Here is a 72,078-nt window from a genome sequence, read left to right as displayed (position 1 = left end):
CCTTCTCACAACTCATTGGAGAAGAGATGGGAGGAGATAGAGGGGATGTAGGGATGCCACAGACTTCAATGCAACGTCTATTTCACGTCTGTGTGTGGCCAGTTCCCGGCCACCACCACCACCTACCATCACAATGGGATTTTAGTCTGAAAATACTTCATAACACAGAGGTTTTAAAACCAGTTGGCAGAAAAGCTGAAAACCTGACAGATGGACCGACAACACTTGAGGGATCTAAATTCTCTAATTTCACGCTTCAGCTTTTAATGATGAGAGTCAACAGAATTACATTAGTCACTGTAGAAACAACGGTGCAATCATTATCCTGTTGTTTCTTTCTCCCCCTCTCTCTCCCCTCTCTCTCCCCTCTCTCTCCCCCTCTCTCTCCCCTCTCTCTCCCCTCTCTCTCCCCCTCTCTCTCCCCTCTCTCCCCTCTCTCTCCCCTCTCTCCCCTCTCTCCCCCCTCTCTCTCCCCTCTCTCCCCCTCTCTCTCCCCCTCTCTCCCCCCTCTCTCTCCCCTCTCTCTCTCCCTCCCTGTCTCTTTCTTTCTCCCTCTCTTTTAGAGAATGTGCAGCAACAGCTTGCAGAAACAGAACTAATGTGTTGCTGCTAACAACGAGGTGAAATTCTTCCCTTTAAGAAATAGCTCGTTCATCAAAGCCTCAGGCTCACTCTCAGGATTCCTCTGGGGAGCTAGTCGGGGTGTAGACACAAACACAAACACACATTCTCTGTCGCTATAGACACAGAGAGAGAGAGAGACGACAGGTGATTCAAAAGTGTCTTGTGTTTGTGCATCATCTATGTCTGCAACTGTTTTTAGTGCGAGGGGGAGAAATGTTTCTATGAATCCTTACGTCTCTCATGGTGGGAGACCGGGGCTACCATCAGACATATTTCAAATAGCTTTTTTGTCAGCCTGCCAAAGTAAAAGAGCTGAGGGGGAAAACTCTTGACTACAAAGAGATATGAGTCTGCTGGGTTTTAGATTTAAATCTCTGGTGTTTGGGGAGAAAAGATACAAGGAGATATTCTATCGATGCCCAGCAGTCGCTGTGGGGCACATGTAAACAAATCATCTCTGAAATATAAATATGAAAGTGTAGTGTGTGAAGGCCTCGAAGCCTGAAAACCTTTCACTAATTGCCAAGAAGCACAAGTGGGCCTTAACTTTCTGTTACTCCTCTCTCCTCTTCATTCTCCTCTCCTATTTAGCTCATAAAATCATCCTACAGCTCAAATCAAAAGGATGTCTTAAGAATTGGTGACCTTTGCAACGTGCTCTGGTGATTCCCTCTACATACGGTTCAGATTGTCTTTCTCCTCTACGTACGGTTCAGATTGTCTTTCTCCTCTACATACGGTTCAGATTGTCTTTCTGCTCTACATACGGTTCAGATTGTCTTTCTCCTCTACGTACGGTTCAGATTGTCTTTCTCCTCTACATACGGTTCAGATTGTCTTTCTGCTCTACATACGGTTCAGATTGTCTTTCTCCTCTACGTACGGTTCAGATTGTCTTTCTGCTCTACGTACGGTTCAGATTGTCTTTCTCCTCTACGTACGGTTCAGATTGTCTTTCTGCTCTACATACGGTTCAGATTGTCTTTCTCCTCTACATACGGTTCGGATTGTCTTTCTCCTCTACATACGGTTCAGATTGTCTTTCTGCTCTACATACGGTTCAGATTGTCTTTCTGCTCTACGTACGGTTCAGATTGTCTTTCTGCTCTACGTACGGTTCAGATTGTCTTTCTGCTCTACGTACGGTTCAGATTGTCTTTCTGCTCTACGTACGGTTCAGATTGTCTTTCTGCTCTACGTACGGTTCAGATTGTCTTTCTGCTCTACACACGGTTCAGATTGGCTCACAAAGAAGGAGAGAAAGTGAGAGAGAGGGTGATGAGAGAGGGGAGAGGGGGGAGGAGGAGAGAGAGAGGGGGAGAGAGAGCGAGGGGGGAGAGAGTAGAGAGATATTAGGGAGAGCATAAGTGAGAAAATAGTCAATAAATAAAAATAGGGGAGGAGTAAGAAATAGATGAGAGGAACCAACAAGACAGAAAGGAAAAGGGGGAACAAAGACAGAAAGAGATGCTGGAAGCCAAGTGTAATATCCCCTCTGGATCTCTCCAGTGTAATATCCCCTCTGGATCTCTCCAGTGTAATATCCCCTCTGGATCTCTCCAGTGTAATATCCCCTCTGGATCTCTCCGGTGTAATATCCCCGTCTGGATCTCTCCGGTTAATATCCCCTTTCTCTCCGGTGTAATATCCCCTCTGGATCTCTCCAGTGTAATATCCCCTCTGGATCTCTCCAGTGTAATATCCCCTCTGGATCTCTCCGGTGTAATAGCCCCTCTGAATCTCTCCAGTGTAATATCCCCTCTGGATCTCTCCAGTGTAATATCCCCTCTGGATCTCTCCGGTGTAATATCCCCTCTGGATCTCTCCAGTGTAATATCCCCTCTGGATCTCTCCAGTGTAATATCCCCTCTGGATCTCTCCAGTGTAATATCCCCTCTGGATCTCTCCAGTGTAATATCCCCTCTGGATCTCTCCAGTGTAATAGCCCCTCTGGATCTCTCCAGTGTAATAGCCCCTCTGGATCTCTCCAGTGTAATATCCCCTCTGGATCTCTCCAGTGTAATATCCCCTCTGGATCTCTCCAGTGTAATATCCCCTCTGGATCTCTCCAGTGTAATATCCCCTCTGGATCTCTCCAGTGTAATATCCCCTCTGGATCTCTCCAGTGTAATATCCCCTCTGGATCTCTCCAGTGTAAGCTGCTCTCTCATTGCTTGCAGGTGTAATAACATGGACTGATTCAGTGGGGGGGGGGGATTATGGGGCTTCGCACAATGGATGTTTCAACAACACCCCCCCAACTCTAGTCCTATGCAGCCAGCTGAGAGCCTTGTATCTAGCATAGAACCTCAGAACTGACCAGTCTATCTACCAGTCTGCCTGCCTGCCTGCCTGCCTGCCTGCCTGCCTGCCTGCCTGCCTGCCTGCCTCTCTCCCTCCAACATCAAGTGCTCAGTGCGTGACAAACGACTCTATAAAATGTGCGATACAATGAACATTTAATTGAATTACACACATTTGATTAGAACCAGACGGTAGCCCTCTGAGGGTCACACACACACACCTCCCATCGTTCCACTTCTGGATTCAGGAGCCACAGAGCCAGGGAGTCTGTCTCCACACCCGGGGACCCTAACCAGCATGTTTCCTGTAGTAACCTAAAGCAAAAACAACACTTTACCATACAGTGAATATTGGGTTTTATTTTATTTTTTAAATGTTATTAAATACATTGGAATGGTTAAGGTTCAGTGTGAGTGAACCCTGCTGTGAGAGTCTATAGGACTGTATACATGTTTCAAATCTAAAAGCCTTTTATTGACCTGACAGTATCTGTATTCTAGCCACAGTGAGTCTGGGTTCTGTACTAACTCTCCACTCAGTCTCATCTGTTTAACTCAGTATGGAAATGATTTCACATAGTATTTCAACCCAGGTGTGAAGATCACACAGATCACTAGCCAGAGGGAACAACAAGCATCGTGTGTGTGTGTGTGTGCGTGTGTGTGTGTGTGTGTGTGTGTGTGTGTGTGTGTGTAGAATTCATAGCCAGGGACATTGTCTTACGTCAGATAGTGCAATTATTCCAGTGCACTGATCTGTCTCGTATCTCACAAACTGTAATGTGTCGATCAAAAGATGGCCGGCTACACTGTCTAACATTTCAAAATATTACCTAGATGACATCGTCTGCTGAAGCCCATGTCCTGCCTCAAAACTGTCTGAATGAAGCTAAAACAACACACCTGTCAATAATGCTATCTAGCTAGCTATCTAGCAACACTGCCTTCAGTATTCAGACACCTTGACTTTTTCCACATTGTGTTAGAGGCTGAATTTAAAATGGATCAAATTGAGATGTTGTCACTGGCCTACGCACAATAATCCTTCATGTCAAAGTGGAATTATGGTTTTACAAAATGTTTACAAATGAAAAGCTGAAATGTCTTGAGTCAATAAGTATTCAGCCCTTTTGTTATGGCAAACCTAAATAAGTTCAAGAGTAAACATTGAGAGAATGCCAGGAAGGTGTGCAAAGCTGTCATCAAGGCAAAGGGTGGTTACTTTGAAGAACCTAAAATATAACATATGCTTTGATTTGTTTAACACTTTTTTGGTTACTACATGATTCCATGCATGTTATTTCATAGTTTTTTACTAAAAATACTAAAAATAAAGAAAAACCCTTGAATGAGTAGGTGTGTCCAAACTTTTGATTGGTACATAGAACACACGCAGAACACACGCAGAACACACGCAGAACACACGCAGAACACACGCAGAACACACACAGAACACACACAGAACACACACAGAACACACGCAGTCATTCTGCCCTCTGCTCATAACTCATAACGTTCCAGAAGTTATTCATTCTAACTTGTTCTTGACTCCATTCTAAGTCAGTGACATCGTTGGACTCTCTCCCACTGCCTGCCTATCTGACACGCTGTCACCCTGCTAGACACGGGGAGGGAACGGTTTCCTTTACAGAGCAGATAAAGTCACCCTGCTAGACACGGGAAGGGAAAGGTCTCCTTTACAGAGCAGATAAAGTCCCCCTGCTAGGTACGGGGAGGGAACGGTCTCCTTTACAGAGCAGATAGTCACCCTGCTAGACACGGGGAGGGAACGGTCTCCTTTACAGAGCAGATAGTCACCCTGCTAGGTACGGGGAGGGAACGGTCTCCTTTACAGAGCAGATAAAGTCCCCCTGCTAGGTATGGGGAGGGAACGGTCTCCTTTACAGAGCAGATAAAGTCCCCCTGCTAGGTACGGGGAGGGAACGGTCTCCTTTACAGAGCAGATAAAGTCACCCTGCTAGGTACGGGGAGGGAACGGTCTCCTTTACAGAGCAGATAAAGTCACCCTGCTAGACACGGGGAGGGAACGGTCTCCTTTACAGAGCAGATAAAATCTCTCTATAAAACCTGACCTCATGGTCTCCCTCTGAAGCCGGTTAGGCCTTCAGGTATGGAGGGAGCTCTGTCATCTCTCTACTCTAATTTGACACTCTGCCTTCTCTGCTCAGCTCGTGATCCAGGGTGAAAAGACATTTAAAACAAGACACATCACTGTGAGGAGAGAGAGAGACAGAGACACGCCAGACACTCCATTACCATCCAGAGGAGCTGAGAGAGAGGGAGAGAAGGAGGGAGGGAAGGAGGGAGAGAAGGATAGAGGAAGATAAAGGAGAGAGAAGGAAGGAGGAGCGAGAGGGAGGAGGGACACCTGGGGGAAGAGAATAAGAGTAGGGAAGGAGAGAGAGAGAGAGAAAGAGGAAGGAGCGAGAGAGAGAGAAAGAGAGGAAGGAGAGAGAGAGAGAGAGAGAGAGAGAGAGAGAGAGAGAGAGAGACAGACAAGTAGAGGACCAGATCATTAGCTAGCGTAGCTTGTCAACATTCTTCAACAGTCTCTCCAGTATGACTGGTAATCCTGAATGTATAGATTATTTTATTCCTCTGTGGATAACAAAAACCTGAGTTATAGATCACCTGGGACTTTCTCTCACCATCTCCTCAACTCATACACAACACCTTACCATACACACTGGTTCCCAGGTTCCTATAAAACTCTCTCTAAGGAGACACCTTCAGCATATACACAGCTCCTTAGCCCTCACTGTAGCGTCCATGTTCTTTAAAACAGAGAGAGATCGTCCATCATGCCATTCTATTATACCTGTAGGACCCACACAGTCACAAATTTACACTGCTCCCCAAATGGACCCATATTCCCTACGTAGTGCACTGCTTTAGAGCAGAGCGAGTTGTGCAATTTGGGACACATCCACCGTGTCCTAGTTTGTTGTATCCGGTTAATGTTTGCAGTAACTTTGGACTTGACAACGATGCTCCGGTCAAAGTTCAATGTGCAGGAGAAAATCAGTTACAATATTCAGTGTTTCTTTTTGAAGTGCACAAAACTGAACTATCCCCTTTAAAAATCATGTCTCTGGGCTTTAGCTGGGTAATGATATTCCCTGTTATCAAGAGCTCGTTAAGAGGCTTGTTAGGCTCATTATGAACGCTCGTTAAGAGTACTCGTTATCACCGGCGGCTTGGTGAGTCAATGTGTTATCTCCTGAGTCCTGATAACCGACGGCACACACACACACACACACACACACACACACACACACACACACACACACACACACAGACAAATTGTATTTGGAAGGTTGTAGACTGTAGAGAGGTGGTAATGTGGCTCAGTGGGTGAGAGGATGGTTGTAGACTGTAGAGAGGTGGTAATGTGGCTCAGTGGGTGAGAGGATGGTTGTAGACTGTAGAGAGGTGGTAATGTGGCTCAGTGGGTGAGAGGATGGTTGTAGACTGTAGAGAGGTGGTAACGTGGCTCAGTGGGTGAGAGGATGGTTGTAGACTGTAGAGAGGTGGTAATGTGGCTCAGTGGGTGAGAGGATGGTTGTAGACTCTGTAGAGAGGTGGTAATGTGGCTCAGTGGGTGAGAGGATGGTTGTAGACTGTAGAGAGGTGGTAATGTGGCTCAGTGGGTGAGAGGATGGTTGTAGACTATAGAGAGGTGGTAATGTGGCTCAGTGGGTGAGAGGATGGTTGTAGACTGTAGAGAGGTGGTAATGTGGCTCAGTGGGTGAGAGGATGGTTGTAGACTCTGTAGAGAGGTGGTAACGTGGCTCAGAACATGATGCAGCAACAAGGCCATGACAGGGTTCGATTCCAGCATTCATCACAAACTCTAGCCATATTTAACATGTTGACTCAGTCAGTGTAACTTCAGTTGTTTGGATAAAAGCATCTCAGTGGCATGTGTGATCATATCATCATTATGTTATTAGGCTGTAACTATGGTGAAGAGTTCTTCCTGGTCAGGGCTGTGCTGTTTTGGAAAATCACATGACCTGGATTCTACCTTTATTTAGAGTTTTTTCCATTAAACTGTTCCCTTTTCTTGTTATGACAGATGGTCCAGCACCATCCTCAGACAATTGCTTTAATTTTGGTGTAATTCTCATTTGGGTGTAACTAAACAGGGGGAGAGGCTGTTCTCAGACAGACAGACAGCAGTAGGATGGACTAAACAGAGGGAGAGGCTGTTCTCAGACAGACAGCAGTAGGATGGACTAAACAGAGGGAGAGGCTGTTCTCAGACAGACAGCAGTAGGATGGACTAAACAGAGGGAGAGGCTGTTCTCAGACAGACAGACAGCAGTAGGATAGACTAAACAGAGGGAGAGGCTGTTCTCAGACAGACAGCAGTAGGATGGACTAAACAGAGGGAGAGGCTGTTCTCAGACAGACAGACAGCAGTAGGATGGACTAAACAGAGGGAGAGGCTGTTCTCAGACAGACAGACAGCAGTAGGATGGACTAAACAGAGGGAGAGGCTGTTCTCAGACAGACAGACAGCAGTAGGATGGACTAAACAGAGGGAGAGGCTGTTCTCAGACAGACAGACAGCAGTAGGATGGACTAAACAGAGGGAGAGGCTGTTCTCAGACAGACAGCAGTAGGATGGACTAAACAGAGGGAGAGGCTGTTCTCAGACAGACAGACAGCAGTAGGATGGACTAAACAGAGGGAGAGGCTGTTCTCAGACAGACAGACAGCAGTAGGATGGACTAAACAGAGGGAGAGGCTGTTCTCAGACAGACAGCAGTAGGATGGACTAAACAGAGGGAGAGGCTGTTCTCAGACAGACAGACAGCAGTAGGATGGACTAAACAGAGGGACAGGACAGCAGAGTAGGATGGGACTAAACAGGTGGGAGAGGCTGTCTCAGACAGACAGGACCGCAGGTAGGATGGACTAACAGAGGAGAGGCTGTTCTCAGACAGACAGAACAGCAGTAGGATGGACTAACCAGAGGGAGAGCCTGTTCTCAGAAACGACCAGCAGTAGGATGGACTAAACAGAGGAGAGGGCTGTTCTCAGAAGACAGCAGTAGGATGGACTAAACAGAGGGAGAGCGTGTCTCAGACAGACAGACAGCAGTAGGATGGACCATAAACAGAGGGAGGGCTGTTCTCAAGACAGACAGCGAGTTTTTAGGATGGACTAACAGAGGGAGAGGCTTGTTTCCAGACAGGACAGCAGTAGGATGGACTAAACAGAGGAGAGGCTGTTTCTCAGACAGACAGCAGTTTAGGAATGGACTAAACGAGGGAGAGGCTGTTCTCAGACAGACAGACAAGCAGTAGGATGGATCCTCAACAGAGGAGAGGGCTGTTCTCAGACAGACAGACAGCAGTAGGATGGACTAAACAGAGGGAGAGGCTGTTCTCAGACAGACAGCAGTAGGATGGACTAAACAGAGGGAGAGGCTGTTCTCAGACAGACAGACAGCAGTAGGATGGACTAACAGAGGGAGAGGCTGTTCTCAGACAGACAGACAGCAGTAGGATGGACTAAACAGAGGGAGAGGCTGTTCTCAGACAGACAGACAGCAGTAGGATGGACTAAACAGAGGGAGAGGCTGTTCTCAGACAGACAGACAGCAGTAGGATGGACTAAACAGAGGGAGGGGCTGTTCTCAGACAGACAGACAGCAGTAGGATGGACTAAACAGAGGGAGAGGCTGTTCTCAGACAGACAGACAGCAGTAGGATGGACTAAACAGAGGGAGAGGCTGTTCTCAGACAGACAGACAGCAGTAGGATGGACTAACAGAGGGAGAGGCTGTTCTCAGACAGACAGACAGCAGTAGGATGGACTAAACAGAGGGAGAGGCTGTTCTCAGACAGACAGACAGCAGTAGGATGGACTAAACAGAGGGAGAGGCTGTTCTCAGACAGACAGCAGTAGGATGGACTAAACAGAGGGAGAGGCTGTTCTCAGACAGACAGACAGCAGTAGGATGGACTAAACAGAGGGAGAGGCTGTTCTCAGACAGACAGACAGCAGTAGGATGGACTAAACAGAGGGAGAGGCTGTTCTCAGACAGACAGCAGTAGGATGGACTAAACAGAGGGAGAGGCTGTTCTCAGACAGACAGACAGCAGTAGGATGGACTAAAACAGACGGAGAGGCTGTTCTCAGACAGACAGACAGCAGTAGGATGGACTAAACAGAGGGAGAGGCTGTTCTCAGACAGACAGACAGCAGTAGGATGGACTAAACAGAGGGAGAGCCTGTTCTCAGACAGACAGCAGTAGGATGGACTAAACAGAGGGAGAGGCTGTTCTCAGACAGACAGCAGTAGGATGGACTAAACAGAGGGAGAGGCTGTTCTCAGACAGACAGCAGTAGGATGGACTAAACAGAGGGAGAGGCTGTTCTCAGACAGACAGCAGTAGGATGGACTAAACAGAGGAGGGGCTGTTCTCAGACAGACAGCAGTAGGATGGACTAAACAGAGGGAGAGGCTGTTCTCAGACAGACAGCAGTAGGATGGACTAAACAGAGGGAGGGGCTGTTCTCAGACAGACAGCAGTAGGATGGACTAAACAGAGGGAGAGGCTGTTCTCAGACAGACAGACAGCAGTAGGATGGACTAAACAGAGGGAGAGGCTGTTCTCAGACAGACAGACAGCAGTAGGATGGACTAAACAGAGGGAGAGGCTGTTCTCAGACAGACAGACAGCAGTAGGATGGACTAAACAGAGGGAGAGGCTGTTCTCAGACAGACAGACAGCAGTAGGATGGACTAAACAGAGGGAGGGGCTGTTCTCAGACAGACAGCAGTAGGATGGACTAAACAGAGGGAGAGGCTGTTCTCAGACAGACAGACAGCAGTAGGATGGACTAAACAGAGGGAGAGGCTGTTCTCAGACAGACAGACAGCAGTAGGATGGACTAAACAGAGGGAGGGGCTGTTCTCAGACAGACAGACAGCAGTAGGATGGACTAAACAGAGGGAGGGGCTGTTCTCAGACAGACAGACAGCAGTAGGATGGACTAAACAGAGGGAGGGGCTGTTCTCAGTGTTACCTCCCTTTACCCTTTTTAACATTGAACTTTAATCAACTAAACTGACCCTCAACTGAAGTGATCATTTATCAAGGAAGGTATTGGCCAAAGTACATTAGTTGCTGGCATTACATGATACAGTATGATGTCAGATTCCTTGTTAACGTCTTTCCATTACGGGACACAGTGTGATGCCAGATACCTTGTTAATGTTTTTCCATTACGGGATGCAGTGTGATGCCAGATACCTTGTTAATGTCTTTCCATTACGGGATGCAGTGTGATGCCAGATACCTTGTTAATGTCTTTCCATTACGGGACGCAGCGTGATGCCAGATACCTTGTTAATGTCTTTCCATTACGGGATGCAGCGTGATGCCAGATACCTTGTTAATGTCTTTCCATTACGGGATGCAGCGTGATGCCAGATACCTTGTTAATGTCTTTCCATTACGGGATGCAGCGTGATGCCAGATACCTTGTTAATGTCTTTCCATTACGGGACACAGTGTGATGCCAGATACCTTGTTAATGTCTTTCCATTACGGGACACAGCGTGATGCCAGATTCCTTGTTATTGTCTTTCCATTACGGGACACAGTGTGATGCCAGATACCTTGTTAATGTTTTTCCATTACGGGACACAGTGTGATGCCAGATACCTTGTTAATGTCTTTCCATTACGGGACGCAGTGTGATGTCAGATACCTTGTTAATGTCTTTCTATTACGGGACGCAGTGTGCTGCCAGATACCTTGTTAATGTCTTTCCATTACGGGACACAGTGTGATGCCAGATACCTTGTTAATGTCTTTCCATTACGGGACGCAGCGTGATGCCAGATACCTTGTTAATGTCTTTCCATTACGGGATGCAGCGTGATGCCAGATACCTTGTTAATGTCTTTCCATTACGGGACACAGTGTGATGCCAGATACCTTGTTAATGTTTTTCCATTACGGGACACAGTGTGATGCCAGATACCTTGTTAATGTCTTTCCATTACGGGACGCAGTGTGATGCCAGATACCTTGTTAATGTCTTTCCATTACGGGACACAGTGTGATGCCAGATACCTTGTTAATGTTTTTCCATTACGGGACACAGTGTGATGCCAGATACCTTGTTAATGTCTTTCCATTACGGGACGCAGTGTGATGCCAGATACCTTGTTAATGTCTTTCCATTACGGGACACAGTGTGATGCCAGATACCTTGTTAATGTTTTTCCATTACGGGACACAGTGTGATGTCAGATACCTTGTTAATGTCTTTCTATTACGGGACGCAGTGTGCTGCCAGATACCTTGTTAATGTCTTTCCATTACGGGACACAGTGTGATGCCAGATACCTTGTTAATGTCTTTCCATTACGGGACGCAGCGTGATGCCAGATACCTTGTTAATGTCTTTCCATTACGGGATGCAGCGTGATGCCAGATACCTTGTTAATGTCTTTCCATTACGGGATGCAGCGTGATGTCAGATACCTTGTTAATGTCTTTCCATTACGGGACACAGCGTGATGCCAGATACTTTGTCATTGTACTAGATGTGATTTGATGCAGCTTGTTTTTTGGTCAAGGCAGAGGGCTGGGAGTCTGCTGTATAGGAGTCTGCTGTATAGGAGTCTGCTGTATAGGAGTCTGCTGTGCGGGAGACTGCTGTGCGGGACTCTGCTGTGCGGGACTCTGCTGTGCGGGACTCTGCTGTGCGGGACTCTGCTGTGCGGGACTCTGCTGTGCGGGACTCTGCTGTGCGGGACTCTGCTGTGCGGGACTCTGCTGTGCGGGAGTCTGCTGTGCGGGAGTCTGCTGTGCGGGAGTCTGCTGTGTATGAGTGTGCCGTATAGGAGTGTGCCGTATAGGAGTGTGCCGTATAGGAGTCTGCCGTATAGGAGTCTGCCGTATAGGAGTCTGCCGTATAGGAGTCTGCCGTATAGGAGTCTGCTGTATAGGGGTCTCGTCAGACAGGAAGAGGTAGTAGGAGGAGGAATGGCTCCTGCTGGGAGATTACATTCCCTCTGTGATGAATGAGCTGCTCCCTTTCCTCTCGGAGTGGTGTGTGTGTGTGTGTGTGTGTGTGTGTGTGTGTGTGACAGAGAGTATAGGGAGATAAACCGTGTGTGTTTGAGAGAGGAGGAACTCTTCACAGAGCACCTATCGTTACTATCTGAAGTGTACTACAGGTTTATCATGGCATTTCTCTGCCAGCCTGCGTGACATCACACTGATGATGTCATCAGGATGGCTCCACAACAAGATTAACTGCTTTATTAAACCCAGTAGATTAATGGCCCCGTCACCCTAAAGTCACGTCCCAAATGGCACCCTATTTCCTATTTAGTGCACTACTTTGAACAGGGCCCTGGTCAAAAGTAGTGCACTAGATCGGGAATAGGGTGCCCTTTGGAACAGAGAGAAAGCACAGCAGGAAGTGGAAACATCTTCAGAGGGTGTAAGGAATGTCTTGACATGGTTGTTAGTCATCTCTACAAAGGGTTCTTTACATGTCCCCATACGGGAACTCTTTTTGATTCCAGGTAGAACCCTTTTGGGTTCCATGTAGAATCGTTTCCACAGAGGCTTCTCCTTAAAACGATTCTACATGGAACCCTAAAAGGGTTCTACCTGGAACCAAAAAGGGTTCTTCAAAGGGTTCTCCAATGGGGAGAGCAGAAGAACCCTTTAGGTTCTAGATGGAATAAAAAGTGCTAAGAATGTATCATGAAAGGAAGAGCGAGAGAGGAGAGAGAAAGTAAACCCCAAAAATACTTTCCAGAGAAGATCCAGATCTCAGGGAATTAGACCAAAGTTCTCAATTGGTACAAAATATATAGAGTACTGTACACACTACAATTACTTAGGTTTAAAAATAAGCTCAACTGGACACCTTAATGATGCAGTGAATTTACAGAGAGAAAGCACACAGGGCATTCAACACCATTAAACTAATTCTAATTGAAATACCTATTAAAATTTGGCTAAAACTAATTGAATGTGTCATTGAACCAATTGCACTTTATGGCAGCGAGGTGTGGGGTCCACTTGCAAAACAAGATTTCACCAAATGGGACAAACACCCAATTGAAACCCTGCATGCAGAGTTCTGTAAGATTCTCCTACATGTCCAGAGGAAAACTACAAACAATGCATGCAGGGCAGAATTAGGCCAATATCCACTAATAATAAAAACTCAAAAGAGCAATTAAGTTTTGGAAACATCTAAAATACAGTGACCCCCTCTCATATCATTACCAAGCCCTGCAATGCCAAGAGCTGAGCAAAGAAAAGAGTCCCCTCATCCAGCTGGTCCTGGGGCTGAGTTCACTAACCTGTTCTACTAACACACTGAAGCCTCAGGACCCTCATCCAGCTGGTCCTGGGGCTGAGTTCACTAACCTGTTCTACTAACACACTGAAACCTCAGGACCCTCATCCAGCTGGTCCTGGGGCTGAGTTCACTAACCTGTTCTACTAACACACTGAAGCCTCAGGACCCTCATCCAGCTGGTCCTGAGTTCACTAACCTGTTCTACTAACACACTGAAACCTCAGGACCCTCATCCAGCTGGTCCTGAGTTTACTAACCTGTTCTACTAACACACTGAAGCCTCAGGACCCTCATCCAGCTGGTCCTGGGGCTGAGTTCACTAACCAGTTCTACTAACACACTGAAGCCTCAGGACCCTCATCCAGCTGGTCCTGGGGCTGAGTTCCCAAACCTGTTCTACTAACACACTGAAGCCTCAGGACCCTCATCCAGCTGGTCCTGAGTTCACTAACCTGTTCTACTAACACACTGAAGCCTCAGGACCAGAACATCCAATCAATCAGAATAAACCAAATTACAACACAATCAAAACTACATGACCTATTGGGAAACACAAGCACAATGCAGTGCTATCTGGCTCTAAATCAACAGTACACCGTGGCTAACTATTTAACCATGGTTACTGATCAAACCTTAGAAAAACCTTGACAAAGTACAGGCTCCGTGAGCACAGCCTTGCCATTGAGAAGGGTAGACACAGGAAAACCTGTCTCCCTGTAGAGGAAAGGCTGTGAAACCACTGCAGCACAGCAGAACCTGAGACGGAGCTGCATTTCCTGATAAAATGTATAAAAAAATAAAACAATTAGTGTCATTTCCCCAAATTTGAAACTCGTATTCAAGGTTTCAAAGACCTCTCTGATGAGTATAGACTGCCCGTCCTGTTGGGGGAGGACGCAGAGAGCTGTGGCTTGGCAGCGCACTACATTGCTGCCTGCCATAAGTTGAGGGACAGTGTCTGACAGACCAATAAACCTGCACATGTCCTCTATGTTATTGTTGAATGTATGGTTATTTTGACCCTTGGTTATTGATGTTACCGTTGTACTGTTGATAGTTTTGAATCTTATTATTTTAATATTGTAAATATCCAAAATAAGCTTTGGCAATGTGTGCATTGTTACGTCATGCCAATAACGCAAATTGAATTGAAAGGAGAGAACAGAGGAGAGAGTGCAGAGAGAACAAAGGAGAGAGAAGAGAGAGGAGAGAGTGCAGAGAGAGAGAGAGGAGAGAGTGCAGAGGGAGAGAGGAGAGAGAGGAGAGGAGAGAGTGCAGAGAGAGGAGAGAGTGCAGAGAGAGTGCAGAGAGAGGAGAGAGGAGAAGAGAGAGAGGAGAGAAGAGAGAGGAGAGATAGAGGAGAGGAGAGAAGAGAGATAGAGGAGAGAGTGCAGAGAGAGAGGAGAGCAGAGAGATAGAGGAGAGGAGAGAGAGGAGAGTGCAGAGAGATAGAGGAGAGAGAAGAGAGATAGAAAGTCCCACTGAAGCATCAGGATCAGCATCTCATTTCCTGTGTATATAACTTGACCTCCTGTCATAGCCAGCCCCCCCCCCCCCCCCACAGACACACGTTTAAAGGGGCAGGACAGAGAGAGTGCAAGGAAATAGAGGAAGAGGGAGAAAGAGAGGGACTGAGAGGCCCTCCAATTCCATGTGGAAGGTGCACAGCCAGTCACAGAAACAGCCACAGCGCCAAAACTAAATTCCAATCCTTCGCAGTGTGCCAAGTGAAATGTGAATGTAAAAAAAGAGAAAGACAAGGCTGTTGGAAAGGACAGTGGAATACGAGACAGTGATGGAATACCTGTGGTCCCTCCCATCCTCTACAAGTACAGGGGCCAGCAGGCAGGTTGGTATCCTTCACAGTAGTGAGTGTGTGCGTGCAAACAGGCTGTAGTCCTAGTAGTGAAAACAAAGACATCGTTATGGTGCGTTGGATTGAGTTCCAGCCACATCAACTTCCAAGAAAGGAAGGATTGAAAAAATGGCGCTGTGAGAAGAGGGATCTGTGCTTCTCTTGGATAATGAAGCCCAGATCAACAAGGACTAAGCAGCTTCTGTTTGTTTTCACCTCTCCAACATACTGTATCCATGTTGCTTATTCACTTGTTATCTCATCCTCCAGCTGTTTAGACATTCCAGGGAGAGAGAAAGAAGAGAGCTCTGGGGCTCGTTCATCTGAACCAGGGTGAATTAGCAGTGTCCTTAGAGACTGTCGTCGTGGCAACCACCTCCCTCCTCCCAAAATGATGTGATGAGGGTGAAGCTGGTGACGAAGTGTGTGTGTGTGTGTATTTTCTTAAACTACGGTGTTAGGAAGGTCTATGAAGGACTTAGATGTGTGTGTGTGTGTGTGTGTGTGTGTGAGAGAGAAAGAGTCATTGCCAGGGAAGGTAACTGCAGCTCTACTCTCAGAGAACATCACCCTGCTGTTATGTGGTAATGATACAAGCTGACATCATGGTGCCATCAACTAAATGGAACAGGGTGAGATGGTATTGCTGTGGATGTTAGGGACATATCAACTAAATGGAACAGGGTGAGATGGTATTGCTGTGGATGTTAGGGACATATCAACTATGAGAAATCCTTTGGTTGTATGTTCCTCTAGTCTGTTGATGTGAATATCTTCCACTTCCATATCACTTCTGCCCCCTGGTGGTGAGAACCGTCCAGTGGAAACAGTTTGGAACCAATTTCTTTTGTTAATTTAGTTTTATTAGAAGTTGTTTAATATAAAACACAAACATGTGAAGTGTTGGTTCCATGTTTCTTGAGCTGAAAAAAGATTCCAGACAAAGCTTATTTCTCTCAAATGTTGTGCACATCCCTGTTAAAGAGCATTTCTCTTTTGCCAAGATAATCTATCCACCTTACAGGTGTGGTATATCAAGAAGATTAAAAAGCATGATCATTACACAGGTGCACCTTGTGCTGGGGACAGTAAGGCTACAACCACGTCTTTCCAAGTCACATTAAAACACTACCACGTCTTTCAGAGGTCACTAAATACACTCTTTCCATGAAGTCACATTAAAACACTACCACATCTTTCCAAGAGAGGTCGCAAAAGACTAGATCTACCAACAACCACTGAACCTCTAAATATTTTTACAGAACCATCCATTTGATTTTTGTTCTACCTCAGGTAGGATCATCTCAGTGTGCGGGCCTTTTGCTACCAGCCTTTTGCTACCAGCCTTTTGCTACCAGCCTTTTGCTACCAGCCTTTTGCTACCAGCCTTTTGCTACCAGCCTTTTGCTACCAGCCTTTTGCTACCAGCCTAAAAGTAGTTTACAAACATCATCATGCAGTCTATCACAGTGCCATCCGTTTCGTCACCAAAGCCCCATATACTACCCACCATTGCGACCTGTACGCTCTCGTTGGTTGGCCCTCGCTTCATACTCGTCGCCAAACCCACTGGCTCCAGGTCATCTACAAGTCTTTGCTAGGTAAAGCCCCGCCTTATCTCAGCTCACTGGTCACCATAGTAGCACGCGCTCCAGCAGGTATATCTCTCTGGTCACCCCCAAAGCCAATTCCTCTGGTCGTCTTTCCTTCCAGTTCTCTGCTGCCAATGACTGTAACAAACTGCAAAAATCTCTGAAGCTGGAGACTCATATCTCCCTCACTAGCTTTTAAGCACCAGCTGTCAGAGCAGCTCACAGATCACTGCACCTGTACATAGCCCATCTGTAAACAGCCCATCTATCTATCTATCTACCTCATCCCCATACTGTATTTATTTATTTATCTTGCTCCTTTACACCCCAGTATCTCTACTTGCACATTCATCTTCTGCACATCTACCATTCCAGTGTTTAATTGCTATATTGGAATTACTTCGCCACCATGGCCTATTTATTGTCTTAACTTACCTCATTTGCACTCACTGTATATAGACTTTTTGTTTTCTGTTGTTAATTCCTTTTGTAACTCTGTTGTTGTATGTGTCGAATTGCTACGCTTTATCTTGGCCAGGTCGCAGTTGCAAATGAGAACTTGTTCTCAACTGGCCTACCTGGTTAAATAAAGGTGAAATAAAACCTCAGCTGCTTCTTATCTTCACTGGTTGAATATAGAATTAAAATAACTAGAAGTAGCTGTGGTTTAAAAACATACAAACAGAACATCTGGGCTATTATAAGTTTGTACAAATCTTCTAAAAACAGGGATAGCATTTCTTGTATAATAAAACCATTATCCAAAACCATCTACAAAAACAGCTAAATATTCTTTATTGAAAAATAAATCTAGTCATAGCAGAAGAACCACACATGACATGTCTCTGAGAAATCACAGAAAAACAAATCAAATGAAACCAACTCAAATGGGGAACAAGAAACAGGCATGTACTGGTATATAATATATAGATATCTACAGTGCAGAATACGTCCAAATCAAGTCTTATAGTGTTGCAGAAAAATAAAATAATAAATAAAACATTTCAGGTAACTTTCCCCATATTTCCGGGTTCTCCAGGAATCCTGGTTGGAAGATGCTCGATTTTCTTCTTCTTCCCTCCAACCTGGATTTCTGGAGAATTTGGGAAAAAGTTACTGGAATTTTGCAACACTAAATCATACACAATTCCAACAGATACAGGAATGTTATGGTCAGGAGAGAGGACATAAACAATTATGTGATTAATGATTTTGTAATGTTTCATAACCAAGGGAAACAAGGGTTTGGACCATGGAAATAAACAACACTCTAGATATGTAGAACAAAAATATAAAACGCAACATGTAAAGTATTGGTCCCATGAGCTGAAATAAAAGATCCCAGAAATGTTCCATACGCACAAAAAGCTAATTTCTCTAATTTTGTACACTAATTTGTTTACATCCCTGTTAGTGAGCATTTCTCAGGTGTGGCATATCAAGAAGCTGATTAAACAAGAAGCTGATTAAACAGCATGATCATTACACATGTGCACCTTGTGCTGGGGACAATAAAAGGCCACTATAAAGTGTGCGGTTAATCACACAACACAATGCCACAGATGTCTCAAGTTATGAGGGAGCGTGCAATTGGCATGCTGACTGCAGGAATGTCCACCAGAGCTGTTGCCAGAGAATGTAATGTTAATATCGCTACCATAACGTCATTGTGTTTTCATGTTGCGTTTATATTTTTGTTGAGTTGTGTCACAATAGAGGAATATTTTACATTCAAACAGAAATTAGGAGAATGAATTAATGTTCGTCTTTCATCAAGGCCATTGGAGAAACAGGACAAGTGATCAAATAGAGAGGCGAGAGGAGAAACAGAAAGGTGGGGTAGAAAAAGAAGCGATATTAACAGGAAGTCACCAAGTGCCTGAATTTAAGCCTCAGTCAGATAAATAACAACGTGATATAGTGAAAGCCTCGTCTGTAATGCAGTAGCTGGAATCATACCGGCATAGCAGACTTTACAAATCAGGATTATAAATAACATACATTGTGTATACATTTACATATGTAAACATTCTCCACCCTACTCTGACCACCTGACAGGCCACGGCATATTTTGGTTTGATACAGCATGCGTGGACGACATCCTGTTACTGTTTTGGTTTGACTTGTGCTGAGAGCTACAGTAAGTCCCAATGAACGCCAGGGAAACAGGAACTCACAGGACATAAGCAGTGAGAGCTGCTTGCATATTTGTTTTTCCTAGGAGGTTTTTGCCGCAGTCACAAAGTAAATTGTCTATATTATAAAAAAATTCATCAAAACAAATGTTATTTTTGGTGTTAATTTAAGGTTAGGCATAAGGTTAGCAGTGTGGTTAAGGTTAGGCATAAGGTTAGCAGTGTGGTTAAGGTTAGGCATAAGGTTAGCAGTGTGGTTAAGGTTAGGCATAAGGTTAGCAGTGTGGTTAAGGTTAGGATTAAAATAACATTTTAGGAAAACGAATTGAAGAAATGGGCAGGGTTTACGACTTCACGGCTGGGGTAACTAGTATCTCGCCCCAAAATCTCATAGGAAAAACTCATTTGCGAGCTTCTTAGCTTACACTTCTGGGGCGTGTTCATTAGGGTACACCATTGATAATAGCTTTGAAAACTTTTGTAACGTAAACCTAAATTGTTTGTTATTGGACCAGTACAGTTCAGAGAACACTCAGCACCATTAGGCTGTACCAGGTCTGCAGCCCTGTTATATTTTCTACAAAATGCCTCTATACCCTCCCTCCCTCCCTCCCTTCCTTCCTTCCTTCCTTCCTTCCTTCCTTCCTTCCTTCCTTCCTCCCTCCCTCCCTCCCTCCCTCCCTCCCTCCCTCCCTCCCTTCCTTCATAATTGTTCTGATTTGACACGGTCTGTTGACAGATGTGATGAAAGAAAACAACCACATGACAGACCAGATAGAAATCAGGAAAGGACTGAAGGATGAATTCAACAGGATCTCTGTCTTCAGGGTAACTAGAGGAATACGGCCCTGTACACTGACCCAGGCAAACAGGGGAGTCATTTCATTGGTTCCTTTTCGCCAGCAGAATCATGATAAACCGGGGAAAGATTGGTTTTGCTGCAAGCGTTGTACATAAAACGGTTGAACAGATTCAGCATTTTCAATAAAACAGCACCAACTCTTTTATTATACACATCGGATAGTCTAACAGAGGTTGTTTTTGGAGACTGACTTCCGCCCTCTTTGAAGCAGAGGCCCTGCCCTCACTGTTTCCTGCCCACTTCCTGGTTACGTCAATAGAACCCCAGGGCCACATTCAGCAGCCAAAACGTTGCAAATAGAAACACCAGAAATAGAGACAACATGATTCCTTATTCTACAGGTCAGAGAGGCATGTTTGTTCTACATAGAAATATGCTATCTGAACGTTCCCAAACATTGCGTCTTGCTGAACGCGCACCCCCAGGGGGAATGGATCATTATCACTGTGGCAGATGAATTGTAAACAACAAGGCTGCGTTCAGCAGCGCACACTGTTGTGGAATGTTAAGATATATTTTTTGTAGAACTAACTCTGACCTGCAGGATAAGGAACCAAAACTCACTTCATGAGATTTATGTCTGCAACGCTCCACAACGTTTGGTTTGCATACTGAATGAGGCTCAGATGTGTATTTGCATGTTACAAATATTAAGACGGAGCCAATGACCTGTCTTCCCGGCACAACGCCCCTCTACGTACAGCCCGTCTTCCCGGCACAACGCCCTTCTACGTACAGCCCGTCTTCCCGGGACAACGCCCCTCTACGTACAGCCCATCTCCCCGGCACAACGCCCCTCTACGTACAGCATATTAATTCCTGACCTGGGCACAGTGTATATATTTATGTAACTTGTTCAACATCCATCTCTTTCAACAGTAAAATACACCAAAACAAAATGGACTATAATTGCCACCCAATAAGAAGTTGTGCAGACAGTTGATTAATACATTAGTTGATAAATAAACACCTTATAAAACATACAGTTCTTCAGGCTAGATCGTCCTAGATGCAGATCAAATGTTACTTACATCAACATTCCAATAATGGAAATTCTCAGACATAAATTGAAGGAAATCTTACACCCGTCTTCCTATAAACCTTTAAGGCAGCGGTGGAATAGAACATACTGGATTTGACCTTTGACATGGTTTTCTTTACCATCTGACAAGAACGGTAATTATTGTGGATAAATAAAACAGTATCTCTCTCTGATCTACTCAGAAACAGGCAGTAAACACAGTTGCAAAACAAAAGCTTAAAAACATGAATGACCCACTAGCCAATCGCCTTGCTCACGGTTCTAGCTTTATCTTTGTTATAGTTTGTGGGGGGAGGGGTGTTCGATATGAAAATGACAGTGGTCCTTGTGAAAATATGCTATAACCAGCCATTTCAGCTTGACAGGTTCTTTGTTAGTGAAGATGGCTGCTTATAAGGAGGACCTGAAGCAACGCTGAACAGGGTTGTTCCACAAACGTTTCTTTTGCATCCCTTTGATATTTAAGTAACAACTGTCCACCAACACTGTATTTTAACAGCCTTCTATATTAAATGAAGTGCCCTTTAATATAGACAACAAAACCTGACTTTTAATATGAAAAGACTTGCTACAGTGCCATAAAGTCAGTATTTTGGCATTTCCCTTTGACTTCTAGCAAGATTTTAACCCACTTAAAGCTGCAATCAGCAGTAGAAACAATACATTTAGTCCCCGCCCCTGTTTTGGTAAAAAGCTGAGGGACGGAGCTGAAGAAATGTAACCAGTCAACATCAGAAACAGGGCTATGGATGCAAGGACAGCTGAACACAGTGGTGGGACAGTTGAACTAAGCTCATGGAAGGTATTTATCAGTTCAATTCTTCAAGAATCAACAATGAATGTAGCAACTGCTGACCTTTAACCCCAAAAGTTTTCACCACCATTGTAAAGCCCTAGTCATGTTGTTGCTTTCACAAAGTCATTTCTAGAGATTAACTCATTTCATGTGATTAGTGATTTATTTTAAGGTAAACCCTGATTTTAAGGTCAACCCTGTTACGTGAACTGAACTCTGGCTTTAATATGGTGATCTGATTTTTTTCCTAAAGAAACATTGAATAGTCCAGTCAGTGTAAAAGCAGGTGAGCTGGTCCTGCTCTTTCTGTACATTCTCTGGTGTGGTGTAAAACTGAGCAGGTTGAGCATAACACGGTACATGTTGCCCAGAAATATAGATATTTTTTAAAGAAAGCTTGTATTCAATTGCCCCTCCCTGTTGCATACAACAAGCTTCCATTCCTCCTGTCACAAAGATATTTATGGCTGATTTAAGATGAACTCGTCAACCCCGTTTCTTTATTTGGCTCTTACTATAGTCACTGTTTTACAGCCACTGTTTTACAGCCTTTATAAAGCTCTTTGTGACGTCAGACACACGGTGTTAAAGTATTATCATGAAGGTCCATCCGTCAGATCTCTTCAGACTGGAAGAAGTTTGGTTTTTTAAGTTGAACATGTGCTCTTTTTTATTTATGTTCCCAAGTTACATTATCCAAGAGGGACGACCAAACATCTTTTTGGACATTTCTATCTAGCACGGCCCAGACCAGCTGAGCACTCATCCATTAGCCTGGTTCCAGATCAGTTTGTGCCAGTCTTGCCAACTCTTATGGTCATTTTCACACCAAACAACCAACAGATCTGGGATCAGGCTGCTCATTCACACAACCTCTAACCCCTGATAATACAGCATGGTACAGGCTCTGTGCCGTCAGACACAGTGGGGAATCATGAACGGTCCATCAGACTTTACCATCATAACACCATCATGACCATTTAGAAAGCTCAGAGACACGTTGGTCTGCCATTGTACCGCCATCACAATCACGCCATCTTGAAATGTTTATCCAAGATTCAACTCTGAAGATGGTAAACTAACACCAACAACCATGATAATAACATTAAAGCTGCCAATGTTCCACTGACCCTCCGAGAGTAATAATCCTACCCTCAAAACGGTGTCTGACCTGTAGAACATAACAACCCTACCAAGTGTCACAAAACAGTGACCTCTGACCTCTCACAGAGTTACTATAACAACCAACATAACAAAATGGCTGCCTGTCGTGGTGGCTGGTCCAGGCAGTTAGCGACAGTTTAAGTCACCCGTCTTCCCTGGTTACTGACAGCTCAAATCAAAGATGGCCACAGACACCTGTTGTCCCCGGTTTCTGATAGCTCAAGTCAAAATGGACACCGGCTGGGTAGTTACTGACAGGTCAAGTTGGGGTCATTGAGCCAGGCCCAGATCTGGATCATCTCCTGCGGTGTCCGGCTGTGCACCAGCATCAGACCCTTATAGGCACACGGGTTCCTCCTGTACTTCTCCTCAATGTCAAACGTCTTAAAGCCTTTATGTTTCTCTGGCCCAAGCGCCAGTTTCCTCAGACACATCCCTGTGTAAACGTCATCGATGGGGTAGAGCGGTACGTGCTGCGATGCCCCGTGCAGCCGCCTGGCCAGGTCCCCGGAGTACAGATACCCCCCTCCACCCGCGTATGGCGGGTACGTGCCAACGAACAAACTCTCTGGGATGAAGTACTTGACCTTTTTATTCCTGTTTGGCCCTGCGTTGGTGATCACATCCCCTACAAACAGGTCCCTTGCCCGGGGCCCCGACAGGCCCTTGAGGAAGGCCAGGATCCTCAACGTATTGACAAAGACGTCATCGTCCCCTTTAAAGATGAACTGAGCTCCAGGGCAGCGCGTGGTCATCCAGTCCAGGAAGAGCACCTCCTTGACGGTCAGGTTGAAGAACGAGTCCCGGTAGTCCCACTGGGGGTAGAGTTAAAACAATTTTTTTTACAAAAAAAACTAAATACAGATTTGAGTATTTTGTTCATTATTCCACTGTTTATCCAATCCCATTTTATATGTCAGCATACTTGAAGATAGTCTGAGTATCCCTGTGTCCCAGAGTGTCACTCACCAATACTGCAACATTTGACAAGACATACAGGTGAAGTGGGAAGTTTACATACACTTAGGTTGGAGTCATTAAAACTCGTTTTTCAACCACTCCACACATTTCTTGTTAACAAACTATAGTTTTGGCAAGTCGGTTAGGACATCTACTTTCTGCATGACACAAGTCATTTTTCCAACAATTGTTTACAGACACATTATTTCACTTATAATTCACTGTATCACAATTCCAGTGGGTCAGAAGTTACCATACACTAAGTTGACTGTGCCTTTAAACAGCTTGGAAAATTCCAGAAAGTGATGTCATGGCTTTAGAAGCTTCTGATAGGCTAATTGACATCATTTGAGTCAATTGGAAGTGTACCTGTGGATGTATTTCAAGGCCTACCGTCAAACTCAGTGCCTCTTTGCTTGACATCATGGGAAAATCAAAAGAAATCAGGCAAGACCTCAGAAAATAAATTGTAGACCTCCACAAGTCTGGTTCAGCCTTGGGAGCAATTTCCAAACACCTGAAGGTACCACATTCATCTGTACAAACAATAGTACGCAAGTGTAAACACCATGGGACCACTCAGCCGTCATACCGCTCAGGAAGGAGACACGTTCTGTCTCCTAGAGATGAACATACTTTGGTGAGAAAAGTGCAACTCAATCCCAGAACAGCAGCAAAGGACCTTGTGAAGATGCTGGAGAAAACAGCTACAAAAGTATCTATATCCACAGTAAAACGAGTCCTATATCGACATAACCTGAAAGGCCGCTCAGCAAGGAAGAAGCCACTGCTCCAAAACCGCCATAAAAAAGTCAGACTACGGTTTGCAACTGCACATGGGGACAAAGATCGTGCTTTTTGGAGAAATGTCCTCTGGTCTGATGAAACAAAAATAGAACTGTTTGTGGGTAAAACTGAAAAAGTGTGTGAGGAAGGAGGCCTACAAATGTGACTCAGTTATACCAGCTGTCAGGAGGAATGGGCCCAACTTATTGTGGGAAGCTTATGGAAGACTCCCCGAAGCATCTGACCCAAGTTAAACAATTTAAAGGCAATGCTACCAAATACTAATTGAGTGTATGTAAACTTCTGACCCACTGGGAATGTGATGAAAGAAATAAAAGCTGAAATAAATCGTTCTCTCTACTATTATTCTGACATTTCACATTCTTAAAATAAAGTGTTGATCCTAACTGACCTAAGACAGGGACTTTTTACTAGGATTAAATGTCAGGAATTGTGGAAAAACTGAGTTTAAATGTATTTGGCTAAGGTGTATGTAAACTTCTGACTTCCAACTGTATTACAGATGAAAGCCAACATTGTGGACCACTCAGTGAGTTCAAAAGACATACATTACCACACAAATCCGATATTATATTTAAAAACACCCCCCTTGTCGATTGATGAACCGGTGCGTCAATCTAACATAATAAAATAAATCCCCATCAAAATCTGCCAGTTTCAGATGGAGATCTGTTTTTCACAAAAAAAGGGGTTTCAAAATGTAAAAACAACAAATATCTAACATTTCCTGAGCTTTCTTATAGCTCCTTGATATCAGACAGACCCTTCAAAACCTTGTTCGTTATGATTAGTTTGACTGTCTTTTCAAATACAATATTTTATCAAATCATTTTTAAAATATATATTTTTTTATACCTAAAGGGGTCCTAAAATTAAAAAACAAATAGCTAAATGATCCATGGTATGACCATCTTAAAACAATTCTATATCAGCTTTTAAACCCCACCCCCTCCCAATGTTTTAGGCTGTTTTCACAAAGTCCTCTTTAAAGTAACCAATCCCAGTCCTCTTTAAAGTAACCAATCCCAGTCCTCTTTAAAGTAACCAATCCCAGTCCTCTTTAAAGTAACCAATCCCAGTCCTCTTTAAAGTAACCAATCATAATAAAGGCTGAAGAAAAGCTAAAGCCTCCGTTGTCTTACTACTCACACTGCCCTTGTATGAGGATGCCACTGGGAAAGAAATTCCACAAATTACATGTTAACAAGGCACACCTGTTAACTGAAACGCATTCCTGCCTCATGAAACTGCAAAGCTGTCGAGGCAAAGGGTGGCTACTTTGTTTAATACTTTTTTGGTTACTACATGATTCCATATGTGTTATTTCATAGTTTTGTTGTCTTCACTATTATTCTACAATGTAGAAAATAGTAAAAATAAAGAAAAACCCTGGAATGAGTAGATGCGTCCAGACTTTTGACTGGTACTGTATATTGACACCCGGAGGACGTTAACCTGTATATTATTGACACCCGGAGCACGTTAACCTGTATATTATTGACACCCGGAGGACGTTAACCTGTATATTATTGACACCTGTATATTCTTGACACCTGGAGGATGTTAACCTGTATATTATTGACACCCGGAGGACGTTAACCTGTATATTATTGACACCCGGAGCACGTTAACCTGTATATTATTGACACCCGGAGCACGTTAACCTGTATATTATTGACACCCGGAGCACGTTAACCTGTATATTATTGACACCCGGAGCACGTTAACCTGTATATTATTGACACCCGGAGCACGTTAACCTGTATATTATTGACACCCGGAGCACGTTAACCTGTATATTATTGACACCTGTATATTATTGACACCTGTATATTGTTGACACCCGGAGGACGTTAACCTGTATATTATTGACACCCGGAGGACGTTAACCTGTATATTATTGACACCCGGAGCACGTTAACCTGTATATTATTGACACCCGGAGCACGTTAACCTGTATATTATTGATACCCGGAGGACGTTAACCTGTATATTATTGATACCCGGAGCACGTTAACCTGTATATTATTGATACCCGGAGGACGTTAACCTGTATATTATTGATACCCGGAGGACGTTAACCTGTATATTGTTGACACCCGGAGGACGTTAACCTGTATATTATTGACACCCGGAGGACGATAACCTGTATATTATTGACACCCGGAGCACGTTAACCTGTATATTATTGACACCCGGAGGACGTTAACCTGTATATTATTGACACCCGGAGCACGTTAACCTGTATATTATTGACACCCGGAGCACGTTAACCTGTATATTATTGACACCCGGAGCACGTTAACCTGTATATTATTGACACCCGGAGCACGTTAACCTGTATATTATTGACACCCGGAGCACGTTAACCTGTATATTATTGACACCCGGAGCACGTTAACCTGTATATTATTGATACCTGGAGCACGTTAACCTGTATATTGTTGACACCTGTATATTATTGATACCCGGAGCACGTTAACCTGTATATTATTGATACCCGGAGGACGTTAACCTGTATATTATTGACACCCGGAGGACGTTAACCTGTATATTATTGACACCCGGAGGACGTTAACCTGTATATTATTGACACCTGTATATTATTGACACCTGTGTATTATTGACACCCGGAGCACGTTAACCTGTATATTATTGATACCCGGAGGACGATAACCTGTATATTATTGACACCTGTATATTATTGACACCTGTATATTATTGACACCCGGAGCACGTTAACCTGTATATTATTGATACCCGGAGGACGTTAACCTGTATATTATTGACACCCGGAGGATGTTAACCTGTATATTATTGATACCCGGAGGACGTTAACCTGTATATTATTGACACCCGGAGGACGTTAACCTGTATATTATTGACACCCGGAGGACGTTAACCTGTATATTATTGACACCTGTATATTATTGACACCCGGAGGACGTTAACCTGTATATTATTGACACCCGGAGGACGTTAACCTGTATATTATTGACACCCGGAGGACGATAACCTGTATATTATTGACACCTGTATATTATTGACACCTGTATATTATTGACACCTGTATATTATTGACACCTGTATATTATTGACACCCGGAGCACGTTAACCTGTATATTATTGATACCCGGAGGACGATAACCTGTATATTATTGACACCTGTATATTATTGACACCTGTATATTATTGACACCCGGAGGACGTTAACCTGTATATTATTGATACCCGGAGGACGTTTACCTGTATATTATTGACACCCGGAGGACGTTAACCTGTATATTATTGACACCCGGAGGACGTTAACCTGTATATTATTGATACCCGGAGGACGTTAACCTGTATATTATTGACACCTGTATATTATTGACACCTGTATATTATTGACACCCGGAGGATGTTAACCTGTATATTATTGACACCTGTATATTATTGACACCTGTATATTATTGACACCTGTATATTATTGACACCCGGAGCACGTTAACCTGTATATTATTGATACCCGGAGGACGATAACCTGTATATTATTGACACCTGTATATTATTGACACCCGGAGCACGTTAACCTGTATATTATTGATACCCGGAGGACGTTAACCTGTATATTATTGACACCCGGAGGACGTTTACCTGTATATTATTGACACCCGGAGGACGTTTACCTGTATATTATTGACACCCGGAGGACGTTTACCTGTATATTATTGACACCCGGAGGACGTTTACCTGTATATTATTGACACCCGGAGGACGTTTACCTGTATATTATTGACACCCGGAGGACGTTAACCTGTATATTATTGATACCCGGAGGACGTTAACCTGTATATTATTGACACCCGGAGGACGTTAACCTGTATATTATTGACACCCGGAGGACGTTAACCTGTATATTATTGATACCCGGAGGACGTTAACCTGTATATTATTGACACCTGTATATTATTGACACCCGGAGGACGTTAACCTGTATATTATTGATACCCGGAGGACGTTAACCTGTATATTATTGATACCCGGAGGACGTTAACCTGTATATTATTGATACCCGGAGGACGTTAACCTGTATATTATTGATACCCGGAGGACGTTAACCTGTATATTATTGATACCCGGAGGACGTTAACCTGTATATTATTGATACCTGTAGGATGTTAACCTGTATATTATTGATACCTGGAGGATGTCGCGGTGGTGAGCGTTCTCATAGCGCAGCATCTCTGACAGATCTGGGTGGTGGTCCACGGCCGTGGTGTTGCCGAGCAGGAACACCGTGACAACCGTCCGGTTGGCGAGGACGCCGGCTCGACCCCACGACTGGCGGATGGCCTGGCGGCGGTCAAAGTGCGGAGCAAGGGATTTGACAGCCAGTAGGAGGAAGGGCGGCTCCCCTGTCCGGGTCTTTTGGCAGACGTGAGGCTGGTCAACCACTAGAGAGTACGACCGACAGCGCATGTAGAGCAGGAAGTCTTTAAAACGGGGAGGTAGGGAATTGTAGTCTTTCACGTGAGTGGTGACTCTGTAGTCCGGTTGGCAGGGGTCAGGGTTCAGCCCCGTGTCGTTGAGCCAATCAGGGACAGGTCTGACATCATCATCATCGCTAGTGTTGTTACTATTGGAGGCGGCGAGGATGGGGTTGTGTTGGAGGTCCAGTCTCTGTTGCTGGCGGTTCCAGTAGGCCTGACTAGGAGCCAGTTTGGACCAGAAGCGCTTGGAGGGGACAAGGACCTTGAATGGAGGAAGGAAGGACGAAATTAATAAATAAATTGTGTCCTAAACCGAGAACAACAATACATACATAAAAAATTATTAAAAAAGACAATTGAACACAGATGATACGACACAATTCAACAATTAAAGCCCTGTGCAGTCTTTTTAAATCATAAGTACGTTTAATAAATCACTGTTTATTTCATGAAAGTAACTCCAAATATATGTTTAATTATTTATTTCCCCCGACCCTCCTTTTGCTATGGAACTGCTGAGTCTGATCGAGTGGGCGTGTTGACTCCAGAGATCCTACCCTGCTGACCCCTTCAAAGAAAGAGGATACATATGCAAATAAGAGATGACTGGTCATAGGTCAGAATAATCAGATCAGATTGTGATGTCATGCTGAGGACCAAAAACTCCATCCCACCTAAACATGCAAAATAAATCCAAGCATTAATTAATGTTTTAAAAGCTCTTACACAAAGGGCATTATCATAATTTTCACAATTTCAGTGTGATTTCATCCTCCAAGTGAAACATGGTTATATTGTGGAAATATTACTAAAACACAGACAAGTCAACAGGCCCCGTCGTATTCACAAAGTGTAGAATCAGTTAAGTCTTTTAGATTAGTGGTTTTCAGACCTCACCTCAGGGACTCCCAGCCATTCCAACACAGGAGGTTGGTGGCACCTTAATTGGGGAGGACAGGCTCGTGGTAATGGCTGGAGCGGAATCAGTGGAATGGTTTTAAATACATGGTTTCCAGGTGTTTGATGCCGTTCCATTTGCTCCATCCCAGCCATTATTATGAGCTGTCCTCCCCTCATCAGCCTCCACTGCATTCCATGTATGCGTGTGTCTAGATATGACACTTACATGCGATTTCTGCTATCAGAATACAAGGATCACATTGAAAATACGGGTGTAAACGCACAACTGGCTTTGTGGTCTGACTGTGTTCCGATCTAGCCACTTCAGGAGGTTTTGGACGTTGTTACGTACGCCTGTTGGAGGGAACGCAACACCCTGCTACATCTCAACTCCCGGTGGATTGAAACAGTATGGTGATCGTAGGTGCAGGGAAGGACGACAGAGGCAGAGAAAATACTGTTTAACAGGGAATTTATTCTTCCTTCACACAGTAAGGTGGGGAAAAGGGTCTGGATGGAACCAAAGCAAAGAAAGTTAAAGCTAGAGTCCCCTCTCCTACCTGACCTGCCTTCCCACTTCTCACCTAACCTTAAGCACCACCTGGCGCGCTAACCAACATACAGGTGGTGGTTCACCCAGGTCTTACCTAACCTTAAGCACCACCTGGCGCGCTAACCAAAATACAGGTGGTGGTTCACCCAGGTCTTACCTAACCTTAAGCACCACCTGGCGTGCTAACCAACATACAGGTGGTGGTTCATCCAGGTCTTACCTAACCTTTAGCACCACCTGGCGCACTAACCAACATACAGGTGGTTCACCCAGGTCTCACCTAACCTTAAGCACCACCTGGCGCGCTAACCAAAATACAGGTGGTGGTTCACCCACTTCTTACCTAACCTTTAGCACCACCTGGCGCACTAACCAACATACAGGTGGTGGTTCACCCAGGTCTTACCTAGTGTGCATAGACAGATTCAATACTACGGGTCACGTATGCCCGCAGGCCTCTTGCCTAAACGTTCCCAAGGTGCGTCCCCCCCGAACAAATGAAACAGAAAAATTACTAATACTTTAAGTGAACAATTTCAAAAACCAAAAACACTAAGTCCTATTGGCATACACATACCCCAGAAGGAGCGGCTACAAAATAATATCCACAAAACTTTTACTGACCGCCACAATCAACACAGGACATAAAAAGAAGCTATTTTCCCCTGATGAAGGAACACTGGTTTATCAAGCTGGAGAAGGAGTTAGTAATGGCAGAGACAACTGTATCCCCTGACGAGAGGGAGGGGTCAGAGCTCAATCCGCCATGGGGCTGACCAATCAGCTGCTTAGAATCCAGGAAGCCATTTCCTGAAATGAACATACAAACCTACAACAACACAGAAACTGGGGAACGTAACAGACGTGAATCAGGCTACCGAAAAGCGCGTACAGTGGACACTGTTGGTAGAATGCATAGTGGAAATGGAATATAGAGCAGGAAAAGGGGATTGGGACACACTGTAAACCCAGTAGACACATTTACATGTGTCCAGAATTCTGATCAGAATACTAAAGCTGCATGAACTGTCAAGTCTAGACGCCTCCAATCAACAGTTAATCATCAAGCCCTTGATTAGTGTGAATCAGGGGAGCTAGTTCAGTCATACAAAAACATAGTGGAACTTCTGGGGGTCCCCGAGGAGAGGTTTGAGAAGCACTGTTCTACATCACCATGAATATTGTTGTGTCCGCTCTCATCCTGTCACCCCCCCACCTGTTGTCCTCCCCCTCCTCACCTAGTGGCGTCCCTTGTCCTGTCCCCTCCTCACCTAGTGGCGTCCCTTGTCCTGTCCCCTCCTCACCTAGTGGCGTCCCTTGTCCTGTCCCCTCCTCACCTAGTGGCGTCCCTTGTCCTGTCCCCTCCTCACCTAGTGGCGTCCCTTGTCCTGTCCCCTCCTCACCTAGTGGCGTCCCCTCCTCCCCTTGTCCTGTCCCCTCTCACCTTGTTGTGTCCCTTGTCCTGTCCCCTCCTCACCTAGTGGCGTCCCTTGTCCTGTCCCCTCCTCACCTAGTGGCGTCCCTTGTCCTGTCCCCTCCTCACCTAGTGGTGTCCCTTGTCCTGTCCCCTCCTCACCTAGTGGTGCCCCCTCCTCCCCTTGTCCTGTCCCCTCTCACCTTGTTGTGTCCCTTGTCCTGTCCCCTCTCACCTTGTTGTGTCCCTTGTCCTGTCCTCCTCTGTGGAACACTAGGATGAAGATGAAGAGATTGACCGTCATCAATGTCACCAGAAATTTCAGCTTCCTCCTCAGGCCCGCCATGACCTCTAGCTACGACCTCTGATCTCTAGCCACCTAGAGGGAAGGAGAGGGGAGAGATAGATGAGGGAGAGCGAGATATGAGGGACACATTAAAGTTTGTTTATTTGTCATATACACAATGCAACAAAATGCTTAACACACACGAATTAGTGGTGAACTCTTCATTAAAACATGTAATAGGATGGAAATCTCCCCTCAGTTAATATGACCAGTTAGTGTAAAAACACATGACTACAAACAGCCCACATTTCCTTCTACTTTAAGGCCTCACTTCAAGAGAACACAGGTTTCTAAGAATCAACGCTCCAGAATAATGTCTAACCATTTCCACAGACTGCATGAGCAACTTGAGCTGAATGGTAATCAGACTGCAAATCTACAATTTATTCAAATCTACTATTTATTTATTCAAATCTACAATTTATTCAAACTCTGCTTGACTCTAAGATGGAGACTTCTGGGACAGTGAACATTTGAAATATTTATTTTGAAATGGCCAGAAAGTCTTTCAAGACAGTTGGAAAGTTTATTTAGGGAAATTCAATGTTTCTAGGCAGTGATCATGAATCACTGATCATGTGCTTTATATTCCAGAGAGCCCTCATGATCCTAATCTGTGGTCCTGGTCTGACTGATGACAACTGCACAACCTAGGAGAGATACTGGTTTGGCTTCCAAACCTGCAAGAGCACAGCTGATACAGCCAACCAAGGTGGAATCATAACCACAAGGATGTGGGGGCACACACATACCCCCCCCCCCCTCCCCCTAAACACCCCCCTCCCTCCCTAAACCTCCCCCTCTCCCCTAAACACCCCCTCACTAATCTGGACCTCATCTCAGAGTGACTCAACAGGTTGAATAAGAGAGGATGGGATCCTGGAGATTTTGGCTTTTCAAAACAGAGTTAAACCCTTATAGACCCACTCCTTTTTCACTGGTTACTACATTTACTAGTTATTACCTCTACTGACACCATCACTGGTTACTACATTTACTAGTTATTACCTCTACTGACACCATCACCGGTTAATACATTTACTAGTTATTATCTCTACTGACACCATCACCGGGTTACTACATTTACCTCTACTGACACCATCACCGGGTTAATACATTTACTAGTTATTACCTCTACTGACACCATCACTGGTTACTACATTTACTAGTTATTATCTCTACTGACACCATCACTGGTTACTACATTTACTAGTTATTATCTCTACTGACACCATCACTGGTTACTACATTTACTAGTTATTATCTCTACTGACACCATCACTGGTTACTACATTTACTAGTTATTATCTCTACTGACACCATCACCGGGTTACTACATTTACTAGTTATTACCTCTACTGACACCATCACCGGGTTACTACATTTACTAGTTATTATCTCTACTGACACCATCACCGGGTTACTACATTTACTAGTTATTACCTCTACTGACACCATCACCGGTTAATACATTTACTAGTTATTACCTCTACTGACACCATCACCGGTTAATACATTTACTAGTTATTATCTCTACTGACACCATCACCGGGTTACTACATTTACCTCTACTGACACCATCCCCGGGTTAATACATTTACTAGTTATTACCTCTACTGACACCATCACTGGTTACTACATTTACTAGTTATTATCTCTACTGACACCATCACTGGTTACTACATTTACTAGTTATTATCTCTACTGACACCATCACTGGTTACTACATTTACTAGTTATTATCTCTACTGACACCATCACCGGTTACTACATTTACTAGTTATTACCTCTACTGACACCATCACCGGGTTACTACATTTACCTCTACTGACACCGTCACCGGGTTACTACATTTACTAGTTATTACCTCTACTGACACCATCACCGGTTAATACATTTACTAGTTATTATCTCTACTGACACCATCACCAGGTTACTACATTTACTAGTTATTATCTCTACTGACACCATCACCAGGTTACTACATTTACTAGTTATTATCTCTACTGACACCATCACCGGGTTACTACATTTACTAGTTATTACCTCTACTGACACCATCACCGGTTACTACATTTACTAGTTATTACCTCTACTGACACCATCACCGGTTACTACATTTACTAGTTATTACCTCTACTGACACCATCACTGGTTACTACATTTACCTCTACTGACACCATCACCGGGTTACTACATTTACTAGTTATTATCTCTACTGACACCATCACCGGGTTACTACATTTACTAGTTATTATCTCTACTGACACCATCACTGGTTACTACATTTACTAGTTATTATCTCTACTGACACCATCACCGGGTTACTACATTTACTAGTTATTACCTCTACTGACACCATCACCGGGTTACTACATTTATTAGTTATTATCTCTACTGACACCATCACCGGGTTACTACATTTACTAGTTATTATCTCTACTGACACCATCACCGGTTACTACATTTACTAGTTATTATCTCTACTGACACCATCACTGGTTACTACATTTACTAGTTATTATCTCTACTGACACCATCACCGGGTTACTACATTTACTAGTTATTATCAGCACTGACACCATCACCGGTTACTACATTTACTAGTTATTATCTCTACTGACACCATCACCGGGTTACTACATTTACTAGTTATTATCTCTACTGACACCATCACCGGGTTACTACATTTACTAGTTATTACCTCTACTGACACCATCACCGGGTTACTACATTTACTAGTTATTACCTCCACTGACACCATCACTGGGTTACTACATCTACTAGTTATTACCTCTACTGACACCATCACCGGGTTACTACATTTACTAGTTATTATCTCTACTGACACCATCACTGGGTTACTACATTTACTAGTTATTATCAGCACTGACACCATCACCGGTTACTACATTTACTAGTTATCTGCACTGACACCAGTGAAATGCAAAAGTGGGTGAATCATTTGCATTTATGAAGCTAAATGTTTGCTTTGATTTTGTTGAAAAGAACATAGTGTTGTATTGAACTGCTGCTAAGACCTGGTCGGCATCACACAAAAAAAGACAGGATTCCTGTTCTGACTAAATCAAATATTTACCTTCTTCTCTTGCTATTGGAGTTGGAATGAGCAGAACAACCCACATGAGCAAGGCTGAAAGCAGGCTCTCTCCCTCCCCCTCTAACCCTTCTCAGAGGCCTTCTCTCATTGAAACACAATGACCTCTTATCCACCATAATCCTCCCCCTTCTCTTCTTTACCTCTCTATTTCTGATTTCTTCCTCATCTCTCCCTCATTCTACCCTTTCACTGTCTTGTGTTTCAGTTCTGCTGCCTCCTAGCAACAATGCTGCACCAGTGCCTTCAGGTCCCCCTGTGTCCTCTCATCCTCCCTCTCATCCTCCCTCTCATCCTCCCTCTCTCAGCCATCCTCCCCCTCATCCTCCCTCTCTCAGCCATCCTCCCCTCACACCTATAGTACACAAGCAATCTTTATTGCATTGACTGCCTACTGTTCTTTCACCTGTGTAGGTGGAGTGTATTTCAGGCAGTATGTGTGTGAGTGACCATAACAGCTGGTTTTACCTGTGCGGCGGGTGGAGTCTCTCTCTCTCTGTGTGTGTAACAGGAGTAGGTCTTACCTGTGCGGCGGGTGGAGTGTGTCAGCCTTCACTGTCCTCTCAGTCTGGCCTCACAGCTCTTAACCCATACTGAGTCCCACCCCCTGGGGAACAGCAGCCAATGGGACATAGAGGGGGGAGGGGTGTGGCAGCAACCTGTAGGAAAGAAAGACCAGCTGGGTGTCAACACCTCACGATAGAGACGACCAGGAACAGAAAGACCAGCTGGGTGTCAACACCTCACGATAGACGACCAGGAAACAGTAGGAGAGACACCGTGTTCACAACTAAGCTGTTCTCAAAACACACACAGAACGAGATGGAGGCAAATATTATTCCCACCCAAGGCCTCAGACGAGTCTTGCCTTGTGGATTTGTTGCATCATTTCTTTCATTCTACCCCTGCTGAGGGCTTCTGTTATTGACAATCAGACATTCTGTGGACTCATTTCAGTGCCACCTAGACATGTTGCATGATGGTCCTGTTCTCATGCTCTACAGCGGGGTACAGAGAACTGTGATAATCATTAACTTATTGGCTTTCTGAGCAAACAAGAAGGGTCAGTAAGAAGAAAAAGCAGGCAGCAGCTCACACACTGTGGGACATGTGAAAAGTGACCCCAGGACAGTCCCGTGATCCTGTTACCCATGTTAATCCCTACTAGGCTTGGGAGGTATCCAGACTGTCATACCGACCTTGTGCCGTAATGGGATATCTGGTAATACCGGCACTGAACACTAGGGGGTGCTACTGTAATCCAAAGGTTAGCAATGCTAACAAGTGATGTAAAATCCTATAGAGAATGCTAACTAAATGGTAATGAGCGCAATGATTAGCAGGACAGACATCCCAGCTCAAAGTCATACAAGGAACTCAAAAATGCTACTCACAGATTGCTGCACACACACAAAACAACTAGACAGGAAGGCTCTTGATCCAGGAGGGGATAATCTGCTGTTACCAAGCGAAACTTGATTTTGGAAGAAGCTAACCACTTAGCTAGATAGCTAACTAGCTACTAAATTAGCAATCCAAAATGCACAACTGCAGAGCATTTAGCACATTTTAGACAGTTATCAACTAATCTAGCTGGCAAACATTAACATTAACCATTAACGTAATGTAACTACATCACAACAGTGAGTGTCTCAAGGCTTCGGTCTCTCGTTGTCTGCTTGTAAACAAACACCACATGACGGGGGATTGGCGCTAAGCTTCATAATGAAAAATAGTGATCTGTGAAATGAAGGACACAATCTTCTTTATCTCCTAAAGCATTTCACAAGCTGACTTCAGGTATTTACTTAAAAAGCACTCACAATTATAAAAATAATACTTTAAAATAAATACTTAACATTATTGACGGTATTGGACAAATCTTTCCTTTGGCCATTTCCAAATACCCCAGTATACCGCCCAGGCCTAAAGCCTACTATGCTTGTGTATATGTATAACCCTACTGTACGTGTGCATAACCCTACTATACGTGTGCATAACCCTACTATACGTGTGCATAACCCTACTATACGTGTGCATAACCCTACTATACGTGTGCATAACCCTACTATACGTGTGCATAACCCTACTATACGTGTGCATAACCCTACTATACGTGTGCATAACCCTACTATACATGTGTATATGTATGGTATGAAGAGATGAGCGAGGTCCATAAATGACGAAGGGTGACAGAGTGACGTGGGCCGAGGTCTAGGTTTGTGTCAGCACACCAAAATGTGTAGAGTGGACAACACTATTCACACTGTCAGACTGATGGCAGTGAGTCAGACACTCTCACCCCCCTGAGATGTTTTGTGAATTTAGGCAAAGACCTATTTCCATTCTAGTCCCCACCTAGTTGTCCCCCCTCCCATGCCCCCATCATGTCCCCATCATGTCCATTGATTGTTAGCTAGCGGTGGCTGAAGTTAGCTGAAGTTGGTAATGACTGTTTAAAGAGAACTGAACCATGGATGACAGTTTCTCCTGGTTCATCTACTACCTTCAGGATGAGGAACCATCTAACGTCAAGTTGTAAAATAGTCAACTAGGCCTTTCAGGAGACCCGAGAGACATTACTGTAACGGAAACTTGAGCATTTCTTCCGTCTCGACCACTACCTCCGGAGGTTATGGGTGAGCCTTCCTCCAGTCACTCCCCTCAGAGCAGGGCAGCGGAAACAGAACGGTCTCATTGAGCACAACACTCCTACAGTAAAAATCTTAATAGCAGAGTAAATGTTTTTGAAACAGCTGAAAATGTATAGATATGAGAGTTGTTTTATTGAGATTTTAACTGAAATTGCAGTAACAGCCTGCTCCATTCTGACATTTTTGCAGTAGCTTAAAAAACCAAAAAGAGTCACCGGTGTTTTGTCTGGCTGCAGTGAGCCATGTAAAACAGCTGTCAACTCACACCGAATTACCCACGCTTTCAGTCAGAGCTTACTTTACCATATGTAATGACTTGCATGATGATACAAATGAAGCCTGGTTTGTTCTAATGTTGTAAGGTAGGCCTACTGTACTTTATATTTGTATTTCTTTCCCTCTCTCGGAGGACCTGAGCCCTAGGACCATGCCTCAGGACTACCTGACATGACGACCCCTTGCTGTACCCAGTCCACCTGGCCGTGCTGCTGCTCCAGTTTCAACTGTTCTGCCTGCGGCTATGGAACCCTGACCTGTTCACTGGACGTGCTACCTGTCCCAGATCTGCTGTTTTCAACTCTCTAGAGACAGCAGGAGCGGTAGAGATACTCTCAATGATCGGCTATGAAAAGCCAACTGACATTTACTCCTGAGGTGCTGACTTGTTACACCCTCGACAACTGTGAATATTATTATTTGACCATGCTGGTCATTTATGAACATCTTGGCCATGTGCTGTTATAATCTCCACCCGGCACAGCCAGAAGAGGACTGGCCACCCCTCATAGCCTGGTTCCTCTCTAGGTTTCTTCCTAGGTTTTGGCCTTTCTAGGGAGTTTTTCCTAGCCACCTTGCTTCTACACCTGCATTGCTTGCTGTTTGGGGTTATAGGCTGGGTTTCTGTACAGCACTTTGAGATATCAGCTGATGTAAGAAGGGCTTTATAAATACATTTGATGATTTGATATGAGAGGGGGAGTTAATCATTCATTTTTGATCGGCTAACGTTACTTGATGAAGACGTTGTTCGCTGTAGTAACTGTGCTCTCGTCTTGAAAAAGTAATGTGTGTAACGTTAGCAACAGGAATATAAAACCTTTAATTGTTTGCACATGCTTGTGAATTGTTGCGTTATTCAAGAGTGTTATATGGTTGAGATGAAAAGTTGTTTGCATAGCGGAATAGTTTGTTGTTAGCATGCTTAGCTACTGGCTAGTTACCTACGTTACTGGGATATTTACATTACATTTTAAACTACAGTGCAAGAATGTCCGTTTCCAAGCTCCCAAACTCTCTCTCGGCAGGCACATGACAGTCCGTTGCTAATGTAAATTGAAATGTTGATGTAAATATTATGTACATTTGAATCTCATCACGGTGCCTCTGCTAGAACTCTGTTCAATTTGAATAAGCCCTAAATCAGTCTGAAGACTGGAGTCGCAGCCATAGACCTCATTAAACAATTATACAAGATAACAGCAGGAAGGAAGTCTAACTCAAACACACACCCTCATTACCTCTGACCATAATACTGCTCGGACTGTTGACTGATGAAGAATAAAAATAAAATGGAGTAGTTTGAAATGCCAAATATCATTTTTCATAGTGTGCAATGCAAGTGGAGTCTAAGCAGAATGATGTCATGCTGAATGAAGCTTGTTAGGAGACTTGTCCAGCCAGACAACTGGAGAATCTCAATTCGATACTCCTCGCATCCTCTCTACTCCTCAAAACCCCCATTGGATGAGAAAGCCAGATGTCTCTCCCCTCTGACCTTCTCCTCCAATGGGTTTTGAGAAGGAAGCCAGGAGAGAGACTATGAGAGGACGGAAGGAGTATGCAATTGAGATTCTCCCATTGTGCATCAGTCTAAAGTGGCTTCATCTCTTCTCCATCTGGACTTACAGGAAATAATGTGACGGTCTAAGCAATATGGTGGACGTATCCTGGAAGTTAATCACGTGACGGTCTAAGCAATATGGTGGACGTATCCTGGAAGTTAATCACGTGACGGTCTAAGCAATATGGTGGACGTATCCTGGAAGTTAATCACGTGACGGTCTAAGCAATATGGTGGACGTATCCTGGAAGTTAATCACGTGACGGTCTAAGCAATATGGTGGACGTATCCTGGAAGTTAACCAAAGGCAGGTGACAAATGTATGTCCACTATAAGCCTATAGAAACACATTGGGCTTTTTTAGGACAGATTTTGGCGAGAGTGAAACTTCTCGGGTCGCCTCGTCCTCTCTGAGCTGGGAAAAACTGCCGCAATGGATTATGGTCATTGTCTTGAATTAAAAAGTTTCTACACTGAACTAGGGTGAATATTTGCTTAATGAAAACAACTCCCTTCAGCCCAGCTTCCCACATCGTTCTTGATTTCTCTGGTGAATGAAATCAAGCGCTGGGCTCAACACAAACAACTAAATGGAATTCAAGTAACTGAACCGATGTCAGTCAATGAGTTGTTTAATAACCCCTCCCCGCCAAAAGAGAGGTTGGTTAATCCCTCAGCACTACAAGACTAACTGACCAATAAACAACAGAAACATGTTAGCTGACATGACTAACTGACCAATAAACAACAGAAACGTGTCAGCTGACATGACTAACTGACCAATAAACAACAGAAACGTGTTAGCTGACATGACTAACTGACCAATAAACAACAGAAACGTGTCAGCTGACATGACTAACTGACCAATAAACAACAGAAACGTGTCAGCTGACATGACTAACTGACCAATAAACAACAGAAACGTGTCAGCTGACATGACTAACTGACATAAGAGAAAAGCTGCTGATGAACAAACATTTCTAAATGGCACTTGGTGTATTCTACTATTCTAACTGAGTTCCAAGGGTCGGGGGCCCCGTTTCTGGAAATTGATCCGTGGGCCTATAAAAGTTGCCCTCCCTGATTTAGAGGCTTTAAAATAAAATACACACACTTAAATCAAGTGTTTTATGTTTTCAGAACTAAAAAAAAAAAAAAAGGTGATCTGTCAACAAATGTCCTCATCCTAGACGATCTGTTTTGTAGATCCAGCTGTGTGTCAACATTCCTAAATGATTAGAAAAGATAAGCACCAGGTCATTTCCTGATTTGTGGCGCTCATCTTATCCCTCATTGGGTGTTGAGGCATATAGCACCATGATGAATCGTCTTTACCTTCTTGCCCTTTGTGCTGTTGTCTGGGCCCAATGATGTTCGTACCCTGTTTTGTGCTGCTACCATGTTGTGTTGCTGCTGCCATGATGCTGTGTTGTCATGTGTTGTCACCAATGCTGTGTTGTCGCCAATGCTGTGTTGTCACCAATGCTATGTTGTCACCAATGCTGTGTTGTCATGTGTTGTGGCCAATGCTGTGTTGTGGCCAATGCTGTGTTGTGTCGTCGTGATGTGTATTTTGTCCTATATTTTTAGCAGGCCTTTTGCCTTTTAGCAGGCCGTCATTGTAAATAAGCATTTGTTCTTAACTGACTTGGCGAGTTATAAAGGTTAAATAGTAAATAAACACTAGTGTTGAGGTCAGAAAACATTGGACAAAACGTTGATATAAACTGTGTTAACGGGGACATTACACAGAAACTCAAAAGATGAATACAAGATGATGCTGAAACATTGGTGATTTACCCAACAAATGACTGGCAGCTTATACAGTAGACCCTCTGTTGGGGTCTATTTTAACAGTCTACAGTGGACCCTCTGTTGGGGTCTATTTTAACAGTCTACAGTAGACCCTCTGTTGGGGTCTATGTTAACAGTCTACAGTGGACCCTCTGTCGGGGTCTATTTTAACAGTCTACAGTGGACCCTCTGTTGGGGTCTATGTTAACAGTCTACAGTGGACCCTCTGTCGGGGTCTATTTTAACAGTCTACAGTGGACTCTGTCAGTCAGCACCTCTAACTGTTTGGGGTCACAAAAGACATATTGGTTTACAGAAATCCATACTTAGGTGTTGTTTACCTCATCACTGTCTCCAGCTCTGTTGCATTTACAGAACAAACCCAATGTAAGTAAATATCCATGATAATGGCATATTTCACATTTCAGGGTCAAATCATCTTAAAGTAACTTTACTGAGCTAGAAAATCAATTTAACCCTTTGGGATGATTCCGACATGGAATGTAATACTTACAGTAGCAGTCAAACGTTTGGACACCTACTCATTCCTGGGTTTTTCTTCATTTTTACACTGTAAAATAGTGAAGACATCAAAGCTATTAAATAACATATGGAATCATGTAACCAAAAAGGTGTTATGAAATATATTTTGATTTGTTTATTTGAGATTCTTCAAAAAGTAGCCACACTCTTGGCATTCTCTCAACCAGCTTCATGAGGTAGTCACCTGGAATGCATTTCCATTAACAGGTGTGCCTTGTTAATTTGTGGAATTTCTTTCCCTTTTAATGCGTCTGAGCCAATCAGTTGTGTTGTGACAAGGCAGGGGTGGTATACAGAAGATAACCCTATTTGGCATGAACAGCTCAAATAAGCAAAGAGAAATGACAGTCCATCATTATTTTAAGACATGAAGGTCAGTCAATCCGGATGAGTTCATCCACAGGACAAACTTTATACGAATAATAGTTTAAAAAAGAAATAATTAAAACATTTAATCCAGGTTATGAACATGTTACGGTAATGAGAACTCGTTATGATAACAAAATGTTCATGGTCTCGGAAAACGGTTTTTAACATTACATCTGAACAGTTATGATTAATATGGACAATAATTTGATGGTATTTTATCCATTACAAAATAAAAGATTTGTCTTTTTAAAAAAATGTACCAAGAGTAATACACACAACATAATATTGTACAGACATGGCCCAATGTATTCCTAGAAACACAGACCACAACAAGCAGTCATACACTCCTGGAATGTGCTAGAAAACCTTTGGAATTCTGCCCATCAGCTCCAGGAAAGAGATCACGTGATATCCCAGAAATTATTTCATGTTAAATACTTAAATCAAATTGTTATTTGTCACATCCGCCGTATACAACAGGTGTAGTAGACCTTACAGTGAAATGCTGAATACAACAGGTGTAGTAGACCTTACAGTGAAATGCTGAATACAACAGGTGTAGTAGACCTTACAGTGAAATGCTGAATAGAACAGGTGTAGTAGACCTTACAGTGAAATGCTGAATACAACAGGTGTAGTAGACCTTACAGTGAAATGCTGAATACAACAGGTGTAGTAGACCTTACAGTGAAATGCTGAATACAACAGGTGTAGTAGACCTTACAGTGAAATGCTGAATACAACAGGTGTAGTAGACCTTACAGTGAAATGCTGAATACAACAGGTGTAGTAGACCTTACAGTGAAATGCTGAATACAACAGGTGTAGTAGACCTTACAGTGAAATGCTGAATACAACAGGTGTAGTAGACCTTACAGTGAAATGCTTACTTACAAGCCCTTAACCAACAATGCAGTTAAGAAAACTGTGTTAAGTAAAAAATATATACAATTATTAACAAATAAAATAAAACAATTACATGGGCTCATAATTTATGTTAGTAAAATGTAGTATACAATATAAAATTACATAAGGCTGAAGTTTCCTGACTGGGAAACCTGACCAGGAAACCTGACCAGGAAACCTGACCAGGAAACCTGACCAGGAAACCCTCTATGATCCCTTATTGATGTCACTTGTTAAATCCACTTCAATCAGTGTAGATGAAGGGGAGGAGACAGGTTAAAGAAGGATTTTTAAGCCTTGAGACAATTGAGACATGGATTGTGTATGTATGTGTGTCATTCAGAGGGTGAATTGTCAAGACAAAATATGTATGTGCTTTTGAACAGTGTCTGGTAGTAGGTGCCAGGTGCTCCGGTTTGTGTCAAGAACTGCAACGCTGCTGGATTTTTCACACAGTTTCACGTGTGTATCAAGAATGGTCCACCACCCAAAGGACATCCAGCCAACTTGACAGAACTGTGGGAAGCATTGGAGTCAACATGGTCCAGCATCCCTGTGGAACACTGTAGACACCTTGTAGAGTCCATGACCTGATGAATTGAGGCTGTTCTGGGGGGGGGGTGCGCAACTCAACATTAGGAAGGCGTTAACGTGTTGTACACTCAGTGCACGTGTTCTAGGGAACTGGGCCCTAGAGACCTAGTCAAAAGTAGTGCACTATTTAGGGAATAGGATGCCATTTGGGACCAAGCCTGGGATACACACAATACATCTATCACACTTCAGATATAGCCGACACTGTCTCCACTCCAAAAGGTGTGTGTGGCCTGATCTGCCAAGTAAGTGTGTGTGTGTGTGTCACAGTTTGTGTAACTTCTGTGCAGCATGTCTGGCCATTTTAAAAGGTGTGGACTGCACTTCCTCATGTGTTTGTGTTTTCCAAAACCCAATATCCTGCTGCCTCCACCCAGCCCAGAAGAAGTCAGAGTGGAGGAGTAGCCAGTCAAACACCACTCAACAGCCACAGGATAAAACCTGGTAGAAGATGGTGGTGGGACTAATGCAAAAATCACCTTTCAAATGAACATTTACAAGACATGTTACTGAAGGTTACTGTCCCACACCCTCTCTACCAGAACACACGGAAGCAGGATTTCCTAGCATCATCCCTCTCCTCATAGGTGTCTGTGTTTCAGGACTCTAGACGAGACACACGGCTCATACATGTCGTCTCTAAGAACAATGAAGATGGTTGGCCACCAAACGTCCTGTTCTAACCGTTGCTACTTCCTGTGTGTGTGTGTGTGTGTGTGTGTGTATAAAAGAGGAACGACATGGGACTATAATGATGATGATATTGACCAGGCGTTTTAACACTTCCCTGTTCCTTTAGTCTGATATAATATAACTAAAACGGGTCACACTGTGTTCCTCATTAGGATACTCTACCTGACTGGTGCAGAAATCCAGTTTGATCCAGTTAGCATCCCTCTCAATCTAGTGCAGCAGAGCCAAAGCCTTGTATGGATGGCAGTCAGATAGGAGCTCACAGTGGTGGCTGGAGCTCACAGTGGTGGCTGGAGCTCACAGTGGTGGCTGGAGCTCACAGTGGTGGCTGGAGCTCACAGTGGTGGCTGGAGCTCACAGTGGTGGCTGGAGCTCACAGTGGTGGCTTGGCGTAATATTAAATGTAATAAAAATTGTATTTGTCACATGGTGAATCTAAAGGGTGTAGACATTACCGAGAAATGCTTTCCTTATGAGTCCTTCCCAAAAGAACAACAGGAGGAATAAAATACACAGGAATAAAGCCACATACAAGGAATACGCTTACACCCAATTTGTAAGTCGCTCTGGATAAGAGCGTCTGCTAAATGACTTAAATGTAAATGTAAACATCATGAATCCCAGTATACAGGTATGATCTACAGGTTGGTTCAATACCCTCTATAAAATGGTATTTATATACAGTGTTAAATAACTGAAAAGTCCAACTAATTGGACTACTTAACTGTCAGTTCTGTCCTAGCTTGGTTGAGTGGAAAACCCATCAGCATGGAGAAATACCATTTAAAAACACTTCTAATTAATTTGTTGCCCTTCTAGGGTCCATGCACTAGTCATAAAACTAACTCAGAAACATAGAACAGAGTAACATACCGCCACAGTCAAAATAAACACAAATCTGATATTTGGGCCATATCGCCCAGCCCTATTGGTGGTACTCATGTGGTTCTGAGTGGCGCTAGCAGCCTAAGGTCAAGGGTTCAATTCCCTCAGGTGATCACATGATAAAAATGGACACACTCACTAGTGTATTTGTAGTATCTTCGGATTAAAAACGTCTGACCAAAGTCCTACTGTGGTGTTTTACATAGATACCTGCACCTCTACTGGACAACACTTCAGACACTAGGTCAGTAGTCTCTAGTAAAGTCCTACTGTGGTGTTTTACATAGATACCTGCACCTCTACTGGACAACACTTCAGACACCAGGTCAGTAGTCTCTAGAAAAGTCCTACTGTGGTGTTTTATACAGATACCTGCACCTCTACTGGACAACACTTCAGACACCAGGTCAGTAGTCTCTAGAAAAGTCCTACTGTGGTGTTTTACACAGATACCTGCACCTCTACTGGACAACACTTCAGACACCAGGTCAGTAGTCTCTAGAAAAGTCCTACTGTGGTGTTTTATACAGATACCTGCACCTCTACTGGACAACACTTCAGACACCAGGTCAGTAGTCTCTAGAAAAGTCCTACTGTGGTGTTTTACACAGATACCTGCACCTCTACTGGACAACACTTCAGACACTAGGTCAGTAGTCTCTAGTAAAGTCCTACTGTGGTGTTTTATACAGATACCTGCACCTCTACTGGACAACACTTCAGACACTAGGTCAGTAGTCTCTAGAAAAGTCCTACTGTGGTGTTTTACACAGATACCTGCACCTCTACTGGACAACACTTCAGACACTAGGTCAGTAGTCTCTAGTAAAGTCCTACTGTGGTGTTTTACACAGATACCTGCACCTCTACTGGACAACACTTCAGACACCAGGTCAGTAGTCTCTAGTAAAGTCCTACTGTGGTGTTTTACATAGATACCTGCACCTCTACTGGACAACACTTCAGACACCAGGTCAGTAGTCTCTAGAAAAGTCCTACTGTGGTGTTTTACACAGATACCTGCACCTCTACTGGACAACACTTCAGACACTAGGTCAGTAGTCTCTAGTAAAGTCCTACTGTGGTGTTTTACATAGATACCTGCACCTCTACTGGACAACACTTCAGACACTAGGTCAGTAGTCTCTAGAAAAGTCCTACTGTGGTGTTTTACACAGATACCTGCACCTCTACTGGACAACACTTCAGACACCAGGTCAGTAGTCTCTAGAAAAGTCCTACTGTGGTGTTTTACACAGATACCTGCACCTCTACTGGACAACACTTCAGACACTAGGTCAGTAGTCTCTAGTAAAGTCCTACTGTGGTGTTTTACATAGATACCTGCACCTCTACTGGACAACACTTCAGACACCAGGTCAGTAGTCTCTAGTAAAGTCCTACTGTGGTGTTTTACATAGATACCTGCACCTCTACTGGACAACACTTCAGACACCAGGTCAGTAGTCTCTAGTAAAGTCCTACTGTGGTGTTTTACATAGATACCTGCACCTCTACTGGACAACACTTCAGACACTAGGTCAGTAGTCTCTAGAAAAGGAGTGTGTGAGTGTGTGTGTGTGTGTGTCTGCTGGTTCTGGGACATAAAATCCCCCAAAGTCCCCACAAGGATAGTAAAATAAGGAAAATGAACCCTCGTGCTGACATTTCCCAGGGTTAGCATTAAGAGTTAGGTTTAGGAGTTAGGTTAAGGTTATGGTAAGGGTTAGGGAAAATAGGATTTGGAATGGAAATATATTTGAGGTCCCCACGAGGATAGAAGAACATAACGTGTGGGTGTGTGTGTGTGAGAACCCTGACAATATTCTCTCTGTCAGGTGTTAATTGCCTTTGCGTCATCATGTAGAATTCCTGAATTTGAGTCAGTTGACCATGGAAGAGCAGCCAGCTGCCCCGCCCTAAATGGCACTATTCCAGCTGCATGAGGACACAAAGGCTGTTGGAACTACCTGTCCCCGGCTGCTGTCAGCCCGTCACTGTCAGTCAGGGTGTCTCTTCAGCCCTAAACACACCAGACTACTACATCACTGCTACATATACCTGGGTCTGCCTTTGGAACGGAGATAAGAACATGCTGTCAGACCACTTCACAGCCAACTAGAAATGTTGCTAAGGGAACTAGCAAATTGGGTCCTTTTCTATAGCATGACATGTTGCTATGTTGTGAAGGAGGGCGGTCAGAGAACTACTGGTTTGATCCCACTAAGGAGGACAGAGGAGGAAGTGAAGCTGTTAGCAGCACTACGACGTTGGTTTCACCTTCAGCGTATGTGGGTCTTCCCAGGTTATCCTTGTTTAGGAACCCTGGTTCACAGCTTGTGTTAGCTTCAGGCTCCTCCCTCTACCTCTGTAGCAGATCAGGCTCCTCCCTCTACCTCTGTAGCAGATCAGGCTCCTCCCTCTACCTCTGTAGCAGATCAGTCTTCCTCCCTCTACCTCTGTAGCAGATCAGGCTCCTCCCTCTACCTCTGTAGCAGATCAGTCTTCCTCCCTCTACCTCTGTAGCAGATCACTCTTCCTCCCTCTACCTCTGTAGCAGATCAGTCTGTAGCAGATCAGTCTTCCTCCCTCTACCTCTGTATCAGATCAGTCTGTAGCAGATCAGTCTTCCTCACTCTACCTCTATATCAGATCAGTCTTCCTCCCTCTACCTCTGTAGCAGATCAGTCTTCCTCCCTCTACCTCTATATCAGATCAGTCTTCCTCCCTCTACCTCTGTAGCAGATCAGTCTTCCTCCCTCTACCTCTGTAGCAGATCAGTCTTCCTCCCTCTACCTCTGTAGCAGATCAGTCTTCCTCCCTCTACCTCTGTAGCAGATCAGTCTTCCTCCCTCTACCTCTGTAGCAGATCAGTCTTCCTCCCTCTACCTCTGTAGCAGATCAGTCTTCCTCCCTCTACCTCTGTAGCAGATCAGTCTTCCTCCCTCTACCTCTGTAGCAGATCAGTCTTCCTCCCTCTACCTCTGTAGCAGATCAGTCTTCCTCCCTCTACCTCTATATCAGATCAGTCTTCCTCCCTCTACCTCTGTATCAGATCAGTCTGTAGCAGATCAGTCTTCCTCCCTCTACCTCTGTATCAGATCAGTCTGTAGCAGATCAGTCTTCCTCCCTCTACCTCTATATCAGATCAGTCTTCCTCCCTCTACCTCTGTAGCAGATCAGTCTTCCTCCCTCTACCTCTGTAGCAGATCAGTCTTCCTCCCTCTACCTCTGTAGCAGATCAGTCTTCCTCCCTCTACCTCTGTAGCAGATCAGTCTTCCTCCCTCTACCTCTGTAGCAGATCAGTCTTCCTCCCTCTACCTCTGTAGCAGATAAGTCTTCCTCCCTCTACCTCTGTAGCAGATCAGTCTGTAGCAGATCAGTCTTCCCCCCTCTACCTCTATATCAGATCAGTCTTCCTCCCTCTACCTCTGTAGCAGATCAGTCTTCCTCCCTCTACCTCTATATCAGATCAGTCTTCCTCCCTCTACCTCTGTAGCAGATCAGTCTTCCTCCCTCTACCTCTATATCAGATCAGTCTTCCTCCCTCTACCTCTGTAGCAGATCAGTCTTCCTCCCTCTACCTCTGTAGCAGATCAGTCTTCCTCCCTCTACCTCTGTATCAGATCAGTCTTCCTCCCTCTACCTCTGTAGCAGATCAGTCTTCCTCCCTCTACCTCTGTAGCAGATCAGTCTTCCTCCCTCTACCTCTGTAGCAGATCAGTCTTCCTCCCTCTACCTCTGTAGCAGATCAGTCTTCCTCCCTCTACCTCTGTAGCAGATCAGTCTTCCTCCCTCTACCTCTGTAGCAGATCAGTCTTCCTCCCTCTACCTCTGTAGCAGATCAGTCTTCCTCCCTCTACCTCTGTAGCAGATCAGTCTTCCTCCCTCTACCTCTGTATCAGATCAGTCTTCCTCCCTCTACCTCTGTAGCAGATCAGTCTTCCTCCCTCTACCTCTGTATCAGATCAGTCTTCCTCCCTCTACCTCTGTATCAGATCAGTCTTCCTCCCTCTACCTCTGTAGCAGATCAGTCTTCCTCCCTCTACCTCTGTATCAGATCAGTCTTCCTCCCTCTACCTCTGTAGCAGATCAGTCTGTCTCCGTCTACCTCTGTATCAGATCAGTCTGTCTCTGTCTCCCAGTATACACAGCTCCCTTCATGCAGCACATCCACTCTAGTGGACTGACACTCTGGGTTTGTAACTAGGTACATATGTGTCAAGTCTATTCCAACCTGGATACTTATGCATGACACTCCCCCAAAAGACCAGGCCCTTCCAGTTGTAATGGTTGACTCAAAAGTTACAAAATGACCTTGGTCCTAAAAATGGCACCAAAAGACAACGCTATATTATCTCTAAAAGGGATATTCCCCATTGAAACTTGTACAGAACATAAAAAACAGACAATTTGGATGTTAAACATTGGCAATGGGGTGCACATTTTAGGAGATGATATGTATAGAACTGTGCCTGTTTATACAACAACAAAATGATCTTATTTCTGTAGTCACTGCACCAAAGACACTCAGTCTACTACAGTAACGTCATTTCATGATCCTGAAGTCTCGAAACTACTGCTGCTTATTGTGTGGGATGCAACATTCTGACGATAGAAATGTAGCCTATAGAGCTGTCTGGTCTCCTGTTGTTAATGTATAGAGCGGTTCTGTACGTTGGTTTTCTATGTGAGCGATCTGTGTCCTACTCGCTGCCCTCTGAACTGTCCATCTGGTGAGTGACTTGATAATCCACTCACTCTACAGCCGGTTTCGACAGTATTTTAGAAGCGTAGACTACTTATTGTAGGCAGGGAATTTCATTACGCTCCTCCTCTTTATCGTACTTAGTAAAATAAACTTACAATACGCCCATGAAGTCAACGAGACGTCTGCGTATTAACTTAGGAAAAGATTTGGCAATATGACTGATTTCCCCAGATAGCATATGTTTGAGTTGCAACCACTACGCACAAGCGAACTCCGGGTTTTCAACAGAAATGGACGGAGAGAGCAAAGACGTGCGTCAAGCGATCAGAAATACGTTTGACAAAAACTAAATATTCAGACTGGATATTGGAGAAACTAAATTAGTAAACTCTCAAAATGGCTGATAAATCACATTAATAATCGTAAACAATCATAGCTACCTTGTCTTTGAATCCTAAAACCAGGTTCGTTCTCTCATCATGAAGTGAATTGTCTCCAAGTCGCCCCCTAAAAAAACCGAAAACTCTCCTTCTCACTTCTTCAGAAAAGTGCAACCCTGTAGCGCATGGAGATGTCGCATCTGACATCCGCGCTGTAAAAGGTAGCGTTCAAACTTTCCGTAGACGTATCGTCCAATGATTCATAGGCTACAAGCCCGCCGTTGATTACTTCACATTTTAAGCGAAATGTTCACTAATACCTCGAGGACAAACGAGGTTAATTCCAATTTCGAGTTTAGATTGTGTGATCGGGAGTTCCTTACCCTTCCTCCTCGCACCAGTGACACAGATTTGCTGATTGACGGCAGGAAAACCAGACTCCTCCTAAATAAAGGTATGACGTTGCTTTTGTTCGGCCTATTTACCTCCCCAGGAGTTGGAGAAAAAATAGAGGTTGTTTTAATTCAAAAGGCAGTAAAACAAAAATGATGGAGTGAGTTTTAGTAAAAATACCTTGATGTAATAATTTGTTATAGGGACATATGTGGTAGGCTAATGCTGCATTCACACAGGTTATCGTGATAAACTACATTTTACATACACCTTGATCACACCGACAGTGTTGTTCCGCAAAATGGTACGCAGCGTCATCTGGATATGTGTGCAACAAAGGTTCAACATTCACCTTCTGCTACCATTTATGTCAAGCCGTCTACACATACAAATAATAATAAGCCGTCAACGCACACAATTTGATGCACACGTTAGATAAATCCAATGTATGCCCCTCACAGAAAGCACTACAACTGCCTCTGCAATGCAACGCTGCAAGGCTAACACAGCGTTCCATTGGAAATGAATGTACTTCTGGTTTACCAAAACGCAAGGGCACTGTAGGTGTGATCGAGGCGTTAGTATTCACACTCCATGGCTGGCATCACAACAAAAAAAAACGAAGCTACACATGAGCAACTTGTTCTGTGGTTTTACTACATGTACCTCACCACAAAGTAATGCCCAGGTAGAACAAATCCAAAGCATGCAACACACTGCACACTGGGTTTTAGAACAGCACCAAATAAAGTTGTAGGCCCCTCTCTCTCCTCCCTCCCCTCTCTTTCTCCTCCCTCTCTCCCCCCACCTCTCTTTCTCCTCCCTCCCCTCTCTTTCTCCTCCCTCTCTCCCCCACCTCTCTTTCTCCTCCCTCCCCTCTCTTTCTCCTCCCTCCCCTCTCTTTCTCCTCCCTCTCTCCCCCCCCACCTCTCCCTCTCCCCCCCTCTCCTCCCTCCCCTCTCTTTCTCCTCCCTCTCTCCCCCCACCCTCTCCTCCCTCCCCTCTCTTTCTCCTCCCTCTCTCCCCCCTCTCTCTCCTCCCTCCCCTCTCTTTCTCCTCTCTCTCTCTCCCCCCACCTCTCCCTCTCCCCCTCTCTCTCCTCCCTCCCCTCTCTTTCTCCTCCCTCTCTCCCCCTACCTCTCCTCGCCCTCCCCCCCTCTCTCCTCCCTCCCCTCTCTTTCTCCGCCCACTCTCCCCCCTCTCTCTTTCTCACTCCCTCCCTCTCCCTCCCTCCCTCCCTCCTCCCTCTCTCTCTCCCCCTCTCTCGCTCTCTCTCTCTCCCTTTCACTCTCTTTTCACCCCTCCCCCCTTTCTCTCTCTCTCTCTCTCTCTCTCTCTCTCTCTGAACAGGGACATGTTGAAATTCACGTGGCTGTGCTCACTATGCTCAGTGTGCTACGATGACTATCTCTGTCATGCTAATGTGGTGGGGGGGGAACACGTGGGTCGTGGCTCCCTATATAGTGCACTACCTTTGACCAGGTCACATAGGGCTCATGTCAAAAGTAGTGCACTAATTAGGGAATAGGGTGCCATAGGGCTCTGGTCAAAAGTAGTGCACTAATTAGTGAATAGGGTGCCATTTGAGAAGCAGTCATAACCCTCTGGTGTACTGCTGTATGAAAGTGAGTAGGTGTTATTTTCAGTTAGACAACACCTCTGTCAAAACCACACTGACTGATTGGAAGACCACATCTCTCTACTAGACAGTTTTGAATGTGTCTATAAAATATACAATGCCTTTATTATCCCTGTGGGGAAATGTTGGTTGTGGCTCTGTGCATACATAAATACACATCATCTAACATATACAAGGACATACAGATGAAAAATACAGGTAGAAAACGTGCAGTCCTGTGTGTGTTTTATTCCAGGACCGGTAGCTATATTGTACATTGACAATAGCCTAATGATTTACAGTGATACCAGCTCAATGACATGCTCATCCATCATGCAAATGTCCCTGATTAGTTCAGCGCCTCATTAACATCGAAATGACACTTTCAAGCCATTTAAAAAAAGACATATGTAAATGTGTCTATTGTAATGTATTTGTTTTAATGCTTCCTATAGAACGGGTCAGAAAGCCGTGTGCTGTTGTAATTCTAAATGGCCAGACAGCAACAATGACAAGAAAGTGGCATGTGGGGAATCGTCAGTGGCTCGATTCAGCTAGTTTTATCTTGTTCTTCATTTAACTAGGCAAGTCAGTTAAGAACAAATTGTTATTTACAATGACGGCCTACAGGGGAACAGTGGGTTAACTGCCTTGTTCAGGGGCAGAACGACAGATTTGTACCTTCTCAGCTCAGGGATTCGATCTGGCCCAACGCTCTAACCACTAGGCTACCTGCTGGTTACTGGTCCAACGCTCTAACCACTAGACTACCTGCTGGTTACTGGCCCAACGCTCTAACCACTAGACTACCTGCTGGTTACTGGCCCAACGCTCTAACCACTAGACTACCTGCTGGTTACTGGTCCAACGCTCTAACCACTAGACTACCTGCTGGTTACTGGCCCAATGCTCTAACCACTAGGCTACCTGCTGGTTACTGGCCCAACTCTCTAACCACTAGGCTACCTGCTGGTTACTGGCCCAACGCTCTAACCACTAGACTACCTGCTGGTTACTGGCCCAACGCTCTAACCACTAGACTACCTGCTGGTTACTGGTCCAACGCTCTAACCACTAGGCTACCTGCTGGTTACTGGCCCAACTCTCTAACCACTAGACTACCTGCTGGTTACTAGTCCAACGCTCTAACCACTAGGCTACCTGCTGGTTACTGGCCCAACGCTCTAACCACTAGACTACCTGCTGGTTACTGGTCCAACGCTCTAACCACTAGGCTACCTGCTGGTTACTGGCCCAACGCTCTAACCACTAGACTACCTGCTGGTTACTGGCCCAACGCTCTAACCACTAGACTACCTGCTGGTTACTGGCCCAACGCTCTAACCACTAGGCTACCTGCTGGTTACTGGTCCAACGCTCTAACCACTAGGCTACCTGCTGGTTACTGGCCCAACTCTCTAACCACTAGACTACCTGCTGGTTACTGGTCCAACGCTCTAACCACTAGGCTACCTGCTGGTTACTGGCCCAACGCTCTAACCACTAGACTACCTGCTGGTTACTGGTCCAACGCTCTAACCACTAGGCTACCTGCTGGTTACTGGCCCAACGCTCTAACCACTAGACTACCTGCTGGTTACTGGCCCAACGCTCTAACCACTAGACTACCTGCTGGTTACTGGCCCAACTCTCTAACCACTAGGCTACCTGCTGGTTACTGGCCCAACGCTCTAACCACTAGGCTACCTGCTGGTTACTGGCCCAACGCTCTAACCACTAGGCTACCTGCTGGTTACTGGTCCAACGCTCTAACCACTAGGCTACCTGCTGGTTACTGGCCCAACTCTCTAACCACTAGGCTACCTGCTGGTTACTGGCCCAACGCTCTAACCACTAGGCTACCTGCTGGTTACTGGCCCAACGCTCTAACCACTAGGCTACCTGCTGGTTACTGGCCCAACTCTCTAACCACTAGACTACCTGCCGCTCCATCTTGTTTTGAGGTGGTTTGATTAATGGCTAAAATTCGCTAGCTAGCTAACCAACAATTGTAACGATGTATTTGAGAGACAACAAGTGCTCATTGTGCAACTTGATTTCTCTTTTCAATAAACACAGGAGACTAAATACAGTTGACATGTTGTCAACCGTCTAAGCCAACCCCGTCTGGTTTGCCCCAAAGTTACACAGGAGGCGGTTTTGTTGCTAAACAACCAACCCTCTATGTGTGGCTGTTTGTATTAGTTGTGTATTTACAGTAGGCCTACGCCTACTCTCAGTACTCGTGTGTGTGTGTGTGTGTGTGTTTGTGTGTGTGTGTGTGTGTGTGTGTGCGCGTGTGTGCGTGCGTGCGTGCATGTCTGTGTTTGTGTGTTTTGAGGGAGTTTCTCCTTGAGGCAGATGGGTTTTTCCTTTAGGCAGATGGGTCTCTCTCCCTCTCATTCATCATGGGTAGTAGGCAGGCCCACAGCAGGGGGGGAACCCCCGCTCTGCTTCCCCAATCAGAGAGCACCTTCTGGGGGCAGAAGTCTGTGCTGAGGGCATACTCCCTTCTGGGTCTCTGAGCCACAGCTGCACAACACGAGGGCAACAACAGACCTTTCTTGTGAATTTTCACTACTGTCTTTCATTTCAGAGACAAATCTCTCCAAGGATTTTACGCTTTTCAATTTCAGTTGAGTTTTTAAGCACAGTTTTTTTAAGATATCCTTTTCAATTTCTCAAGGCCTTATATTAAACAACATATTTCGACAATATGCACAAACTCTAATTGTCTATTTAGTTATTTATTTACGCCAAGACTGTTGAACTATCATCTCATCCTGTGTTATTTTCACAACGAAAACATTATCAGTTGCAAAATAGAAAGCAAATACTTTGGATTAAGCTCAAGACCACTCACGGTAAGGTCTGCCCCCGTCCCTCACGGTAAGGTCTGCCCCCGTCCCTCACGGTAAGGTCTGCCCCCGTCCCTCACGGTAAGGTCTGCCCTCGTCCCTCACGGTAAGGTCTGCCCCCGGCCCTCACGGTAAGGTCTGCCCCCGTCCCTCACGGTAAGGTCTGCCCCGGCCCTCACGGTAAGGTCTGCCCCCGGCCCTCACGGTAAGGTCTGCCCCCGGCCCTCACGGTAAGGTCTGCTCCCGTCCCTCACGGTAAGGTCTGCTCCCGTCCCTCACGGTAAGGTCTGCCCCCGTCCCTCACGGTAAGGTCTGCCCTCGTCCCTCGCGGTAAGGTCTGCCCCCGGCCCTCGCGGTAAGGTCTGCCCCCGGCCCTCGCGGTAAGGTCTGCCCCCGGCCCTCGCGGTAAGGTCTGCCCCCGGCCCTCACGGTAAGGTCTGCCCCCGGCCCTCACGGTAAGGTCTGCCCCCGGCCCTCACGGTAAGGTCTGCCCCCGTCCCTCGCGGTAAGGTCTGCCCCCGGCCCTCGTGGTAAGGTCTGCTCCCGGCCCTCACGGTAAGGTCTGCCCCCTTAAAATAAGGGCAGTGTTTGGTATAGGCTTACTCTGTTGTGACTTTTTGATAACTATGCCAATCTCTCTTGGACAAGATTACTTTTTATATATTCGGCTCAATTTACTCACAGATTTGCTACGTGAGGCTTATTTGATCAAATATAAAGTTGTTACAAATGCACTGATATAAGTGGACACATGGCATTTTAGCAACTTTTTAAAAGACTCACAGTGTCGGTTATCATAGAGATTGAGGACTCATGGATATAACCTGTTTTAACATGGACATTGCCATAGAGGGCTTCCACCATTTTAAAGTAGTCAACTGGGTGGAGATTCCTGAGTTGGGAGCAATCAACCAATTAAGAAAATGTACTACTTTAAAATTGGAGATGGCCTCTAATGACACTGCCCATGCTGTCAGACACTATAATGGCACAGATACAAAGATGAATCCGCCATCTCTATGGCCTGTCTACATGAACATCTGCCCTCACATTGGCTAGAATGGTCCCACCTCTTCCCTTCCATCTTTGAGGACATGCATTTCCATTGTTAGAGCGGTCACTTGACCATCTTGTCAATATGATAGACAATCTTTGTGAACAATGACAAGAGGTTCAACACAGAACCAGATCTTAAACCAAGCTAGGCTGCCTTATTTATACAAATAAAAGGGTTTAAAACAAGGATGATAAAAAACTGTCAATCGAAACACTCCCACACACAGGGGATAAACTTAACTTAGGCTGGAACTTAACTTAAAAGTCTAAATAGCTGGGCTGATATCCAACCAATTGTCCTTTCGGGCTTTTCTGCAGTCATAAGTTCATGCCCGTGGGCTTCCACCAAATGTCATGCAAGCTCAGCATCTAGCCAAGAGCTTCTCCTGTGCTGAACTGAAACATCCCCTTATAAGCCCCAGGTGTGTTGCAGCCTAACAAGGCTGAGTGGCTTCAGGTGCGGGGTGTGGCACTGCAACCTAACAAGGCTGAGTGGCTTCAGGTGTGGGGTGTGGCACTGCAACCTAACAAGGCTGAGTGTCTTCAGGTGCGGGGTGTGGCACTGCAACCTAACAAGGCTGAGTGGCTTCAGGTGTGGGGTGTGGCACTGCAACCTAACAAGGCTGAGTGTCTTCAGGTGCGGGGTGTGGCACTGCAACCTAACAAGGCTGAGTGGCTTCAGGTGTGGGGTGTGGCACTGCAACCTAACAAGGCTGAGTGTCTTCAGGTGCGGGGTGGGGCACTGCAACCTAACAAGGCTGAGTGTCTTCAGGTATGGGGTGTGGCACTGCAACCTAACAAGGCTGAGTGGCTTCAGGTGTGGGGTGTGGCACTGCAGCCAAACAAGGCTGAGTGGCTTCAGGTGTGGGGTGTGGCACTGCAGCCAAACAAGGCTGAGTGGCTTCAGGTGCGGGGTGGGGCACTGCAACCTAACAAGGCTGAGTGTCTTCAGGTATGGGGTGTGGCACTGCAACCTAACAAGGCTGAGTGGCTTCAGGTGTGGGGTGTGGCACTGCAGCCAAACAAGGCTGAGTGGCTTCAGGTGTGGGGTGTGGCACTGCAGCCAAACAAGGCTGAGTGGCTTCAGGTGTGGGGTGTGGCACTGCAGCCTAACAAGGCTGAGTGGCTTCAGGTGTGGGGTGTGGCACTGCAGCCTAACAAGGCTGAGTGGCATCAGGTGTGGGGTGTGGCACTGCAACCTAACAAGGCTGAGTGGCTTCAGGTGTGGGGTGTGGCACTGCAGCCTAACAAGGCTGAGTGGCTTCAGGTGTGGGGTGTGGCACTGCAGCCTAACAAGGCTGAGTGGCTTCAGATGCGGGGTGTGGCACTGCAGCCTAACAAGGCTGAGCGGCTTCAGGTGCGAGGCGTGGCACTGCAGCCTAACAAGGCTGAGTGGCTTCAGGTGCGGGGCGTGGAACTGCAGCCTAGCTTGCTGCAGCCTAAATATGCTGGTTGTGGGCCGTGGCTGACGCCTCAAAGTGTCATTCCCCGTCCGCACCACAGGGGGGCACAACACTAGGTGTTCCTCTAGTCCAGGTGGGAGAGGGAAGTGTACAGTCGTGGCCAAAAGTTTTGAGAATGACACAAATATTAATTTTCACAAAGTCTGCTGCCTCAGTTTGTATGATAGCAATTTGCATATACCGTAAATTCCGGACTATAAGCCGCAACTTTTTTTCCACGCTTTGAACCTCGCGGTTTAAACAATGACGCAGCTAATATATGGATTATTCCCGCTTTCAAAAATAATTTCTCAGAAAAAACACATTCTGTGACGTGCTCAGTTTTTTGCCGGCATGAAGCTTTCATTAGACCAATGAAATTGCCAAACGGGTTAAGGTCAAACAGTGACGAGAGCGACAATGAAAACGATCCAATATCGGATGAAGCAATTCTGAGGCTATTCAACTCCGACACCGAAGGAGATGACTTCAGTGGTTTCAGTGCACAGGAGGAGGAAGATAGTGACCAATGACTTTCTTGGTAGGCTACTGTTTACTGCTAAGTTTTTATTTTTGTTACAAGCCGTGTTTCGTTAAAGCCTATTTATTTTTGTTACAAGCCGTGTTTCGTTAAAGCCTGTGTAAAGTTCATTTGTTTCAATGTACCGGTAGGCACCTGCGGCTTATAGACATGTGCGGCTTATTTATGTTCAAAATAATAAAACAAATTTAATTCAGTGGGTGCGGCTTATATTCAGGTGCGCTCAATAGACCGGAAATTACGGTACTCCAGAATGTTATGAAGAGTGATCAGATGAATTGCAATTAATTGCAAAGTTCCTATTTGCCATGCAAATGAACTAAATCCCCCCCAAAAATTCCACTGCATTTCAGTCCTGCCACAAAAGGACCAGCTGACATCATGTCAGTGATTCTCTCGTTAATACAGGTGTGAGTGTTGACGAGGACAAGGCTGGAGATCACTCTGTCATGCTGATTGAGTTCGAATAACAGACTGCAAGCTTCAAAAGGAGGGTGGTGCTTGGAATCATTGTTCTTCCTCTTTCAACGATGGTTACCTGCAAGGAAACACGTGCCGTCATCATTGCAATGCACAAAAAAGGATTCACAAGCAAGGATATTGCTTCCGGTAAGATTGCACGTTAATCAACCATTTATCAGATCATCAAGAACTTCAAGGAGAGTGGTTCAATTGTTGTGAAGAAGGCTTCAGGGCGCCCAAGAAAGTCCAGCAAGTGCCAGGACCGTCTCCTAAAGTTGATTCAGCTGCGGGATCGGGGCCCCACCAGTACAGAGCTTGCTCAGGAATGGTAGCAGGCAGTTGTGAGTGCATCTGCATGCACAGTGAGGCGAAGACTTTTGGAGGATGGCCTGGTGTCAAGGAGGGCAGCAAAGAAGCCACTTCTCTCCAGGAAAAACATCAGGGACAGACTGATATTCTGCAAAAGGTACAGGGATTGGACTGCTGAGGACTGGCGTAAAGTCCTTTTCTCTGATGAATCTCCTTTCTGATTGTTTGGGGAATCCGGAAAAAATCTTGTCCGGAGAAGACAAGATGAACGCTACCATCAGTCCTGTGTCATGCCAACAGTAAAGCATCCTGAGACCATTCATGTGTGGGGTTGCTTCTCAGCCAAGGGAGTGGGCTCACTCACAATTTTGCCTAAGAACACAGCCATGAATAAAGAATGGTACCAACACATCTTCCGAGAGCAACTTTTCCCAACCATCCAGGAACAATTTGGTGACGAACAATGCCTTTTCCAGCATGATGGAACACCTTTCCATAAGGCAAAAGTGATAACTAAGTGGCTCGGGGAACAAAACATCGATATTTTGGGTCCATGGCCAGGAAACTCCCCAGACCTTAATCCCATTGAGAACTTGTGGTCAATCCTCAAGAGGCGGGTGGACAAACAAAAACCCACAAATTCTGACAAATTCCAAGCATTGATTATGCAAGAATGGGCTGCCATCAGTCAGGATGTGGCCCAGAAGTTAATTGACAGCATGCTAGGGCGGATTGCAGAGGTCTTGAAAAAAGAAGGGTCAACACTGCAAATATTGACTCTTTGCATCAACTTCATGTAATTGTCAATAAAAGCATTTGGCACTTATGAAATGCTTGTAATTATACTTCAGTATTCCATAGTAACATCTGACAAAAATATCTAAAGACACTGAAGCAGCAAACTTTGTGGAAATTAATATTTGTGTCATTCTCAAAACTTCTTCCTGGGGTTTATTATGGATCCCCATTAGTTCCTGCCAAGGCAGCAGCTACACTTCCTGGGGTTTATTATGGATCCCCAGTAGTTCCTGCCAAGGCAGCAGCTACTCTTCCTGGGGTTTATTATGGATCCCCAGTAGTTCCTGCAAAGGCACCAGCTACTCTTCCTGGGGTTTATTATGGATCCCCAGTAGTTCCTGCCAAGGCAGCAGCTACTCTTCCTGGGTTTTATTATGGTTCCCCATGAGTTCCTGCCAAGGCAGCAGCTACTCTTCCTGGGTTTTATTATGGTTCCCCATGAGTTCCTGCCAAGGCAGCAGCTACTCTTCCTGGGGCCCAGCAACATTAAGGCAGTTATATACAATAAAAAATATTACATGACATTACATTTCATAACACTTTTCACAACACTTTACTTGTGTCCCACAGGCCACTACTCTACCACCACATATCTACAATACAAAATCCATATGTACGTGTGTGTCTGTGCCTGTGTGTGTATCACTTGTTCCATAAGGTGTATTTTTATCTGTTTTTTTAAATCTGATTCTACTGCTTGCATCAGTTACCTGATGTGGAATAGAGTTCAATGTAGTCATGGCTCTATGTATTACTGTGCGCCTCCCATAGTCTGTTCTGGACTTGGGGATTGTGAAGAAACCTCTGGTGGCATGTCTTGTGGGGTATGCATGGGTGTCAGAGCTGCGTGCTAGTAGTTTAAACAGATACAAAGGTGCATTCAGCATGTCAACACTTCATCACAAGTAGTGATGAAGCCAATCTCTCCTCCACTCTGAGCCATGAGAGATTTACATGCATATTATTAATGTTCGCTCTCAGTGTATATTTAGTGGCCAGCCGTGCTGCCCTGTTCTGAGCCAATTGTAATTTTCCGAGGTCCCTCTTTGTGGCACCTGGAGTCCAGGCGCGACCAAACTATGGCTTGTAGGACCTGCCTTGTTGATAGTGTTGTTAAGAAGGCAGAGCAGGGCTTTATTATGGACAGACTTCTCCCCATCTTAGCTACCGTTGTATCAACATGTTTTGACCATGACAGTTTACAATCCAGGGTGACTCCAAGCAGTTTAGTCACCTCAACTTGCTCAATTTCCACATGATTTATTACAAGATTTAGTTGAGGTTTAGGGTTTAGTGAATGATTATATATTATACATATACAAGGATTTTAGTTTTTGGAATATTTAGGACTTTTATTCCTTGCCACCCATTCTGAAACTAACTGCAGCTCTTTGTTAAGTAATGCAGTGATTTCACCCGCTGTCGTAGCTGACGTGTATAGTGTTGAGTCATCCGCATACATAGACACACTGACTTTACTTAAAGCCAGTGGCTTGTCATTAGTAAAGATTTTAAAAAGTAAAGGGCCTAGACAGCTGCCCTGGGGAATTCCTGATTTTTCCTGGATTATGTTTGAGAGGCTTCCATTAAGAACACCCTCTGTGTTCTGTTAGACAGGTAACTCTTTATCCACAATATAGCAGGGGATGTAAAGCCATAACACATACGTTTTTCCAGCAGAACATTATGATCGATAATGTCAAAAGCCGCACTGAAACAAACTAACAAAACAGCTCCCACAACCTTTTTATTATCAATTTATCTCAGCCAGTCATTTGTGTAAGTGCCTTCCTTGTTGAATGTCTTTCCCTATAAGAGTGCTGAAAGTCTGTTGTCAATTTGTTTACAGTAAAATTGCATTGTATCTGATCAAACACAATTCTTTCCCAAAGTTTACCAAGGGTTGGTAACAGGCTGATTGGTCGGCTATTTGAGCCAGTAAAGGGGGCTTTACTATTCTTTGGTAGCGGAATTACTTTTGCTTCCCTCCAGGCCCGAGGGCACACATTTTCTAGTAGGCTTAGATTGAATATATGGAAAATAGGAGTGGCAATATCGTCCACTATTATCCTCAGTAATTTTCCATTCAAGCCCATGGCTTGTCATTGTTGATAGACAACAATCATTTGTTCACTTCTTCCACACTCACTTTACGGAATTCAAAAGTATAATGCTTGTCTTCCATAATTTGATCAGTTATACTTGGATGTGTAGTGTCAGCGTTTGCTGCTGCCATGTTATGCCTAAGGTTTCTAATCTTGTCAATGAAAAATAATTAAAGTAATTGGCTATATCAGTGGGTTTTGTGATGAATATTTTTTACATCAACAACATAGGAATCACTACAAAACTTATTGTATGACCTCTTATTCACTATATTTGTAAGGATCAACGCTGGAGATGAGAAGAAGGTACAGGGAGTGAACATTTAATGAAACACGGACATGAAACAGAACAGGAACAGCATCTGGACAGGGGGAAAATAACGACATCAATGCTGACACAGGGAACAAACTGAGGAGCAGACAGAAATAGAGGGGGTAATTAACAAAGTAATGTTGTCAAGGTGAGTCCAATATTGCCAGCTGCGCGTAATGATGGTGACAGGTGTGCGAATTGAAGGGCAGCTTGGCGCCCTCGAGCACCAGAGAGGGAGAGCGAGAGCAGGCGTGACAGTACCCCCTCCTCTAGGGGCGCCACCCAGCGTTCCACTTGGGCGAGCCTGACGGGCCGGCCAAGGCATGGGCGTGGACAAGTCGGCAGAGGCGTGGGAGCCTGGCGGGCCGGCAGAGGCGTGGGAGTCTGGCGGGCCGGCTGAAGCATGATGTGGGGTGGGTGCCTGCCGAGCCCACAGAGGCAAGAAGACCTCTCGAGCCAGCTAAGGCGTGGAAGCCCGACGAGCTAGCTGAGGCATCCCCGGTTCAATCGGCGATGGCACCCGGACCCGACGTCACCAACCAAAAAAAAAACTCCCTGATGCTTCCTTTTGTGGTGTCAGCATTCTGTAAGGATCGACGCTGGAGACGAGAAGCTGGTACAGCGAGTGAGCATTTAATGAAACATAACGACATTAATGCTGACACAGGGAACAAACTGAGGAGCAGACAGTAATAGAGGGGGTAATCAACAAAGTAATGGAGTCCAGGTGAGTCCAATATTGCGCAGCTGCACGTAATGATGGTGGCAGGTGTGCGTAATGAAGGGCAGCCTGGCGCCCTCAAGTGCCAGAGAGGGCGAGCGGGGGTGGGCGTGACAATATTAAGCCCAGCCTTTGGAACTTTGGTTTTCCTAGATATGGCTACTATATTGTGATCACTACATCTGATGGATTTGGATACTGCTTTAAAGCACATTTTTGCAGAATTAGTAAAGATGTGATCAATACATGTTGATGATTTCATTCCTGTGCTGTTTGTAACTACCCTGGTAGGTTGACTGATACCCTGAACCAGGTTGCAGGCACTGGTTACAGTTTGAAGCTTTTTCTTGTGTGCAGCTTGATGAAAGCCAGTCAATATTTAAATCACCCACGAAATATACCTCTCTGTTGATATCACATACATTTTCAAGCATTTCACACATGTTATCCAGATACTGACTGTTAGCACTTGGTGGTCTATAGCATCTTCCCACAAGAATGGGCTTTAGTTGAGCCAGATGAACCTGAAGCCATATTACTTCAACAGTATTGAATAACATGAGATCCTCTCTAAACGTTACAGGAATGTGGTCCTGAATAAAAACAGTAACACCTCCACCATTGGTATTTCTGTATTTTCTGTAGATGTTATAACCAGGTATTGCTACCACTGTATCAAAGGTATTCATCTAACTGATTTTCAGAGATTGTCAAAATATGAATGTCATCTGTTACTAGCAAGTTATTGATTGTGGACAATTTTTTTGCACTTTTCTGGGATGCTTGATTGTTTTCGTTGCTTTACTTGGAAGCTTAGCAGAAGTAGACATGCTCATGTTATTTATGTTAGTGCGGGGTGAGCTGCACACAGTGGACTTCCTACTAGGGCACACCGCCTCAGTGCTAACAGTATAACGCTGGTTCATAGGCACTTGATACTGTATACAATAGCTGTGGGATCAGCAGAGGCATTCAGGGCAGGTAGAGGGACATCATTTAGGTTACATACATTGAGTCTACCAACGCCCCTGGGATAATGTACATTTGCTGAAGCATTATGACAACTCAGCGACACAATGATAGGGAGTAACTGAGCTGGGCTTGGATCATTGATAAGTCATTGTCTCAACGCAGCCTTATAATGTTGTGAAAGGATCCAGGAATTAAAATTATTCAGGTGGATCCCATCCTCCTAAAATGTGTTTTGTTTCCAAAAGGTATCGAAATTGTCAACAAAAGTTACACCAATTAAGCTGCAATAATCACGTAGCCGTGGTGAAGAGAAAGAATCATCCTGCTAAAGCTTTCAATGCGATTCAGAGATGGCACAGGGCCAGATATGATGGGTCTTTTATTAGTTTGTAGCAGAGAATCAATCAGCTCTTTAAAATCCAGTTTTAACTGTTCAGAGCTGCCCTTCATAATGTCATTAAAACCCACATGGACTACGATAGAATCGATTTACATGTCTTGGCGTAGAACGTTTGGGAACAGCTTAGTAATGTAATTTACTCGAGCTCCGGGATAGGACAGTGTTTTTGCACCAGGAACAGTGACATTTCTTACCATGGAGCTGCCCAAAATCACGGCTGGTGAGAAGGACAAGAAAATCCGCCCACTCCCACGCTTCACAGGATTCGAAGAACCCTTTAAGGACGGGCCAGCGGCAGGATAATTTGAGCCCGTATCTCCCAGCGCCTGGGGCAGGCGTCCGACAGATGGAGAAGACCCACTTAATCCAGAGCAGGGACGGAAGGTTGTCGACGTTGACGTTGAAATCATAGGGGAAGGAGTAGGCACAGCAGCCGCAGACACAGGTACCCCCATCGATGAAGGTGCAGGAAGATCAGGCTCCAGGGCAGCGAAACTATTCGTTGTTTGTATCTGCTCCGGGCCTCTCGTTGGGAGTGTAGCCTGCTTTGTGGGAGGCCGCTGTCTTCGGCTTCCACTGCTCGTGACATGTGACCATCGTTGATTAGCATGCTCTTCTTGCTGTGCTCCTTTGACTCCGCTATCAGATAGGGGAGGAGAGGCAGGAGATGGCTCCCCTGGCGAACGAACTCTGGGCAACACCGGCCAGTTGGACAACGACAAACGGCAAGGCAGAGAGTTATCCAACAAGCGCGAATGCTGTCCAGCCACTGGTGTAGAAAAGGTAAACATTCCACTCTGCGATTTCCACAGTTTCTTACATAGACTGGCGACCTGCTTGATCAAGGAAGCCACGTAAATCCTATAATCCTCGGCAAACAAGCAATTGCAGCATTGGAACTCAGAGTGATCCAGTTTGTCCTGAAACAAAGCACAGTAGATACAGCTCCTACAGCGCTGGAACTCAGAGTGATCCAGTTTGTCCTGAAACAAAGCACAGTAGATACAGCTCCTACAGCGCTGGAACTCAGAGTGATCCAGTTTGTCCTGAAACAAAGCACAGTAGATACAGCTCCTACAGCGCTGGAACTCAGAGTGATCCAGTTTGTCCTGAAACAAAGCACAGTAGATACAGCTCCTACAGCGCTGGAACTCAGAGTGACCCAGTTTGTCCCGAAACAAAGCACAGTAGATACAGCTCCTACAGCGTTGGAACTCAGAGTGATCCAGTTTGTCCCGAAACAAAGCACAGTAGATACAGCTCCTACAGCGCTGGAACTTAGAGTGATCCAGTTTGTCCTGAAACAAAGCACAGTAGATACAGCTCCTACAGCGCTGGAACTCAGAGTGATCCAGTTTGTCCTGAAACAAAGCACAGTAGATACAGCTCCTACAGCGCTGGAACTCTGAGTGATCCGGTTTGTCCCCAAACAAAGCGGAGGAGATACAGCTCCTACAGCGCTGGAACTCTGAGTGATCCGGTTTGTCCCCAAACAAAGCAGAGGAGATACAGCTCCTACAGCGCTGGAACTCTGAGTGATCCGGTTTGTCCCCAAACAAAGCAGAGTAGATACAGCTCCTACAGCGCTGGAACTCAGAGTGATCCAGTTTGTCCTGAAACAAAGCACAGTAGATACAGCTCCTACAGCGCTGGAACTCAGAGTGACCCAGTTTGTCCCAAAACAAAGCACAGTAGATACAGCTCCTACAGCGTTGGAACTCAGAGTGATCCAGTTTGTCCCGAAACAAAGCACAGTAGATACAGCTCCTACAGCGTTGGAACTCAGAGTGATCCAGTTTGTCCTGAAACAAAGCACAGTAGATACAGCTCCTACAGCGCTGGAACTCAGAGTGATCCAGTTTGTCCTGAAACAAAGCACAGTAGATACAGCTCCTACAGCGCTGGAACTTAGAGTGATCCAGTTTGTCCTGAAACAAAGCACAGTAGATACAGCTCCTACAGCGTTGGAACTCAGAGTGATCCAGTTTGTCCCGAAACAAAGCACAGTAGATACAGCTCCTACAGCGCTGGAACTCAGAGTGATCCAGTTTGTCCTGAAACAAAGCACAGTAGATACAGCTCCTACAGCGCTGGAACTCAGAGTGATCCAGTTTGTCCTGAAACAAAGCACAGTAGATACAGCTCCTACAGCGTTGGAACTCAGAGTGATCCAGTTTGTCCTGAAACAAAGCACAGTAGATACAGCTCCTACAGCGCTGGAACTCAGAGTGATCCAGTTTGTCCTGAAACAAAGCACAGTAGATACAGCTCCTACAGCGCTGGAACTTAGAGTGATCCAGTTTGTCCTGAAACAAAGCACAGTAGATACAGCTCCTACAGCGCTGGAACTCAGAGTGATCCAGTTTGTCCTGAAACAAAGCACAGTAGATACAGCTCCTACAGCGCTGGAACTCAGAGTGATCCAGTTTGTCCTGAAACAAAGCACAGTAGATACAGCTCCTACAGCGCTGGAACTCAGAGTGATCCAGTTTGTCCTGAAACAAAGCACAGTAGATACAGCTCCTACAGCGCTGGAACTCAGAGTGATCCAGTTTGTCCTGAAACAAAGCACAGTAGATACAGCTCCTACAGCGCTGGAACTCAGAGTGATCCAGTTTGTCCTGAAACAAAGCACAGTAGATACAGCTCCTACAGCGCTGGAACTCAGAGTGATCCAGTTTGTCCTGAAACAAAGCACAGTAGATACAGCTCCTACAGCGCTGGAACTCAGAGTGATCCAGTTTGTCCTGAAACAAAGCACAGTAGATACAGCTCCTACAGCGCTGGAACTCAGAGTGATCCAGTTTGTCCTGAAACAAAGCACAGTAGATACAGCTCCTACAGCGCTGGAACTCAGAGTGATCCAGTTTGTCCTGAAACAAAGCACAGTAGATACAGCTCCTACAGCGCTGGAACTCAGAGTGATCCAGTTTGTCCTGAAACAAAGCACAGTAGATACAGCTCCTACAGCGCTGGAACTCAGAGTGATCCAGTTTGTCCTGAAACAAAGCACAGTAGATACAGCTCCTACAGCGCTGGAACTCAGAGTGATCCAGTTTGTCCTGAAACAAAGCACAGTAGATACAGCTCCTACAGCGCTGGAACTCAGAGTGATCCAGTTTGTCCTGAAACAAAGCACAGTAGATACAGCTCCTACAGCGCTGGAACTCAGAGTGATCCAGTTTGTCCTGAAACAAAGCACAGTAGATACAGCTCCTACAGCGCTGGAACTCAGAGTGATCCAGTTTGTCCTGAAACAAAGCACAGTAGATACAGCTCCTACAGCGCTGGAACTCAGAGTGATCCAGTTTGTCCTGAAACAAAGCACAGTAGATACAGCTCCTACAGCGCTGGAACTCAGAGTGATCCAGTTTGTCCTGAAACAAAGCACAGTAGATACAGCTCCTACAGCGCTGGAACTCAGAGTGATCCAGTTTGTCCTGAAACAAAGCACAGTAGATACAGCTCCTACAGCGCTGGAACTCAGAGTGATCCAGTTTGTCCTGAAACAAAGCACAGTAGATACAGCTCCTACAGCGCTGGAACTCAGAGTGATCCAGTTTGTCCTGAAACAAAGCACAGTAGATACAGCTCCTACAGCGCTGGAACTCAGAGTGATCCAGTTTGTCCTGAAACAAAGCACAGTAGATACAGCTCCTACAGCGCTGGAACTCAGAGTGATCCAGTTTGTCCTGAAACAAAGCACAGTAGATACAGCTCCTACAGCGTTGGAACTCAGAGTGATCCAGTTTGTCCTGAAACAAAGCACAGTAGATACAGCTCCTACAGCGTTGGAACTCAGAGTGATCCAGTTTGTCCTGAAACAAAGCACAGTAGATACAGCTCCTACAGCGCTGGAATCGTTAATTTACTTCTCCAGACGAAAAGGGCTCCATTGCAAAACTCATCTGGAACTAATTTCGTTAGCTTGATGGCTAGCAGCTTAACTAGCGGGGACTCTGTCAAGAAAGCGTCTGTTAAGTGGGGTCCCGGGACAAGAAATAGCGGTCCTAGCTGTTAAAAGCTAACAGTGTTGCAGAATCCATGCAAAAAAAGTTCTGTATTTATATCTTACGAAGATTTTTTAAATTTTTTTCAAAAACAAGAAAAACAACAAACCTAGTGTTTCCAGCATACCATGTTCAGCTGTGAACTCTGATGACGTGATCTCTGACGTGATCTGTACGTTTGTTTGGTTGAATGAATCTAACAAGACGGGTCGGCGAGACAATGGGCCTCGTCCTGGGTGGACAAGGGTAGACGGAGTGCCAGGACTCTGGTGTGTGTGTGTGTGTGTGTGTGTGTGTGTGTGTGTGTGTGTGTGTGTGTGTGTGTGTGTGTGTGTGTGTGTGACACTGCATGTTGTTGGTGATTAGCTGACAGACAGAGAAAGAACCAGACACAGAGAGCAGCTGTGTGTGAACCTACCAGCTGCAGCCCAGCCCACCTCACACACACACACACACACACACACACACACACACACACACACACACCCTTTGTTTGTGTCAGTTTACCCCACGAAAGCCTCTTGGTCACGTTATGGCTTCACAGGAAACCTTGATCCTGGGACATTAAACAGAACCCCAGGGCCTGTATCAGTCTGACAGACATTAGGTTTATACAGTCAATAACTCTGGATCAAGTACTTCCTACATCTCTTCATTAATGCTTTTAAGTCATCTGATATACACACACAGTTGTACATCTCTTCATTAATGCTTTTAAGTCATCTGATATACACACACAGTTGTACATCTTTTGCAACGCCACCATTGTGGGTTCGATTCCAGCTGGGACCACCCATATCGAAAATATATGCAGGAAAGTCGCTTTGTATAAAAGTGTCAGCTAAATGTTATATATTACACAATTAAGCATGCTTAAACAAAGTTTTTAAAAGGATTGTTTCCACACAAAATCAGATGTGATTAATTGGAGTGTATTTTGTGTGTGTTTGCAAATGGGCATTGCTAGGAGAATAAGTAACTATTGTGGCAACATGTGATAACTTGTTATGGAGTTTTTAGCTTCTGGGAAAACCGTCTAACTTTCAGTTTCAGAGAAGTACCCCTGACTACAAGGAAGTGACTCAGACGTTTAGAATGCTGATGATCCTCTCTTCAGTGGTAAACAGTAACATTTTATGTTAACATTATAAATCACCTGATTGACTTTGTTTGAAGAAGTGAGATAGAGTTTCTATTTTTCTTAAATTGTTTAGTAAATGAAACTTGTATTAGGGCTGTTGCAGTGACCATATTAGTCATGAGTCAAGACAGCAGTAAAATTCCACGTCACTGTAATCTCCTGTTATGCACTCTGGACATGCTTTGGTAGAATCCAAATAGCTAACTACCATCAGGTCCTAATGGCCTGGTACACAGGGCTATATTGTCCCCCCATCAGGTCCTAATGGCCTGGTACTCAGGGCTATATTGTCCCTCCATCAGGTCCTAATGGCCTGGTACTCAGGGCTATATTGTCCCCCCATCAGGTCCTAATGGCCTGGTACTCAGGGCTCAATTGTCCCTCCATCAGATCCTAATGGCCTGGTACTCAGGGCTCTATTGTCCCTCCATCAGGTCCTAATGGCCTGGTACACAGGGCTCTATTGTCCCTCCATCAGGTCCTAATGACCTGGTACTCAGGGCTCTATTGTCCCTCCATCAGGTCCTAATGGCCTGGTACACAGGGCTCTATTGTCCCTCCATCAGGTCCTAATGACCTGGTACTCAGGGCTCTATTGTCCCTGCATCAGGTCCTAATGGCCTGGTACTCAGGGCTCTATTATCCCTCCATCAGGTCCTAATGACCTGGTACTCAGGGCTCTATTGTCCCTGCATCAGGTCCTAATGGCCTGTTACTCAGGGCTCTATTATCATTCCATCAGGTTCTAATGGCCTGGTACTCAGGGCTCTATTGTCCCTCCATCGGGTCCTAATGACCTGGTACTCAGGGCTCTATTGTTCCTCTATCAGGTCCTAATGGTCTGGTACTCAGGGCTCTATTGTTCCTCTAATCACTCTGACATCAATGCAAATGCGTTCTAAAATCACATCAAACACTGATCATCAAAACATCAAAATCATTATTTTACAACTCACCTCACTGTGATGATCAATTTGAAGAAAGAAGTTCAACAGCAGGTTGCAACTGAGTGTAAAACATGGTCATTGTGGATGTTGTTTTAAAGCCGAACACAACCAAATGGACAGCGCTCACTAAGATGATGATTCAGTCAGAACACCTCATGCATATGTTACTATCGATGGTCACACTTGGTTTCCCAAATTAAGCGCTTGGTACAGTAGCTGCAGGAAAAGGGTTGGAGAGCCCATGGTACACAGAGTTTGGGCAGAATATCACCTGTCGCGCAGCAAGAACATGCTCCTCAAACAATGGTCCATGCGTGGAGTGTGTTCTTATACTGCGTGGAAAGGGTTCCTATATTTATTTCTTAGCAGATGCTCTGCTATAAAACCGAAGTAGCCTACGCATCATCGAAACACCAACCAGTGGGAAAGCGCAAGGTCTCCGCTTATTTATTTAACTAGGCTAATCAGTTAAGAACAACTTCTTAGTTTCAATGACAGTCTACCGGGGAACAGTGGGTTAACTATTCAGAGGCAGAATGATAGATTTTTTACCTTGTCAGCTCAGGGGATTCGATCTTGCAACCTTTCGTTTACTGGCCCAACGCTCTGACCACTAGACTACCTGCTGGTTACTGGCCCAACGCTCTGACCACTAGGCTACCTGCTGGTTACTATTCCAACGCTCTAACCACTAGGCTACCTGCTGGCCCAACGCTCTAACCACTAGGCTACCTGCTGGTTACTGTTCCAACGCTCTAACCACTAGGCTACCTGCTGGCCCAACGCTCTAACCACTAGGCTACCTGCTGGTTACTGGTCCAACGCTCTAACCACTAGGCTACCTGCTGGTTACTGGCCCAACGCTCTAACCACTAGGCTACCTGCTGGTTACTGGCCCAACTCTCTAACCACTAGGCTACCTGCTGGTTACTGGTCCAACGCTCTAACCACTAGGCTACCTGCTGGTTACTGGCCCAACGCTCTAACCACTAGGCTACCTGCTGGTTACTGGTCCAACGCTCTAACCACTAGGCTACCTGCTGGTTACTGGCCCAACGCTCTAACCACTAGGCTACCTGCTGGTTACTGGCCCAACGCTCTAACCACTAGGCTACCTGCTGGTTACTGGCCCAACGCTCTAACCACTAGGCTACCTGCCGGTTACTGGTCCAACGCTCTAACCACTAGGCTACCTGCCGGTTAGTGGTCCAACGCTCTAACCACTAGGCTACCTGCTGGTTAGTGGTCCAACTCTCTAACCACTAGGCTACCTGCTGGTTACTGGTCTAACTCTCTAACCAC

General features: G+C 45.0%; 1 protein-coding gene across 1 annotated transcript; it reads right to left on the bottom strand.

The window, feature by feature from the left end:
* Nucleotides 1–22,224: 22,224 nt before the first annotated feature.
* Nucleotides 22,225–51,223, bottom strand: LOC115193499 (N-acetyllactosaminide beta-1,3-N-acetylglucosaminyltransferase 2). The gene is made up of 5 exons (XM_029752188.1): nt 50,751–51,223; nt 35,845–35,979; nt 32,092–32,235; nt 28,700–29,251; nt 22,225–23,565 (listed from the first exon to the last, which is right to left on the bottom strand). Exons 3-5 carry the CDS (start codon nt 32,200–32,202, stop codon nt 22,999–23,001), a joined length of 1,230 nt encoding a protein of 409 aa, XP_029608048.1. The 5' UTR covers nt 32,203–32,235; nt 35,845–35,979; nt 50,751–51,223; the 3' UTR covers nt 22,225–22,998.
* Between the last annotated feature and the right edge of the window lie 20,855 nt (nt 51,224–72,078).

Source organism: Salmo trutta, chromosome 5 (assembly GCF_901001165.1).
Source record: "Salmo trutta chromosome 5, fSalTru1.1, whole genome shotgun sequence".
Taxonomy (NCBI): domain Eukaryota; kingdom Metazoa; phylum Chordata; class Actinopteri; order Salmoniformes; family Salmonidae; genus Salmo; species Salmo trutta.
Note: the sequence above shows the minus strand (reverse complement) of the source record. Positions and strands in the feature narration are given on the sequence as shown.

Coding starts and splice junctions, on each gene's coding strand:
- LOC115193499 (XM_029752188.1), bottom strand. CDS start 32,202: ATGGCGGGCCTGAGGAGGAAGCTGAAATTTCTGGTGACATTGATGACG. Junction 29,252..32,091: donor AGGACAAGGGACACAACAAG/GTGAGAGGGGAC, acceptor CCTCCATTCAAG/GTCCTTGTCCCCTCCAAGCG. Junction 23,566..28,699: donor ACCACCGCGACATCCTCCAG/GTATCAATAATA, acceptor CTCTACCCCCAG/TGGGACTACCGGGACTCGTT.